The following is a 55,593-nucleotide window of genomic DNA, read 5'->3' on the forward strand; positions in this document are numbered from 1 at the left end:
CAGCCACTTACGAGCAGGCTGAGACCGTGAATTCAAGAGAACTTGAATGATTGGGGTGGCCGAAACCTGGACTAGAACGATCTTGGCGATGACGGCTCGGTGCCGACCACCTTGCTGTTGTTGCTTTAGTGGGGAGGGGGGGTCCCACCACGAAGACTTTCCCACCCATGTTGTCAAATCAAAAGCACGGAGCTAGCAGTCCCACACACTATGCCACCCTCCTCCAAGTACAGACCACCAATGGAAAACATCGCCACAAGGGTGGAGATTTTCCTCGGCATACCGCATTCCAATACCACACACATGGTCACGTTTGTGGTCAGTGCAAAGTTAGGCACACGAGACGAGCCAAAGCATTCGTGGGTTGCAGTGACCATGCAAGTCCATGTTTTGCAGAAAGGTGGAAAGCTTGCGAAACTACGAAATGCAATGTATTTACGTGGTGTATAACTGCAACCGTACATCAAGACAGTGAAAGTGGGACATTGGCATTCTGTGGAAATGAGGCATAAAGTGAAAGCTGCGGAACGAAGTGATGTGACACATCTAACACCGAATAATTATATCAGGCTGAAGGAGTTTTATAGTTTTAGAAAAAAGTTTAATTTATTAACTGAAGTGGTTTGGACAATATATTTTGTGAACCAAAAACTGAATAAAACCATTTTAGTTATCACAACCGGTTTTATGGATCGACACCCATTAAACATCTGTTCCAATGTCCTTAGCAACGACCCCAAATTAGCTTCACTCTTACAGAGTGGCTGAGCACCGCCGCAAATACGATGCAGGACAACTATACAAATTCTCAGGTCATACAAACAACAGTGTATTTCTCTATATCTCTCAACCACAATGTCTGGAGAAATCGGGTCAACACGTCTTGGGGGAATCACGGCCACGTTGTACTATGTGTATATGTGAGGGCACTGTCCATCATACACAGCATGAGAAGCACAAGTAAAACCAAATTAACTCTTTACAAGGCTTACAAATCTAAAAAGTTAAAACATCCGCAGGAATAAAACCCAAGTCACAAAACTCTATGTACACATGACTAGTTTGACATTCGGTGGCTTTGCATTGGTTCCAATGTCTGGGCCAGCTCCAAGAGTTAGATTAAACAAGTGCGATAACATGTATTTTCAAAAGTGAACACGTTCCAAAAATGTAAATAATAATTCGCTAGACAAGCGTTCGGGCTAGCACTGCTGCGTCATGCAATGCTACCTGGAGTGGCACGACGATCAATGCAACATCTCCTACTCGCTGCATTCCAACCTGCTGACCCATTCGTGCCAAATTAACATTTGTTAAGTTTAGGCAGGTAAGGGAGTAAAGGAAAAAATAAAGATCACAAGCCATTGTTTCCTTACCTACACCAGCACTTTAAATTGTGCAAAGCACAAATGGAATCAATGCAAACGACTGCCAAACTCAACCCCCCCCCCCCATCCACGCCAGTAATTACACGAACACCAAAAACGGAACAAAAAAAATCCTGCGTTTTCTTGCTTTCGCAAAATCTCATTGTATAGAAAGAAAAACAAATGGGAAAAATTACATGGGTGGTGGGTGAAGAAAATGAATTGTACACGTGTTGAATGGGGGTTAAAACGGAACGACTTTCGGCCGCCCCTAGGAGTCGTAGTCCTCGTCATCATCGTCGTCGCCGTCGGCCGCCGGTGGTGGGCGCGCCACCGGCGGGGTCGGCATGGCGACGCTCGGCATGGCGACGCTCGGCACAGGCAGCGGGAAGAAGCGGCAGCCCGGCACGCTCGCTCCAGCGAGGCTGTGGCACAGCAAAAAAATAAGAGCAGCTGCATCACTAACATCCACCGGGTATTATTCATAATCGCCACCAACACCTCCATCCACTGGGAATTATTCGTCATCACCACCACCTACATCCATTGGGTATTATTCTATCATCAGCATTGGCATTCACTACATCCATCTTATATTAATCATCATCAGTATCACCTATATTGAGTATAATAAGATGGTTGTTTTCCCCATCTTTCTGCATTTCATAGCATTTGAAAACTTTTTCCAGGTGAAGGATGCTTGCTGTGAGCCTAACCCCCAACCTGGAGGAGCAGATGCATGACAATAGGGCTGATTGGCAAGTTTGTTCACCTGTCAAAGTCACACTGACATCACTATTTGAGTAATAGCTGGTACAGGTAGGAACAACAGTTCCACACTGCCCACCAGGGATTATTTGTATGTCTGTCATGCATAGCCACGCCCTCGATTTGAATTTCATAAAGCGCTTCGGGCGGGCTCAGCACCACGTGACGAACCGCCCCACGCAGCTTGCACTGCGTGACACGGATCGCACGAATGCGATGTCCAACCAAGTTCCTACCTGCCCACTCCGAAGGAATGTGTTTAAGTCACACTTGGGGTTGACCGGGACTAATGATTACATTTGAGTGTGATGCCATTGGACAACAATAATGAATGTGACAAACCAACTATATCATGTATGACACCATTACATTGCCATATTGAAATACGTTTTTTTCATTCCACTTAGAACTTTAGAATTTAAAATATTAAATGGATTATGAATTCACCAAGTCGGCAACATTCAGAGTGCCTAACGTACCCTGGAGTTGACAAATGAGTACAAAAGGAGTCGGTTGCAATTGCTCGCTTCAGACACCCATCAATGAATGTCTGATCGACTATTTTTTACTAAAAGCTTGTTATATTGGTGACCCAGGTCAGGCTAAAATAGGTTAATTAATCATAGTCCCACTTTGGCTTGAGAAGCATAGGACAAGGATGAGTCCCTGCGTACACACCTCGTTGCCGTGTACACGGCTGGAATCGTTCTGAAAGTGTCACAAAAAGGTATCACCGACGTGCATTTGTGCAAATTACTTGAGTTCAATTATGCATGAATTAATTTTACAAGATTTACTTTCGTATTCAACATTTTTGCATATTTTCATGCAGGTCATGAAAAAGTGTAATGCATGATTTATATCTTGTAAAGCGCGTCACTGCTTTGTAAAAAAAACTGACCTCCAAATGTGCTGCTGCTGTGTTTTTCACGAAATTAAAATGCAACATAACACATTGTTGATTTTGATCATTATGATTCATGTGGGTCTCAATGAACAACCTTCACATCACACCACCACTAGATGTATGTTTTGAATGCAGGAACTTTTTTCATTAGAATCTTTCAGGAGGATCCTGCCAAGTTTCCACAGTGGGGGGGGGGGGGAGATGTTGCTGTGTAGAAAAATTTTCAGCAGTGAGATATTTGGCCTATACAAGTTACATTGTATTTGCTATTTTGTTGGGTCTTTTGGTAAAGTCACGTAGATAGGTTCAAAGAAAACAACTACGACGTTCCGATCACAACACAAGCGTTCGTCATCAGGAACACTTGTGTTGCGATTGAAACGTCGTAGTTTGCGATCGAAACATCGTAGTTTTTTGTTATTTTCTTTGAACCTATCTACGTGACTTTACTGAAAGACCCAAAGAATATGAATTCCTGCAGTCAGGAAAGCTTTAAGTCAAGATTTTATTGTATTTGTTTTTGCTATGAGGGGAAACTGGAAAAACCCGGGAGAAAACCCATGGAGAAGAGAGGGAGAACATGCAAAACAACTCGTACGGAAAGTTGCCAGTCAGGAATCGAACCCAGGACCTTCTTCCTGTGAGGCATCAGTGTTACCACTGCAACTTCCACGCTGCCACCCGAAGGTCTTAGAAACATAGGATATCACATTGTTGTCTCCAGGCTCGACAGACTAATTATCACCCGTATTAAAGATGAGCCCGCATGCACGATAATTCCCCACTAACTGTACACAACCAAAATTGGCAAGCAATTCTAACACACGGCCTACAGTCATTAACGCAATAGAGCGTGCGCCTCGAACTCATGCCGAATGCCCCACTTCAACAACCGCATTAACGTTTACATTGCGAAGTTTTCTCAACAGCTAATGGTGTGAAGACCTGTCGGGAAAGGGAGAGAGTGGGTGATTCATCCCGTTTAGGGGGCAAAATTCCACACACACGTCTTACTTTGCCATGTTTCCTGCTTTGTCGGCACTGGAATGCGACGCCTCCTCGTCCTCATCCTCCGACACGGTCTCCTCTGAACCCTCCTGTGGACACAGCACGTGCACAAAACCAATTACATGTCTGTTCGGCAATTTGTCACTCACTGCTGGATGATGAACACCTACTTGTTCCGAGTCGGTCGTTTGACCATACTTCACACTGGTCAGTGCGGGTTGCTGAAGGCGGGGGTTCAAATCACTCGCCGTGGCTAAGAGTTGAAGTCAAGCCACTGGATTCTTAGCGCAATGCACGAAACCACTCAAAACACTGCTCCACTCCCCACAAAGCCAATAGAAGCACTTGAAAAGTTACAATAGGTGGCCAGGTGGGCTTAGGGGTCACAGCTGAGATTCTTAGATCACATTTGGGTTTCAACTACTCATGATTAAACCGGGTGAGTAAAGTGAGTTCATGGTCTAGGGATACTTCCAGCTCTGAGAATTACAAAATATATAAATGTGATTGACATACAATGCAGTGTCTTTGCAGGGCATGTAACAGGCGAACCGAGTGTGAAAAGGAGGACTATTGAAGTGACTCGGAATAAGTTCTGTAACCTCATCTTCCCAGGTCCTTCTCTGAATTTTTTTTATATAATTGCCAAGCATAGGCCCAACATGTAAACGGCCCGCAACAACCAGCACCATAAACGTTGTAATAGATGTACCGCTTGCTGTGGACGTTCCGTATGGAAAGATCTTCATCTCATGAAGCCAACAACCATAGTTGTAATATAATTAGGGGTGGGACGGGGTTAAAATAATCTTATTTTAAAGAATAATAAATAGAAGTAGCCACAATGACCGCGAAGAGTGAACATCTCAGTTAACACAGCGAGGTACACCACTAGCTGCAAGAATAAATAAAAAATGTAATCTCATGCCATAACAAGTGACAATTAGAATCGTTGGGGAAAAGATGAAGCCTGTGTAAAATGTTCCCAGTGCGCATGCCAACAGCAGCAGCAGCAGTCTAACCTCCTGGTCTGAGTCTGACTCAGACTGCTTCTTGTCTTTGGATTTTGCTCCAACTCCACTCCTCTCTCCGTTTGAATTTTTTCGTCCTGGGCCACCTCTCCTGACGCTGCAGGGAGGAAGGGTTCCACGGGGAAGTGGTTTCAAAGGGAACACCAAAACCATTTTCGTTATCACCAAACACCAGCAGATGTTTGAATTCGTAAAATATAAATAGGGTTACGTTACCGATGATTGCAAGCTGCTTGGGGAAACCCACGCGGGCGACGCATTTACAGTTCAAGTGTTTTTCTCTAGAAAACCACAGTGGCACTCACTCCCTGCAGAACTCCCGGTCGCGAATTGCCAAAGGTCTTCCCCTGCACACAAAAGAGTAAAGGTCATATTGAAATGTGTTTTTTTTTTGTTCATCAAAACACTCGTTTTAATACACGCGTTGTGGTTAAGCCACACGCAGAAATTAAATAAGTGCCAGGACTTGCAGAACTAAAGGCGCGATCCACACGTGCACACGACGGGCATGCACAAAATGCGGTGGGGTTTTACGTTTTCTCTGTGAGGCGTGCTCACATTCTGTCATTAGCCCGCCTTTGTTTAAATGTTTTTCGGCTGCCTTAAGCTAATTTGCAAAACATGCTATTACATTGTCCCATTTTCTCCACTGCCTTTACTTGGCTAATCTAGTCACTTTTCCTTTGCGGACATTGCATTCAAATTCTTGTATAATTATAATTTTAAAGTTCCATTCCACTTCTTTACTTAGCCTTCTTCAAATTGGTTTCAATTATCGTTAAATTTAATATAGATGTTACATTTAAAATGAACAAAATATTATTTGCATATAAAATTAATTCACCCTTGCCAGAGGCAACCTTTTGTGCGTCTCAAAGGGCGTATTTCGTCTCCCGATAAAATCAAGGAAACTACATCAACACAAAATTGTAACCGTGATTGTGCAACCGATGTGAAACACCGGGCGCGGGCACCTTTTGACGACCTTCTCTCCGTCGGCATTGGTCTCCTCCGTCTCCCCCTGAACGTCGGGCACGGACGAGACGAGGTCCTTCAGGAAATCAAACTGCTGCTCGGCCTCGATGCACTGCTTCCTGCTCCGTATCACATCACAGCAAGGTCACTGGCTGCTGCTGCTGCTGGGACCACCTCACACGGAGGCAGTCACAGCTGCAAGTGTCACGATGTAAAAATGATCTTGAGATGACTGTGGAAAATTAATTTTGTGCTTTTGTTTTTTACAGCAACTTTTTAGGTTTTACAATATTACAACACTTTAAATATCATGTAAATCTGCACAAATTACTGAAACGCAAGTAGAAAAATTCTGCAGTTTCTAACGTCTCCAAAATGCGGGCCGCTTTCGAGTCCCCATGTGCTGCTCACAAGTGGGATGTGGTCATGGTCTTCGCATTTCGAGACTGCGTTACTTGGCAGGCTTTGGTTAAGAGAGACTCTAAAAACAGCTCCAGGGCCCGAGCTGGGAGCACTTGTCAAGGAAAATCCAGGAACGTGCCGAAGATGCACACACAGACACGCGCCCGAGATGGCTGCATCACATTCGTGAACCTGACATAAAAAGGCCAACACAACCGATCTTCCCGGCAGAATAAGACTTAAGGATACAGATTATGACAGGGACAGCAGCCGCCACTTTCCCGACTTCTTCATCTGTTTGCATGATCTTCTTTATTCTCGCCTAAAATGCACAAACACTTTATAGAGTTTCCACTTTTCAACCAAAACATGAGCATCGATGGCCGTTTGCCTAAACATGTATTCATTTTATAATGTGCTGTTAAATATAACTGGTAATGTAATGCAATTGGACAATGGAAATGTTTGAAGGAATTAAAATGATCGTCAGGAAACGAAATAGAGAACAAAAAACAGTTATGGCAGTGTGACTATACAGACACATTAGAATAGAGTACACATTCCTAACGAAACATGTTACAGTTTCATATGAAATTCGTTTTATGAACAGGTAATCGCTTGTTCATATGCTAAACTTACACCCTCGTGAATTCGCAATGCAAAGTGCAATACAGCTCTGACATTTATCAGTGACCACATCTTGTGTGACACGTGTTGGTGGTGCGCACTGGTAGCAGTAACCACCCCCGAACATTTCCTGGTAATTACCAACAATGACGTATTTAGCCACAGTTAAAAATCGTGCAAAACATGATCCCACTCGGCAGCTTCATCACGCCATGCCCCAGGCAAATTGAAAACACCCTGCTGACTTCTATGGGAGATCCCCACCTCGCTGCTGTAATGTCAAAAGCTCTCATGCGATTCAGATACCTGCGCAACAAAAGCAACTGTTTAAATTTCACCTAGTAACTGGGTATAGGCATTAAGATTAAACACATATTATTTTGCGGAGGCATACACCACACAGGCCTGCAATGTCCACACAAGACAAGCACTGCCTGCTATAGGAGTTGACAATTCATCACCGTTTTCATTAAAACATCTCCAAGATACATATATACTGTATAGTAGGCTAACATTTCGGGTGGTGGGGAGGGGTGCAGAGGCAAAGTGGTGAGCACACGGTGTTATAAACCCTGTAACCCGAATTTGATTCCTGTCCACGGCCAACATGAGTGGACAGTGATATCCGACACGATCAGGGGCCCTCCCTTCACCAACAGCCACTGACTGACCAGTGTGGTGCAGCATGGTCAAATAACTCATTACCAATGTTGCTTTTGGAGGCCTTTATCCAGAAATGGATTGCCAAAAGGGCTGTGAATGTTTATTCTTTTATTCCAACCCCTATTTACTCAGATAAGCAGCACGTAAGTGAACAATAACAGGCAATTATAAACTGTGACAAATATGGCCAAGTTGCACTTGTTAGTGTGACGCATATCATACATTGCAGTCAGATGGATTGTAAAACTGCAGGACTCTGAGACCGCGGTGGCGTGCGGAGGCCTTCATACAACAGTGGAGAAACAATGGCTGAAAATGAGAAGTTGTTTATACCTAGTCAATAAACAGTAGTTGACGGTATTTTCCCGACGATGCCTTCACTTATCAGTGGACAGACACCGGAAGTAGTTGGCGATTCGAATTAATGACAGCATCGCAACCTGCTTATAGCAGAGAACGTAGATTTCGAGATGGAGAGCCTTTCATACATCGGTGAACAATCATGCGATCATGTTTTTTTATCTATTAGACCATCGACAAGGATGATGTAGATGTTCATTATGAGTTGCTGCACAATGGCAGATGTTGATGATGCTAAGGGTGTTTCAAGATTATCACAACACCGTGCACTATAAAGGAAAAGTAAAACCCATAAAGTCCTACAACACTCAATGACATCTCAGTCATGGAAACCCATCACAGGGAGGGCATGGCCCGCAATTCCAAACTGTACGATGGGAAACATTCCATCAAATAGCAGACAGACAATGAATAACGATGATGGTGGTGTTGCCTTCATAAACCAGTGGACTGCAACGCGCTAACCATGTCGTCTTACCTAAAAATCTAGACATTGGCTGACGATGATAGTGCATGCCTTCATACAGCAGTGCGGAGGACACGCGCTCAATGATTCCTAAGGATTCTGAGTGAAACAGCTTCATGTCTTAACCGGCCTGCAGGTACGGCCTCATCCAGCAGTTGATAACGGTGCATGAAATAAGGATGATTGCAGTTCCAAAGCAGTGGATAGACAACCGTGAATAATGCTCATTAAGTCGCCAACCAGCAGTGGCTAAGCCTAAACGGTTGCTCCGGATGACTTACAGCCTTTTGTGGTCAACCCCATCGACATTTGAAAGCCTCCCCACGGTGTGTCGGTCACGCACGGGGGTTGTCTGACCATACTTCACCACGCTGGTCAATGGGAGATGGTGAGGTAGGAATGCCAGGGTCGGTTCGGATTATGAGCCCCAACTGATGTTAGCCGTGGCAGGGAATTGAACTCGGGCTGCTCGGGTCACTGCTCAGTATTTCTCCCTGGCATGAAAACAAAGCAGCCTTCGTCAAACATTGGATAAACTCAGTGTAAGTAGCCGTGCACAGACGAGGGCTGATGATGATGATGACACTCTCAGTGGACAATGGCTGACAATTCATTTATTCAGCAATGTAAACACATTAGTCGACAGGGAAGCCTTAATCTGGCAGTGGATATGCACACATTATACATCACTAAATGGCTCAATGGCTAAATACGATACAAAGAGAGGTCTCAGCTTTCAGAAAATAACCGATTGTGATGACAGCGACAAGGAAGCTTTCACTAGCCGTGCCCAGACAATGACTCAAAGGCACTGGCAAACAGAACAGCACGTAATAAATAGCAGGCGCGAACAATGGCTTATGTATGCCGACAATAGACATTCAGACACGAGGCCACACGCAGAGGGCCTCCACGGACGATGGGGAAAAGAGAGAGAGGCCGGAGAGTGAGAGGAGGCCGGAGAGTGAGGGGGGACCGGGCACCTCCCCCGCCCGGGGATCGAGCGCCCTCCCCCCGCGGGCGAAACTATCCGAGGCCTGGTGCCTGGGCCTAAGCCCGCGGGGTGGCGGCGGCGCGGGGCAGAGGGAGGCGACCCGGGCCGCCTTCTACCCCCACCACCCCCCACCACCTCGACCCACGAGCGGCCCCGGCAATCCACGGCTGCCCGGCCGAGCTGGGTAGAGCCACGGTGGGCCGCCGGGGGTCTAGGCGGAGTGGAAGGCACCCACCGGCGGGAACCTGGCGTTGTACTTTTTCTTCTTGGACGGCATCGCGAAGGAGGAGGAGGCGGCTGCTGCTGCTGCGGTGGTTGTAGTGGAGGCGGCGGCCACGTTGAACCGGGGGGGGTGGCGGCAGTGGGGGGGGGGGCGGGTGCACGAGACTCGGAAGTTATAGACAGCCAATAGGGCGCGACGTTACAAGCGCGGCGGTGCACACCGCCCCGCCCACCTCACCCCGCGTGCGCCGTTTCGGCGAACGTGATTGGCCGATACGCGCCCCCCCCCCCCACTTCACCCCGCGTGCGCCGTCTCAGCGGACGTGATTGGCCGATACGTGCCCCCCCCCCACTTCACCCCGCGTGCGCCGTCTCGGCGAACGTGATTGGCCGATACGCGCCCCCCCCACTTCACCCCGCGTGCGCCGTTTCAGCGAACGTGATTGGCCGATACGTGCCCCCCCCCCCCCACTTCACCCCGCGTGCGCCGTCTCGGCGGATGTGATTGGTGGAGACGCCCCCCCCCGCCCCCACCCACGCTGGTGAATCTGTCATGGCGGCTGCGCGACATCTCCCCGTTGTCTTGCTGCTGGCTCCATGCAGCGACCCCCCCATTCATTGAGACGGAGGGGGGGGGGGTCCTTAATGATATTTAATTAATTAGTCGTGACGAGTGAAGGACGAGGATGATGATGAAAGGAGTGCTTCACCTGGTCCCGAATTTAGAAGTGGTAGAAGACTCAGCCAGGGCACGGGCAACACACGGGAAAAGAAGGTCGAGCAACTGCCCAGCAGTGAACACAACAACAACAACAACGTTCCCAGCAGTGAACACAGACACAACAACAACCACAACGTTCCCAGCAGTGAACACAGCCACAACAACGCCTCGTGTCCCCAATACGCAGCGTGTGGCCGTACAGCGAAACATCACAGGTGACGCTCCGGGAAAGTGACCCCCGTATTTATGGCACGTAGAGAGATAATACTGGGAGGAAGCTCCTGGTTACACCAGCCCACAGGGGATTGTTGTGTCCGTCCGTCCGTCGTGAATGCAAAAATGGGAGGGGTGGGGCTGGGTGGAGTGGGGAGGGTGGGGCTGGGTGGAGAGGGGATGGAAATGGAGGGGTGGGGCTGGGTGGAGTGGGGAGGGTGGGGCTGGGTGGAGAGGGGATGGTGGGGCTGGGTGGGGAGGGGCTGGTCACCCCGTGGTGCCCTTATAAAACTCAACGTTTAACCTACTCACGCCGGCTTGTGCCCGCCCTCACAGTCGGGCATATTTGCGGAATACACCACGCCGCCGTTGACCTTGGTCATTGACCGAGCAACCCAACGTTCCTACCAGCTCCCTCCGCAGGAATGTGTTAAGAGTTGGAGACCGCACCTGTTTGTACAATGGGGACCTGATAGGAATTTAAAAAAATCTGTTTTCTCATGATCCCAGTTTTGTAAATAGGCATAAGTTATTTTTAAAAATATAGCTGTTGAGCTACGGCCAATATCTTAATATTTTTTGCTAAAAGTATTGCTAAATCTAACAGTGGATAGAGAATGCTTATTGGGACCTTAAAATTGAATGATTCCCGGCACATCTAAAAATATCCTGCGTTAATGTTTCACTTCATCAATACCAGAAGTCGTGTTTTTTTGTATGAGTGCAGTTGTTGTTCATTGGATGCGCTGGTCTCGCCGTCAGACTGCGGAGTTTCCACCACTGGCCAAGGCGTTTGTGTATCTTTCGTGCACGTGTGTGCGGGCAGGGGACTTTTACCCCTTGAGAGACGAATGGAGATTGCGTGGTCTTATTTCGCAACAATTTGTTCCACAACGATGTCCAATCTTAAAAAAACACACACACAAAGCACAACAAATTCACAACCAAAACAGTTAAGTTGTAAATCTGGAGTGGGGAAATGTGCACTTTATCACAAATCGATAAACGAAAAGCATCCGTCTTGGGATCGTAACACGAGGGTTAACGTTCCAAATGCGGGGCTTTATAGCTTATCAGATTCACATTATATTCTGATTCTGCTTTGTGGATTTGTGAAAAATACAAGTTTGGAGGCGGCAAGGCCGTAGCCATGGAGTCAACATTGGGGGGGGGACCAAATCTTCCAGGGGGTCTGGGGGTACCCCCCCCCCCACCCCAGGAAAAAAAAGTAATTTTAAAACGAATTTCCTGCCTAAAATATAAAAAAAATTCACTAATACATGGGATGACTTTCTATTTATTTATTACAATAATGTCTAATAGTGAATTGTATTACATTGCTCTGTTTTTATTCTTTACCTTTTCTTGTTTCAGTGCATGTAATGGCAGAGATTAGGGATTAATAAAGTACAACCATAACCACAATAATATGAACAGAAATCTATGCATTGTTATGTGAAGACAAGTCCAGATATTGTGGCCAAGGTTTAGCAAATTGTTTTTATTTACATAGCATAGCAATTATTTTTAAAAAATATTTTTGATATCAATATATTGGGGGGGGGGGGACATTTTTAACATATTTTAATATATTACGGCCTTGGGAGGCGGAAACCCAGACAGAGGTAAATCATGATCATCCCCCTTCACCTCCACAAGCAACAAGGGTGTCTGTCGTTTATCCCGATGTGAACTTTAACAAGGTGCAGCAAGTAACACCTTGCACACGAGTTCACGAGAAAGACTCTCGCGGACTCTTGCAGAGAGCGTTCTGTATTTTTTTTACACGAAGACACAACAAGTGTTACCAAAAACACGAAAATGTCAAACGGCCAAAAATAGCCAGCTTGTCTACGTCATTCACAAAAGAAGCCCCAAAAATACAACTCCAAACTTTTCATTTCAACATTTCGGTATCGTGTGCGTGTGTCCCCCCCCCCCAAATACATTCAGTGTCCGCAATGAGGGTGCCAGAATTAGCGGCAATATGAGGAAGGATTGGAGACGACTGGGACCTCCCCCAGGGCAGGGCATCGAAGTCTCGGCTCAGTCAAATCGCTCCACCGACGTCACGGCGTGATGCGATGGGGAAAACCCACGGCCGGTGCTGACATCACTCGGTTTGGGCAGGGGAGAGTGGGGGGGGGGAATAAGAAAAAAAACAACACGGGCGATATACGGTAATTATTTTAAAAACAACCTCCGAATAAACAAGTTATACAGTAGCAAATGAGTTTCAGCTATATGTGTGTGTTGTAATGTGGGGGGACCCAGAGGCTGGGAGACCGGCCATCATTCCTTCTCACCCACACAGTCACTGATGACACGAAGGGATAAACTTTTCCCTGGCCTAGAATTTGCCCAGTGTGTGGAATAGTCACCAAGCTCCTGTTCCCGCTAAGATTTGTTTATGACAGAGACAGGAATAGAGTTGCCCCGCCTCCCCTATCTGGGGTTGGCCCAGACAAGGGGGCAACACAGATGCCAATTCCTGGACTGGCCAAGACAGTCTGGGGAATTGGTATCTGTGTTCGTGTGGCAGCATAAATTGATTCGTACCGAGATCTGGCATAGTACCAATAGTATGTTGAACTTTGTTACAGTATACTGCAATTTATAGTACGCTGTAACATATATAAAAAAAATAGATTTGCTTTGTGGAAAAGGTGGCAACCTCTGACAGGATCAACATTGTTTTCTTCATTAAATGAACTGAGTTGAGATATGAACCACAAATTGACATTTCCATGCACCCCAAGATTTAGTATTGATCACAGGAATCAATCAATATTCACAGATCACAAGCTATCTGTGAATATGTGGGGCTCCCTTGTGAACTTGGAACATCGATAGAGTTGTACAGTACTTGCACGGTCCTTGCCTCGCCCTCGCTTCAGGCCGGCCTTTACACAATTGCAGGGACTTTCCCCTTTCACCGCTCCCCATTAAATCGTCTGTTCGAGGTTGAATGAGGGTGGTGGTGGTGGTGACGACATTGGTGGTGAGGGAATAGCCTTTAGAGCAAGCAGGCACCACACACCACACACCTACATAGCTTGACGTGCTCCTGATAGCTCGGGTCGCGTTCTAGCAGTGACTAAGTCTCTTTTCCGAGTTTTCAATGAGTGGGGTTGTTTGCCAGTTTTTTTTGTTATCGAAGCCCACGTGAAATCATTGATAAAATGGATGGCCCCATATCTTTAATGCTGCCTCCACCACCGGGTTATCAAAGGGAGGCTCACCACCGGTTCGGATATCACTTGCCACTTGTGTTAGCCTTGGCTCAGAATCGAACTTACTCACGCTGGTTTTTAAGTGTAGCGCCCTAATAACTGCACCGGCGCGGTTATCATCTCAAAATATCGATGTTCAGAGACCTTTTTTTTTAAGCAAGGTTTTCTGCAGGTAATTTATTCATTTGAAAACATTTTCAATTAATTTACTGGAGACAATTTTGTATTATTATTATGGTATACAATCAATGATATGCACTTTCATAAGCTAGTTTTGAGCAAGGGAAGACCCTCTTGCAGATATTCCTCAAACGCTATTTTTAAGCTAAAATCGGAAGTTTGGGGGAAGATTGAAGAGGAACGAGGGGCATTCCTGACATAACCACACACGTGCATCCGGCCCAATTTACAATAACAAAACACTGTCTCGAAAATAATGGAGCAGAGCTCAACTAACTAATGTATGTTCACAACTTTGTATGGGACAGCATGCCAAGTTTGGGTGCGACATAAAGACGAGAAGGGGGTATAACGTTACCGTTCAGTGAAATCTTACACCGACTTTCTCGATCAATGGACAGAGAAGTTGCTTTAATTGGTGAAGTATGGTGACCCCAAACCCCCTAAGACCCACATACCGTGGGAAAGCCCTCATCCAGCAGTAGACTGGCAAAATGCTTGCATGTGCACAACTCCAGTAGAAGCGCTTGATGTGTCAACAAGCGGAAAGCATGGCAAGGTCATGAAAGAATCATCGATTATTTATCTTTAAACCCATGCATATTTTGTACAAAGCTCTCCGGTCTTGGGGTTGGCTGTAACATTTGAAAAGTGAATCGCAGCTTGTGAAGTGGCACAGTTTACGAAGGCATTCCATTGATCCGCGGGCTTGTGTTTGCAGTTTTACAATTTTCAGTTTACCAGTGACGTATGGGTGGTGGAAAAACCCCACTGGCTTCCTGTTGATAGGTTGTTTTGTGAGTACGTACTGTACAGTATTGCGGTGCACCTTCCACCAAAAGCAGTCGCCTGGCCACCCAGGTTGGCCACACACTGCCAATCCCCTTCCTGTGGGTCGAGATCACTAAACGTGTAATCATGTTGCGCTGTTTGCACTTTACGCACGACCGTGGTGCCATGGGAATGCACGTGTGTTTGTCGAACTTCTTTCGCACCGTACGTATCCAACCGTGCTAATCGGTGGTGCGGGGGGTGGGACAACAAACTAAACACAAAAAGCGGTTCTAAATAAATTATTTTTCAAATCAGGTGAGCAAGGCCATAACTCAGATAGTTATGGTTCAATCTGCTCTAACGCTGTTCCTGTCACTTTGGCATGAGGGCAGTGTAAGGTTTAATATTGCCATGAGGGCAGTGTAATGTTTAATATCGTGGCGCTTGGTGTTGAAGTGGCCAATGAGAAGAGCGTCATGATCTGTGTAAATGCTACGTTAGATCTTTGACCACATGTTGACCATAGTAAATACTGTTCACGAATTGGTAATTTTGTATAAAAATAACAGTTATACTCTTTGGTTCTTTCGGTAAAGTCACGTAGGTAGAAAAAGAAAAGAAAACAAAAAATAATATATCACGACGTAAAAAATATAATCCAGCAGTGGAACTGCTGAACCAGCTGAGGATGACCGCTTGTGTTATGATCGAAACGTCGTGATATATTATTTTTGTTTGATTTTCTTTTTCTACCTACCTGACTTTACCGAAAGAACCAAAGAATATGGATTCCTGCAGTCACGAAAGCTTCAAATCAAGAATAACAGAATTAGCGAATTAAAGGTGTAAAACTGTAGATTATGACTGCACCTATATGATGAAGCGATGAAAATGTAAAACATTGGGCTTGAATAAAATGTTGTTTTTCTATATGTTGGGTTCAATTGTCATCAATTTCAAAACCAAGCAATGCACGGCATGTAATAGCTTCAAATTACAATCGTTTAGGCCTAAAGTAAAACGATTATGCACGTGCACAACTACAAACTTATACAAGCCCTGGCACAGGCAATTTTACAATTGCGAGCATTATTTTACACCTGTGGACAGTGCTGCAAAGTGCTCGTTGACAACACCTGTGACTATAAGCGCCAATTGGTTCCGCTTTATCTGCCCGTGTTTACCATGCAGAGCCCCACACGTTACACGTGTGCAGCTCTGCATGCCCTCCTCGGAGACGCCGATGTTATTTTACCACTTTGCAGACATCAGCCTCGTGCGTATTTAGCCAATTCATTAACCCCATCGTCAAATCCAAAAAACCTAAGACGTCCATCTAACTGCCTTTTAACTATCGCAATAAGAATTGGAATAGGTAACACGACCTTTGCATGACCAACGTTTTGGAACAAGCTTGTTTCCCCCCTTAACATCATACATTTTCCTTTAAAAAACACATTCTGAAGCAGATTAGTGCTGGATACAGACACATTTGCAAATGTGATTTTTAAATTCGATTCTCAACAATATATCGATAGTTCATTTTTTATCTACAATGTTATTGAGGGACTGTTGTCAGTGTGGTCTGGGACTGTTTTTGCTGTTGTTTTACTGTGCCTTTCCCAAACGTAGGAATTTACATACTGCCATTTGAACTCATATACTTTATTTAAGGGGTGGTCGGAAGTTATCTTTGATCCCAAATGACGCCTGCTGTATATTTGGAGTTTGCATGTCTCCCTCTCCGTGGTCCCGTGAATTTTTTCTCCAGGTCCTCTGGTTTTTCCCACCACGTTTATAAACATGCGTTTAGATAATTTATATATTTGCTGATATAAATTTCCATGATAAGTCACTTTATTGAGCTATCATTTGTGGCCAGGTCGCTTCTGAAAAATAAGTTAATACCTCGGTGGGTTATATACATGGTAAGATAAACATAGTTTAGTTTTACTTGTATATTTTTTTTATGATGTTTACTTGACCTATACTTTGCATTCCCGTCGTGTTTTTGTATTATTTGTTGTTGCAACGTTCTGACCAGCCCTTACTGGACATCTGTGAACAAAGAGCTTTCTGGCTCATCGGATTCCTCCAGTATATAGATTCTTATTCTCTGCGTAATGCTGCATACATCATCCACACATTCCATATTTTAAACAATGTCTCGAGATGTATCGAGTTCAGTCCTTTAAAACACTTTTTTTTTATATCCGACTATAAATGCATAGCGCAGTTGCTCATGAACAATGGAGGGGGGGCGGGTTCAGATGCACCGGGGTCTAATGCCCCAAAAATGCGACGCATTCGTGAACCACAAATAAGTTGGGGAAAGTTAAATAGAACAGAACTCTGAAACGTCCCTCAGGAATTACCCGCTGAAATGACAATCTCATTAATGTCTCCCAACCTCAAAATGTTTTAATATTTAGTTTTATTCACATCTTCACATGAATTCAGCAACACTTTTAGCACGCATAAAAAACATTCAAAAATTAGTCAATAAGATCTCATGGGTGGGGGTAAGATGTAATGTTATAGCACAAGGACATTTCCAGAGATTTATAAAACGTTTATTTTTGAACGGAAAAAATATTGTACATAGAGCAATATATTAAAAGCGTGTCATGTTTTCATTTGAAAAACATTTATTTTTTGATAGCAGTGGACAGTGGACATCTGTTATCTTAGTGATATAATAATGTGTCCTACGCAGCTGTCCATGGAGTCCAAACTTGCCCTTTATAAATCGTCAGTTTGAAAAGCTGTTATGACACAGTCATTACTTTCACAGTGGGCTCAACAACTCCCCTGCCATGTATATAAAAGGGTTACACACATCGTCTTACAAAACAAAAAAAACATGCACCTTAAAAATACATCTTATATTTTACACATTTTATATTGAAAACATTTTCATTTCAAAAGGTTGGATTTAGTCAAAGTGGCAACATAATTCTGTTACAAATTCATTTAATGACACCTTAAATACTACAAACTAACAAAACAAAGTCGAACAATAGTTTTACTAAATGTTTACATATAACTCTGTTGCTCTATATTAAATATAATTTTTATATACAGAGCTGTTGTGGAGTTTGTACATGTGGTAGTAAAATTGGCATTTCCTGGGAATGTGTGTGAACATGTTTAGTCCATTCGCTGAGCATTGCTGTACTTAACCAGTCAAGAAACACAAGACAATTACAAGTTGTACTTCACCCAGTAGATCTTTGTCATTACCACGAAAGATCACAATGTATATTGTTTTTAAATTTATATGAAAAAATATAGATATAATTACGACGGCAAGAGTATCAGGTTCATGCGTGCCGTGTTATGAGATGTGATGGCGTGTCTACAGGGAGAAGGCCCCAACACCTCAGTGTTGTACAAAACATGATAATGACATATCACGCAGCAGTGCATGCCCAGTAAAGGATGTCTAGCAGACACTCCTCACAGCTGGAATCTGGAGGTGTTATGTTTTGTCTAAAGTTGCATTTCCACCAATATTTGACACAAATGTCACATACATTTTACAGAGATTATCCCTTTTCATCCGTTTACTTTCGTTTCCTTTGTTGCCTACACCCGATGACGTTCTCCGCACGACACCACGGCCCATTCCAAACGGAAATTGTTTAAACCGCATCCAACTCCCACACAGTGATTAGCCTCACCTCACTGACATCCTCCCTAGAATTGATTTTGGCCTGGCCCTCCATTCACAAAGAGTGGCCCAAGTGGTGCCTGCAAGCCACAATGCGAGTCATCAGGTATGTTCGACAGCAGCTGCCCAAACTCCGTGCTGTCAAAGTTCACCATGCTCACAGTGTTCTCGTCAATGTTCGGCAGGTAGCTCGTGTCCCCCTGTGACATTGAGCTCGGCATCAGCTGCGGCTGTGGGGTTTCAGCAGGGTTAGTGGGCAGGTTGCTGGCAGGGTGGCTGCCCACCTGCACTGTGCTGAAGTCTGGAGGCTGGTAGTCGTTCAGCTGCTGCTGCTGTTGCTGCTGCTGGTGTGGCATGAGAAAATTGGGGCTGCTGTAACGGTCGGCATGAGAGAAGCCCATGGTGCCTGGCTGGGTGTCGGGCGTAAGTGGCACAATGGGCACGGCATCCAGGTCTCTGGGAAATCTCGCATTCATGTCATCGATAGGATTAATGCCCCCAAATAATTGATTTCCCGGCGACTCGTCTTTCAGCATATCGCTCCAGCTGATGACACAGTCCATACCAGATGAATCATAGGGGTTATATGCATAGAATTCGTGTTTGATAGAGACTCCGTCAGATGGGAGTACAGCTTCTGGAAGCGTGGGCTGGGGTGGTGGAGCTGATGTTCTCTTCTCTCCCCGTAGACCAGTGTACTGGGCTGAGGGTGGCTGATCAACCATGGCCTGAGGCATAGATGGGGCCCTCTGAGCACCATGACCGTAATTTATCGGGTGCATGGCCGTAGGAAGAGGAGCGCTTGTCTGGATTTTGGGCATATGAAATACCGGCTCACCTGCAGAACACACAATTAGAGTTAAATATGGTAGTAGAGTTTCAACTTGAAAATGCAATCGATTGATCACAGAATGAAAACAATATCACAGGGCTAATTGCACTTTATCAATGGAGCACACATGCAAAACGATCACACAAGTCAGACGGAAACTTACAATTCTTATGCATAATCACATTTATACTGAATGCAGTTAAGGCAACTTGTCTGTGTGCAGAGTTCTCTGTGTCAAGCTAAAGTCACTTAGTCAACCTAACAACGAAATGTGGAATATATACTGCGGTAATTAATTAATTCACTAAGGAAAAACGACTTGTTGCCATTCTAAAACCAATTATTTAATCCACATTTCCAAGATAAATAATATACTGTGTCCTCTAGATATTTATCAATTCATCCCCACTACCAGGGGTTACAATTAATTATCTCGATCCGGAGTAAAAATTTCATTCAAGAATAATTTCTCACTCGTTTTTGCGATCTCATTTGTATCATTTCTCGGGGCTTTTTTGTCTAATTTTTCGAGTTGGAGCCTTCACCGTAAAGGCAACATTAGCACATAATCTTCATATAATTAACAATCTGCGAATAATAAATTCTAACACACAATTTGACATTGCATCTTGAGTATAATAATCGATTTTAAACGCCACATACCGATAGTTTTTTCATTGTGCCCGTTCATGTGTCCAAATAACAAAGCATTTGTGGTCATCACACATCAGAAATGCACAGCACTTACTTTTGAATTCGTTGATATGCTGCTGATGTTGTTGGTGCTGTTGGTGCTGCTGTTGCTGCTGTTGCTGCTGTTGCTGCTGCTGTGCTGCTGCTGCTGTTGCTGCTGTTGCTGCTGCTGCTGTTGCTGCTTGCTGCTGTTGCTGCTGTAGTAGCTGCTGCCGTTGCTGTTGCTGCTGCTGTAGCTGCTGTAGCTGTTGCTGCAGCTGATGTTTTCCTGCCAAGCGCTTCCCTGGGTGAATCACTCTTTGTCCACCATGATCAGCTGTAACAACAAACACATTCACCATTATCATCCCGATTACATTTTTCACTAAACAGGCAACGGATGTATTGCCCATCACCATTGTCTTTGCTTGCCCTATCATCATAAACAAGTGTGTGAGGTGTTACACTCATTGTCGGTATAGGAATTCTTACGGGGCCTTGTCGTTACTTAACAAGACAGCGCGGGTTGGTGGATGGTAGGGATTGGTGGTGGAGATGGGTAGTGGTGATGGGTGGTGGTGATTCGTTGGTTGGTGGTTGTGTGGGTTGGTAGTTGAACCTTATGGCGGGACCCCGGGGTCCCATAAGCATCCGGCTCTCGCATAAACATTATATTATAATGTAAACAAAAACTTTGCTCTTTTTCACCAATGGGTTTGAAGGATGGTGGCAAGTGTTGTCTTGTTAAACTATGCCTTTAAAACTGAAAATGACTTACCTGCAGTACCTCTATTTAAATACACTATCGAAAAAATAATTTACACCCCTCTGTCAATCATCGTGTTTCTCAGTGTTGATTTGTGAACACACTTTGTAAACAGTACATAAAATAGTACGTGTTTTCAATGCGCTGTTCATATTGTAACAAGCGTTTATACTAGTGCTACTCTACAGAGTAGTGGGTCGCCGCTCCTCTTATCCGCATTGATACGAGCGTTATGTGGGGACGATGGCTTAACCGCAAAAAAACCTATCTGCACAGATGCATACGGACAAGAGATGTATTTTGATTTAAAGCTTTCGTGACTGCAGGGATTCATATTCTTGGTTCTTTCGGTAAAGTTACGTAGAAGGGAAATAATAAAATAATACAAAAATAATACAAAAATAAAACAATACAAATATAAAACAATAATTGTTTTATATCTGTATTATTTTATTATTTCCCTTCTACGTGACTTTACCGAAAGAACCAAGAATAAGAGATGTATTATCAAACAGGAGGAATTAACGGTGCAACGCATCTCATCTGTTAAATATCTGCAGGTAATAGGATTGTCATTGATTGATCCTGGCTGCAGACATTGGCAGGTGACAAATAATAATGAAGATAAGAGAGCAGTTTCACTGTATTATGCATCCCGTTATGACAAATAAAGGACTTAAGTCGTGTAGGCAGTTTGAGCAGCTTTGGGTAAGACTTATGATCCTGCCCATACGCGGGCATGGAGTGCATTCGCTTGTTCAGCTCTTCTGCGCATTTGTCCTCGCTGCGCTTGGAGGACGTAACAACAGAATGATCCTGCGCCAGGTGGGTCGTGGAGTTTATGTGCGCGGTGGGACTGAGTCGCCAAAAGTAAAAAATTATTGACGATTTTGACTTCTGTTTATTCAGGACCCCGGGGTCCCACCATAAGGTTCAGTTGCTGATGAACAGGTGGTGGCGATTGGTCATGGTCATTTGGGGTTGGGGATTTGCGGTGGTTGATGGGGATCAAGTCTGTGGTGGTTGGGTGGGTTGGTGGTTGGTGGAAATTGGTGGTGGTGGTTGGGTGGGGTGCCATGATCATGGTCTGGGATGCCCATTTAGTCTCATTGTGTTGCCAGACTATCCCTAGGACTCTTGATGATGCTGAAATCTTCGGTGGCGCCTGTTACCCTAGCGTGTGTGCATGGGTCTTTGTATTTGCGTACGTGGGCCGCTATTTATCCCCGAGTTTGTGATGTCCTTCACTCATTGTTATCTTATGTCTCATTTTATCTTTTCCCCCCCTCTATATTTTCCATTTTTTTTGCTCGACTGTGTTGACAAAGCGGTTTGAGATGCCGTGGCATTTCGGCGCTAACAAGACCCTTGTGAGAGAGCAGCTATCACTTACCAATAGTCGGTCCACTGTGCTGTTCTAGAAATTCCGACAAGTTTTGCGAGTTCGGGCATTTCCGTTTGACTTTGATCCCGTATGGATCTGTAAGCACACACACACGTTTAGATATTAGGTTACCTAAGTTATACAGTCCAACATATACGTAGATAATTGTTAATACATTAGTGGTGGATTAAAATGCACAATAGCAACTGCCCAAGTTAGCAGCTTGTGTCAGTTTGTCACCGTTACTAAATGCTAGTTGGGCAAAGGTGGTACAATTATTTTATTGTTCAGACATGTGCGATATGATGGAATTTCTAACAATCTTATACTTTCCAGGTTAAGCACTCTCCTAGCTTATAATTATTTAATTTACTAAAAATCGACTTTGTAACAAAAATTTATTTTATAGTCGCATGAGCCACATTGCCAAGTTTTGCTGTAAATGTACTTCTGTAATGTGGTTTTAGAGCATTTAATAACACAAATATACATTTATGTAACATGTGAATATTTCCAAAGAGGCTGTATAAATATTATACAATTATTATTAAAATAATTTTCTATTTACAGTAATTTAGGTTGAATGAAAGGAATCTGACCGCTGATGCTGAACAAAAGAGATCTCTCTTAACAAATAGTTCTTCAAATTTACCGTAAATGTAGACGCTGCCAAGGAAATGAAGCAACTGCAAAAACCCAACACTTTAAGAATGAGCAAAAGCTCCAAGGGAGGGGAAGTTGACATGTGCAAGGGCGGTTGAGCGGTGCGGAAGTCCCGCTGCTGGCACTCACCGTAATCGTAGGGGAGGTAGCGGAACTCCATGCTGTCGCTGACCTCGTTGTCGGTGGGCCGGCGGAGCTGCATGCGCACGGTGACCTCGCGTGTCACCGTCTGGTCGCGGTACGGCGGCGTGGTGAAGACGATGGCTACCTGGCGGTGCACATCCGTCTGCGAGAACAGGCCGCGCGCCTCCCAGCCACTGTCGTCGAAGAATCGAACTTCAATGTCCTCTGTGGGGCAAGCAGGAGGCGGGCATGAGCAGCGCTCAAAACCACGGCAGGGCCCATCAGGTGAACGATGATAGCCGGCTACTTTTTTTTTTTTGGAGTCGATTTACTTTGGCCAATTTAAAAATGGCCAACACCCCGACATCCTGCCTCTTGAAGTTAGGAAACCTTCTACAAGCTACGCCCAGCGAGACACGAACGTTGATGCCTAGCTCTGCCCATCACCACCTGTCCAGTGGCAAACGTGGAAACAGGTTAGACTTTTTTTTCCCACAAATAATTTGTATGTTATCCGTTTAGTCAAGTAAACATACCAATAAGCGGTACAGTAATTGATTACTTAATGAAGTGAGTATCCCAGCCCTACTTAAAACCAACCATGTCAAAAGGGGACCAGGCAGTTTGGGGTGCTAATGCTGTGTCGGCACTACATCGATACTATGTCCGAATTCGGGGAAGCACCTTTAATAGAACTGGGTGCTCAAGTGTGCCGAGATGATGGTTTCAGCCTGATCACGATTGACTGCAGAAAAAAACTGAAGAACATATTAGAACTGGGTTCTGTGTTTTGGACTGTTTAATTCAAGTCAAAAGCTACCATAATACAAAAATTAAGACTTTAAAGCGACCTTCTCGTGTACCACCACAGCACTCTAGTGACATCACTGGGGTGTGACTTGTAACATTCAAATACATCACCGCTGTGGCGGTACACCCGGAAATCACTTCAAAGTTTTGTGCGCAACAACATAACTTTAAACTTGTGTCGGCTGAGGGCACGGAGCCTTGCATTCACAAGATGAAGCTATTTGTGGTTTAGGTCGCATATTCTCTGAACATTGCTTGGGGAAAACTTCATCCATAAACCTCGGCGGCTATGACATTTGCAGAAATCAATAACCGCGGGCGAACAAATACACATTTCATTTATGACGGTTGTCTAAATATGAAGCGCCAAGAGACGCGTTTTCCAAAGCGGAGGAAAAGGAGCAGCGCTTGCCACGGCTATCCCGAAAGAGTAACTTTTAAGAGCATTTCTCAAAAGCGGAAGATGTTTTCAGTAACAGTCTGCAACAATCCTGCAAAGCAACATGTGCACCGCTACAGTGCTCAGCTCAACAACACGCTACTCCTTCCTCAACAACATGCCACTCCTTCCCATTTCCTCTCCAATGAGATGCACGCGTGCGATAAAAATAAATTAAACACAACCAAAGGGCAGTTTATGCTACAATTGAGTGTGGCTGGTCACAATCTAGACAAAAACAACCAATGCTTTTCAAATTTTAACGTTAGTCGGACGTCTGGCCGTTTTGTTCCTTGATCTCAGCTACACCGCCACAAATATGGAAAAATAGCGTCCACTTCCTATGCATAGTCCGCCTCTGACACGTCACCGATAAAGAGGAACTCCGTTGGTAGCTTATGTACTAACAAAGAGAAATATCCCCGGTGTAGCCTTAACAGACTGTTGGGGCAAGTACTGTTAGGAGCATCTCTGAAGGCGGCCACAGCACATGAGGTGGTGGGTGGCCAGGAGCACGCCCGTCCGCATTTGTCTCCCCAGTGGCGATTCATTTGAGGTTGTGCTAACACACACCCCCACACCCTGCCTCCACCCCGAAACGATGTCATTATTGTTATCGTTAGCATTCTCAATGAAGCCATTTCTCAATCAAAAACAATTTTTGGATGACCCTCAAATGGTGCAGTCAGTGCCACCTTTTTAACCATGAATTGCTTCCATGTGCCCGGCACACAAATATATGTGGCAGTCTCGAATGCATTAATTGAACACTCCTACGGGGGGGGGGGGGGGGCTCTGTGGGTTGAAGCATGACAGCCGGCAATATGGCCAACGCTAACCCTCTGGAATGGCAGGTGGAGAGGGGCGGTTCACGAGCTCAGAGTGTGGAGAGGATGAGGAGAAGGGGAGGGGGGGCGGGGGCACCCGCAGCAACCCACGTGCGGGGGCGGGGTGTTGTTGAATGCCTTTAAGCAAGTCACAGGTGCCATTTACAAGTGTAATGCCACTGGGTTGCAGGTGAGGCCGGCGGGTTAGGGGTTGGGACGGTTTGATAGCGCCAAGTTCGTTCAACTTTGCGATTAGGCGACACCGCTCAAGACCGGTTTAACCACGCACGGCAGCAATTTGCAGCACGTCTAAGCGTACATTGCCGATAGCTAAACGAGGGTGGGATTGCAAGAGGCCCGCACGAGTAGAAATGCAGGGCGGGAGCGATGGCGAGCGCAATTCCGGCCGGTGCGAGTGTGGCGGTGATGGAGGTGAATAACGAACGCGCGGCAATGACGGCAAACGAAACCCAGCCACCGCTTCCCTCTGCCCATTGTCCTTACCTCGTTGTACTTTGTCACACAGCAGGAAGACCTCATCGCCGCCGCGTACACTGCCCACATTCTGGCTCACCCGGCAGATTTTCAGCTCGGATGTGCTGGTCGCACCTGTGCCGGAACACAGCGTGTGTTTGCGAGCTTTCGGGACGAATCGGTGGCAATTTCCTCCGCCACACGACACTACAGCACATTGTCATAACCTGAGCCACATGTGCAACCGCACGCCGATTTTACCACACTGATTGTACAACTTCTTCATCATCTCTTTATTTGAGTAGCAGGAGTGCAAACACCGAGGAAGCAGTGGCGCTGAGTTTAGCGGACAGCAGCTTCATAACATTTCTCGTGGTGTTTGTTGCTAGCCGCTTAATGTTTTGGGCTTTTGCTCGGCAACTGTTTAATTTTTATTTTTGCGCAAAGAACCTCATCAGCAGTTCGATTTCTGGCCATCACTTGCGTGAGTGGCGAGAGAGGTTTGAAACCGGTCTTGGGCTCATTCCCTTTGCCAACCCACACTGACCAATGTAAAGTAAGGTCAAAACCCCCAGCACTGAGATGCATTGGTGAGGCCTTCATCCAGCAGTGAATTTACAAAGGCCTGTAAATTAAAATTCCTTATTAAAGCAAGCATGCGTGCCGATGCACACGTGAATAAGAAATTCCACTCATTTAGCCCACACGGAGCCTTCAGACGACTTGCCTTGTGAGTCCGTGTTAAGGCTGCCACAGAGCATTGAAAGGGGAAGTAAGGTCAAAACGTACATGCTTTTTCCACGGTGCTAATGCTGACACATCCGCTCCAGCAAAGGCAACTTAAAGATTCCCACACCAGTAAATACCACTGTATGCCACGGATGGTAAAGATCTGACCTTGAGACAAAGGAATTATATGCACGCTCACGGGTATAGATAAAGGTGCAGCCCTGCAATTACTTGCTATACACAACTGTTGGTGGAAGGGCCTCCATTGGAAGGTGCCCTAGAGAGGCCCTCTAGAAGGCATTTGGCCCACTGCGCCGAATTGGCCAGACGTCTACGTGACTTTACCGAAAAAACCTAAGAATATGAAAAAACCTAAGAATATGTCTAGGGAGAGGCTCGCGAATGTAAGTGTTGAGACTCACGGCGGTCGCGGATCTCGTGCGAGACGACCGGGGGGAGAGCCACGACGTTCTGCGCCGAGTCGTAGACGAAGGCCTCGAAGCAGAGCCGCACCACGTTCAAATCCATGTCTTCTATGTCGAGTGCCGCATTGCCAACTGCATGCGTCGAGGAACGGAATACGAATAAATATACAATTAAGGTGCAATGTGGACTTATACAGTGTATAAACGTGACTGCATCTCAAGACGTTGCACAGAAAAGAATGGGAATATTTATTTTGTAGAGAGGTAGTCAATCAAAAGCAGAGGAAGCAAGAGATCTGTTGAGCCTGGATTTGAGTAGGCGCAGGGAGTCAACAGCACTGATGGGTTGGGAATGGGAATTTCAGACAATGGGGGCAGCAGGGGGGAGCAAGCGACCTCACGTAGAGTAAAAGGGGGGTTCTAACAAAAGGCCGTGGTTGCTGGAGGAAAGAGTGCATGGAGGGGAACAGAGTGAGATGAGAGGGGAGAGGTAGGAGAGTGTGTGCAGGGGAGTAGAGTGAGATGAGAGGGGAAAGGTAAAGGAGTGTGTGGAGGGGTGTAGAGTGAGATGAGAGGGAGAGGTAGGAGAGTGCGTGGAGGGGAGTCGAGCGAGATGATAGGTAGGAGAGTACGTGGAGGGGAGTAGAGTGAGATGAGAGGTGAGAGGTAGGAGAGTGTGTGGAGGGGAGGAGAGTGAGATGAGAGGTAGGAGAGTGCGTGGAGGGGAGTAGAGTGAGATGAGAGGGGAGAGGTAGGAGAGTGCGTGGAGGGGAGTAGAGTGAGACGAGAGGGGAGAGGTAGGAGAGTGCGTGGAGGGGAGTAGAGTGAGATGAGAGGGGAGAGGTAGGAGAGTGCGTGGAGAGGAGTGGAGCAAGATGAGAGGGAGGAGGTAGGAGAGTGCGTGGAGGGGAGTACAGTGAGATGAGAGGGGAGAGGTGGGAGAGCGTGTGGAGGGGAGGAGAGTGAGATGAGAGGGGAGAGATAGGCAGGGGGTGAGTGCATAAATGACCTTGCAGATGTGCGAGTGGTGAGTGTCTACAAAATGGGTGTCTTGTAAATGCGATTCTGCTCGAGAAGCCACGGGGGCTATGCTCGCACGGACAACGACGTACCGTTGAAAGGGTCAACTTTTTTCTTGAGGCGAAGTTGCAGGGCGTCCATGATCTCCCTCCTCCTCACGCACTGTATGCCCAGGTTGGAAAAGCTGCACACGCCAAGCACACGGAAGTAAGGAGAGGAACGATCAGTCAGAGGCAGCCACTGCCAGAACAATACCAGGCTTGGCACAGATAAACTGCTGGCTCTGCTTTTTGCAGGTCACGTACACCAGAACGTTGCGTTGTCGTGCATACTTCAGTGAACCTTATTTTAGGTCAAATGGCAGCTACTACGTTTGTTGTCAGGCATATAATGAGGGTGTCTTCACATCCTCTGGAAACTCAATTCATTGTCGTGATTCCGGGTTGTGATTGATGATTTTTTTTCACTTTTATTTCCTCTTGTTTTAGGTTTTTTTTATTAGTTCTGCCCCGTTTTGTATTCTATTTTGGCCCATTAAGCATAAAACTTAAATTTTCATATAATGGGCAGGAGTCATAAATAATATATTCACATATACACGATTATATGCATGTATTGTGAGTATAGAGTCACATTTAATCAATGAATAATATACAATCTTGATTTGAAGCTTTCGTGACTGCAGGAATCCATACTCTTTGGTTCGTTCGGTAAAGTCACGTAGGTAGAAAAATAAATAAAAATATATCACGAACGTTTCGATCGCAACACAAGCGGTCGACCTCAGGCAAAAAAAAAAAATCTAGCAGTAGAACTGCTGCACCAGGAAGAAACACAGCGAGAGAGCTGTTACAACAAGACGTTATATATGTGGCGAAGGGCAAGCAGGCGGGGTCTGAGCTGGAAAGGAATTCCATCCCCGCACGCAAGCACGTCAGTTGTGTTAATGGGGGAGATTAGGGAGAGAGATTGGGGAGAGTGATTAGCATGAAATGAGCTTCCGTCGCCGCATAAGAGTATCACCCCCATAAGAGCACACAACAGCAGTGTTAATGGGAGATTAGCACTATGTTGATGGGAGAGATTAGGCAGGGAGATTAGGGGGATTAGCAGATTAATGTCATGTCTATGTGTAACACAAGCTGCGGCGCTGCCATCTGCGCTGTGAGAGGCAAGTGCGTCCATGCAAGAGAACCACCGCAACGGTGGTCGCGCCAGTGAGACACACAGCCCATCACACAGCCAGAACCATCGATACATCGAGGCTAAGGGAGCAGAGGGGGCCATGTTAGTGAGACCCCAGCCCATAAATGCAGAGGCACCCAACAGGGCAATGCAACTCAGAGAGTCGGAGATAACAGCTGAACAGGCAGGGAAGAATGGAAGCACCACTGCAAGTTACGACTTTGCTTGGTTAATAACGTCCTTCCAACGATTGCTCAGCTTATACCCATCTTCTCGGTTGAAATTGTCTCTGTGTTTATATATCTGGATGGCTTCATGGACAAATCTTTGATGGTAGCCCAAAGGTTTGCAGAGTACCTTGGTCTCGTAAAAAACAATATCGTGCGAAGCCCACTGCGTTATAACAATGATTAGCCACCGCAGAGGTATTGGTTCCTGCCATGTTTCAAATCTGCCTTGTGTTCGCGAACACGGTCCGAGACATGTCGTTTCGTTTTCCCCAATGTAACTGCTGCTACAGACACAACTGAGTTTGTAAACACCAGGGTATTACATGTCAGGAATGACCTCCTTCACAGATGGGATCAAATCACGGATTTTGTGTACTGTATTGAATCGGACCTGGATCCTGTGTTTGTTTAAGATTTTGGTAATGGTAGCTTGCCATCATTTTCCACTTCCATAGTGAATTTGATGGATGGGTGTATGGAATTGATGTGGTTGAAAAAATTGGTTCAGTGCTGGCTGGCCATGTGGCCAGATGACGAAAGTGTCATCTACGTATCTCTTCCACAGTGAAGGACGTAGGGTGGATGTCAGGATGGCATCCGTTTCAAATTTCTCCATGAAAACATTTGCTACCACTGGTGATAAGGAGAGAACCCATAGGGGTAACCTTCATTTTGTTTGTAGAATTTACCATTCCAGATGAAGTAAGTATTGGTATGGCAGTGCCTCACCACAGTTGGTACATTAGGATTCAGTCCCTGTTGGACCAAGTCTTCAATGATTGCTATGGTGTCAGGTACAGGTACCTTGGTGAAGAGAGAGACTACATCGAAGCTCACAAGCAAATCATCTGGAGACAGTGAAATGTCCTTGATTAAGAGAAACCAAGTGAGCTGAGTTAAGTACTGCTGAGGTGGTCTTGCCCGTGAATGGAAGCAGGGTCTCAGACAGAAATCGGACCAGTTTGTAGGTAGGTGAGTTGATGGTGGAAACGATAGGACGGAGTGGAGTACCTTCTTAATGGATTTTTGGAAGGCCATAAAATCTGGGTGGTCTAGCAGCCAAAGGTTTTAGAGAAAGCTGCTTGGTCGGTTCGATTAGAGAAGTCGAATTAGTGATGATTTTGTTGGTTTTTGTAGCCAGGCGGTTGGGAGGATCTTTGTTGATTTTGGTATAACTGCCATTATTAAGAAGGTCCTGGATTTTGTTGTTGTATGTGGTTTTATCCATGATGACCGTGGCATTGCCCTTGCCGGCTGAAAGGATGACAATGTCATCTCTCTTTTTCAAGTGAGCGAGTTCAGAGCGCTCGTCCCTGGTGATGTTACTAATGGGTTTCTTCGCGTTTTTGAGGATGGCGGCGATTTCAGATCTTGCCATGTCTGCTGGGATGTGACCCAAACCTTTGAGGGCTACGTCAACCTACTCTTATGTGGCGACAGAAGCTCATTTCATGCTAATCTCTCTCCCTAATCTCTCTCTCCCTAACCTCCCCCATTAACACAACTGATGTGCTTGCGTGCGGGGATGGAATTCCTTTCCAGCTCAGACCCCGCCTGCTTGCCCTTTGCCACATATATAACGTCTTGTTGTAACAGCTCTCTCGCTGTGTTTCTGCCTGGTTCAGCAGTTCCACTGCTGGATTATTAATATTTTTTTCCGCCTGAGGACGACCGCTTGTGTTGTGATCGAAACGTCGGGATATTATTTTTTATTTTATTGTTCTACCTACATGACTTTACCGAAAGAACCAAACAGTATGAATAATATACAATTAAATAAATAAAGGAGACATATATTTGAACTCCTTTTGCACCGTACGTAGCCAACCGTACAAATTGGAGGTGCGGAGGAAGGACAACAATAATGCGTCTTCATTATTTTTATATATTAGATTACTATTGATTCACACTGCATAGCAAACTAACTCATCAGCAGCAGTCCATTCCCATATATATCAATCAGGCGAGCCATTTCACGGTAACATTCTCATACGCATGGTGAAAGAGATTGCCCATTGAAGCGAGATAAAAAAGGGGAGGCCGAGTTGTGGCAGGGTAGCGCATTGGCGACGCTCGTGTCTCACAGCGAGAAGGGCCTGGGGGGTTAAATATAACATTCAATGCAGCTGATGCCAATGCTGAAATTTTTAAAGGAAATAAAAGACTCAAATACGATTACACAAAGCAACATCGCCCCCGGTTGTGAAAGCCAGGCAATACCCTGCTGTAAAGGAGTCTTGAGACTCAGCGGGGCTTTCCTGAGTAAACAAGTGTAGTAGTCATAATAACGATATTGTGATGTGACCTGGGCCATGCACGACACAACCTGGGTGGAGGAAGTGGTGCCAGGCAGGCAGAGCGAAGCACTGCTCTTTTGAACCCTGCGGGACTTGTAGCCGAGCGTAGCTGTGGGGGTGATATAGGTGGGTGCGAAAACGGATTACCTGGCTATCATGCTGTCGGGGCCGATGTCCATTTCGCAGATGCCGTCACGGCAATCTCTGCCCACCAGGCTGTGTGGGTGCGGCTTGGGTGGGTCCGATTTCGGTCACCAGAGACACGCGGATCTTGGCTCGGTTTTTGTAATTGAGAATCTGCCAGACAGAGATTAATAAGACTTCTCCATTAGACCTGTAAGAAAGAACATAAATAAACTATTTATTTATACTATTGTTTAACCAGGTAAAAACCACCGAGCGATGTAGCTCTTGTTCAGAAGCAATCTGGCCACAAATGATAGCTCAACGAAGTGGCTTATCATGTGGATATTTATAGCAGCCAAATACTCTGAATGCATATTTCTGAATGTGGAGGAAAAACCGGAGGACCCGTAGGAAAATCCACGCTGACCACAGGGAGAACATGCAAACATCAAATATACAGGCATCAGGTTCCGTATCGAACCCACAACCTCCTGTATACCAGGTGAGGTAGTTAACATCTCATCACCGTGGCGCCCAAGAGAAGGATGATGAAAGCAGTAATGCAAGATCTGCTTGGGCTATACAAGATCATTGTTAAGCAACTTGTCATAACGATGTCAGCAGTTGGCCTTCCACCGGCACCTCCCATTAGCATGGTTGGCTACATACGGTACAAAAGAAGTTCAACATACATACATATAGTTCGTACTTCCTGTGTTATGTTACAACAGAGTTGTATGACTGCAGCACTGGCTGGGCTGTCACATTGTCAACAGATAATAAAGATAACAGAGTAGCAATCTGGTCTTTGAACCCATTTGCGTCGAACCTTAGAGTGTTATTCCCACTTGCCAAAAACTACTTAAAATGGAATTGTCCAAATATTCAAATGCAAAACCCTCATATTTACAAAAATGATTCCTGTGCATGGTTATGTAACACTTTCCAACCTGCCTCTCAGGATAAAACACGTTTGCATATTTTAAAATAAACTTTCTTTTGCTCTTGTGTTTCCAAGTTTTGGACAAACTTTTAATGAATTTGGCTGGTTTTCTACAGCGTTAAGTGCCTTACACAAATACAACTTTGTACTCCAGCTTCGTTCATATTCTATCATCTTTACGAGAGTCATAATGACCCCCTCTCCCCTTGTCAACCTCATTTGTCAAATGTTAAAGACAAGCGTTTATATTCTGTGCCGGTCTGTCTTTGATACGTATTTTACATCACTATTATTATGCTGTCTCCACTATTCCTCATCTCCCTGCCCAACGCACACACATTCCACACCCACCAGAATGAGATGCATTCAAACCCTTTTGCATCGTGTTCTTTGTACATCCATCCCTTTTTCCAACTCACTGCTGGATGATGACCTCCGCACACCATGCAGGTCATGGGGGTTATTAGATCATACTTCACTATTCTGGTTCGTGTGAAGGTGGCATGCATAACAGTACAGTGCAACAACATACTCTGCACGCGCTGCTCTATAATGCCCGCCATGTAGCATTGCAACAGCAGGTAACACTTGTTATGCATAGTGGCTGTCCAACCGAGTATCACCCAGGCTCAGGTCAGCCCTGCTTAGGTTCCCAAGTCTCACGAGACTGAATGAGAGATGTGGTCACACGATGTTCAACCTCAAGTCAAGTTTTCTAAAAACAAATGCTGTTTGACAACTTGCAAGGAAAGGAGCCTGTACGTTGATGTCAAGAAGCTCAAAATCGAAGGGGATGGAAGTAGTTTGAGCCACAGAACCTGCTATTGGGCAGAAGACTAAAGAGAGAACGTTAACAGCTGTTGCGATGCAGGTGTGCTTGTATTCCTCGCTCACCCGGCACCACTGGGAACGCGTGGTCCGTTGTTCACCGTTGTGGTTATTATACAGGTGGGCGTGCATGCGTGCACGTAATGCATTGCTCACCTGCACCGCTGGGAAGGTGCGGTTGCTGTCAGTGCTGTGCTCGCCGGGGATGCTTCCGGCCGAACGACCCTCGCACTCGTAGCGGAAGCGCATGCCACGCTGCCGCGGCTGCTGCAAGATCTGCAGTTGCGGCTCCGTGCTCTCTCTCTCCGTAATGCCCTGAAGCATTTTCTGTAGGCTTTCTGTAGGGAAGGGGGGGGGGGGGCGTCACATCCGGATGTCGTTCAGGAATCGCAATTACCAGCCTAACCGCCACCTCCTCCATTGCGGCCGTCACTACAATCACTCTTCCATCGTTACTGTCACGGAATTTTCAGCTGGTTTTGTCCGGATTAAAGACCCAGAAAATATTTCCGCAGCCGGCACTACCGCATACAGTATATCTCTCGCGATGGCTGCGTTTACCAGTGACATGCCTACTCCACTCGACCAGCAAAGCCACGAGATATTCAATTACAAGCCTTGGCTTACCATCATCGGTGACGGCTTGGAGGGGGGGGGGGGGCCCTTAAATCATCATAACGACGTCATTATACATTTATCATCAATCACACCATCACCATTCAGCAATCAGTCAATTGATCATAATCTAGAACTCACGTGTTATCAAAAGTTACGGAAACTAAATAGATGCAGGTGCCCTGAGCACACAGTGGAATATCACTGACCACACCAAATTGTGTTGCAGTGATTAAATCAGGTGAAATACCTAAAATAACCAGGGGTCAGTCATGCTAACAGTGTTGCCATGCCTGTGCAGATCAAACACCCGGCTGGTTAGACTGATAGCAGTTACTTACTTTGCAAACGCACCCTGTAAGCCTACTTGAGTGCACTTTGCTCTGCGAACCAGAGGACACTATACTATCTGCACAGCTGGCAACACACAATGCACACACAAAGCGGCTAACGCAAAGGCTAGTTAGTAGTGTAGTGCACACGACTGACAGTTTAGGCCAAGCATAGAGGGGTGGACCAATGCATCGATTAGTACCAATTCTTAAACTCATGAAACATCAAAACACATATAGAAAAAATGTGGTTTTGTATTAATACGAGCTTTACCCGGCATTTGTGCGGGATACACGTCCAGGAATGGAGGGTGAGTGGGGGGGGGGATGAGTGACGTTCGCGCGTCTCGCGAACCCAGCTCAATGCTGTGGGATGCGGATGATGTAAATCACGCAGGATGTGTGGGGTGGTATCACCTGCACGCCAGCCAGCCATCTAGCCAGGCAGCCAAACTTCTTTCTAACAGAGTATGATTTGTTGTAAGTAATAGGTTCTTGTCACCCCTGCAACCACTAGATACACTAGCATTCACTGCAAAGTAAAACATAGTCTTGAAGCTATTGCGACAATTCATCGAATCGCCTGGTTCATTCCACCCATACTTGCATATGAGTGCAAGTGAAAAAAGGTGGGGGACACACTATGCCAGTTCAGTGTGAAGGATGTGGTACCACACACGGTGGGATTTGGAATATTTCATTGGGAAAGTTTTTTTCTGCGCTTTGTGTGACGTCAGGCAACATGCTGCCACCCGCGTACCAGTTAAACCCCCAATCACACACACCGGCTAGCATCGGTAAACAATGCGGGCAGAGAGGAAAGTGGTTTTCCACGAGGAGGTGGTTGCCTCCTTAGTTAGTAACACCGCCAACACACACACACGTGGGCACCATGTAGTTAGAAAAAAAACAAGCGCTGCCACTTACCCATGTCAATCGATTGGCATCCATCTGAAGAAAAAAGGCAAACAAAGGCGACAGCGTTAAACGTGTACATCGTAGGCACACAGACCGGAGCCATCAGAAACGCTTGAGTGAACAGTATCTACATACTGGTAGGAACCTCCTGGTTACACCAGCCCACTGGGGATTATTGTCAGTTTAACACGTAGGCTTTCGCGACCAATGTTATTCATAATCAACGTTTTTGGGTTTAGATCGCGTTATTTATAAATGTGTCGTAACCCTCCACCACCCGACACGGCCAATCAGTAAAAAAGTGTCACGTTGACAAAAGACAAATAGTTCACTGCTTTAGCCCACCGGTGTGTTGAAGCCATTGACCGAGCAACCCAACGTTCCTACCAGCACCCTCCGTAGGAATGTGTTTAACTTTGTTTCTATGATAGACTTAATTCACACACACACGTGCCAACCAGCGTAAAAAAGTGTGACAGTGTTAAGTGTTTGTGCGCATGTTTCTGTACAGTAGTTGAGTAATGCCAGCACATACCTGAAAGGCAAGTTCCGCTAAACCACGGACCCAAAGTGCAATGCCCCAAAAATTAAGTCTATTCAGCTTTCAATTATTTACTCTTTTAACTAGTAAAAGGAAGTAAAACTTTAGAAGTGACTACATAGCATGAATTCATTATACCCAATCCAGTGCTGCTGTACTGAGTGTAACTGTGTTTTTTTTTATTTGGCGAGTGCCTCCATGTTGAGGAAATTGGGGTCAAACGCCAGGAACTGGCCGTGCTATTGTCATTCTCTATCTCGGCAAACGTTCATAGCAACAACGATTTGGAATCTTCCTGGACACCGCTCCCACGGAACCTTATCGCCCGCGGGGTGATAGGAATTCTACACGGGTCCTCTCGACTTTGAACCTCACCATTTAGGCACTCGGCCCCAAATGAACCATGCAAATTCGAACAACTTAAGTTTTACAATGACATAATCCGCAAAGAATACACGTGGCATTAGAACAGCAAGGGAGAAGTAACCAAACTTGTACTCCAGGAATCCACACGACCTGCCCCATACCCTGAAGCTACCCGCAAGGTAATTCATCGCCCACCGCGCCGTGAAAATGTAAACAGCAGAGCAGGCGACAGCTTCCTCGCGATCAATGAAATCTCCGCTGAGCGATGAAAAAAATCAGCGTGGGTCAATTGTGCGAATGAATGGAAGGCAGATTTGGCTACGGAGCAGAAGCTTGGCGAGGCATTTTGTCGTTTCGCCACAGCCCACCTACTTGCTGCACCGCATTAAGTGTTTTCCTCCCTCCGCCCAGATCGCCATATTCACCGAGGGCTCATTTTAAAACGACAGCAACCCTCACGCAATTGTACAAGTAGCCCAAAATGCTGATATTTGTTGCAACATGCAAATGCATTTCTTGTTAAATTAGGATCAACAAATTAAAGGCGGATCATCGTCTTTCGGGCGATCATATAAAAGCCTCTTCTCTACAATTTAAATTCTCTACATACCACCATCATCATCACCACCACGACTCTGGCTGTCGCCTGAAGAGGCTGGTTGTAATTACCGGCGAAACGTCACGATACTCCAATTGTAAATGTTGTGGGTTCACTCTCCATCACACAACCGGTTTGTGCTGAACTAGTCACGAACTGGCATGCAAGATTTGTCACGCAAACGAAACTAATTAGCTGTGTCAGGTGGTGGCGGGTGAAACAACACATTCATATTCACACGATCTAACCAAAAAAACATCTATTGTTGACCATCACCACCACCGCTCCCATAGCCAGCACAGCTTCACAGCTCGGCAAGAGGACGTAGAGTAGCAATACTGATTAACAGGTGCAGAGAACAAGGAACTTTCATGAAAACCAGCCGCAAAAAACGTTGCTATTCTTGTCTCAGCCATAGCTACTGTACCACACGTGACTCGCTTTCACAAACTAAAGAAGGGCAATGGTTAAACCGTCGTTTGGTAATGAATTGCTTAGGTCTCATACGCTGCCAGCATCGTAACAGCGTGGGGGGGGGGGGGGTGCAAGATGAATTATTGGACAGGCTGAAAAGGAAATGTCTTCATAAAAGCCAGCCCTATACACAATTAACTATGTGCCGATGTTACTCTCAACGCACGCGGACTTCAGGTGTTGTAATCGGCACCCCCAGAGTTACTCGCCGTTCGCATTCTCTCACATTGCGAAAGAGGCCGGAGCATGAAGCTTTCGTGACTGCAAGGATTCATATTCTTTGGTGACTTTACCGAAAAAAGAGGCCGGAGCATATTACTGCGGTCAACTGCAGCTCAAAACGGAACCGGTTTGCCAGTATCAAAGTATGAAAAAATAAGAACCTTTAATGGGGTAAAACCTATTGTAGCTGCTCACCCCGAGCTATAAATGCTCTGATAGTGGCATTGTCTTTCTTCTGTTCGCTTTTTGGCGTTCTCTGGTCCGACAGTGGTGAGACAAGGCCCTAAAGAAGGCTGTCTCTGATGTTGGCCAATTAGTTTCAAAGACAATGCGACAATATTATTCATTATCATAACAATGTTGGTTTTCATGTTCACCACACGCACGTGTGGTCAATGCAGACTTGATCACTTGCAAAAGGTTTCTATTTGGTGTTTGAACATCTTAACAACCACCTGTTTTAGTGCAAAAAAAAGGGTAAAAGCTATTCTCATTTTTCACGGTGTCAAATTATCACATAATTCCTTCGTTTTGTTCGGCACGAATTTCAAAACACGTCTTTTGACACCACAAAAAAGGCAGGGCAAAGGTGACACGGAAGAGAATGCGTCCACAAACGGGCACAGCAGCAAATGTTCTGAAAGGTAAGGGATAAACACACGAGGAACGGTATGTTCATTTGCACTTTATGTTCATTTTCTGGATGTACCCTCGCAAATAAATTCAAAGCGGGTATCACCGTGAGAATGCCAAATGCCCAAGATGTGTTTTTCTACACACAGTAGCCACAAAAGTTTCACCAAGTGTTCTGCAACAGTGTCGGAATTGTTAAATGGTCCACTGAAACTAGGAACTGCATTCCTATAGTAGTGTACAGTAGTAACACACTTACTCTAATTCCACCACACCCAGAAAACCCTTTTGTATCACCAACACAGAACACACACACACAGACACTGCCCGCCCCATGCCTGGCATGTCCACCACACACATCTCGCCGAACACGCCACCTAACGCACCATGCCCTCCCGAGTCGTTCGAGAAAAACCTCCTTCCCCCAACCTCAACCACACACAGGCCGCCATGCCAACCAGGAAATAACACAGAGACACATCACGGCCAAGGGGCACCCAGCAGGTCAAAGACAAAGATCCCCCGTGTAGCCTTAACATACTGTAGGGGCAAGTGCTGTTAGCGAGCACCTATAAAGGCCGGCACCGCACACGAGGGGGTGGGTGGCCAACACCACACCCGGCCGCCTTTGTCTCCCTAGTGGCGATGTTTACACATGTCACCGGGTATTCATTTGAGGCCGAGTCGACTTAGGGGAGGCCCAGGACCGATTCAAATAATCGTCACCGGGTGCTGGCCGTGAGTGGCCGGGTTCATAGCGCTAACCACCAGAGGTGTGGACTCGAGTCATGTGACTTGGACTCGAGTCAGACTCGAGTCATGAATTTGATGACTTCAGACTCGACTTGGACTTGCATAACAATGACTTTGTCCCACCTCTGCTAACCACTATACACACACACGAGCACACTCTTGAATTGTGAATGTATTTGTCTGCTTTAAATGTAGTCACTGTGATTCATGCGTGGTGTGGGGTTTGTTTGTGCTAAGTGGACCCCCCCACTACCAACACAGACTTTTCGTGTCATTATTTAAATTCGGGCCTACATTGTGTGTGTGTGTGCCAAGAGAAACAACATCACTATACAGCCCAACCATATTCATGGTTTAGCAGATAAGACAAAAATGTGGGTTTAAAACTTACATGAATCGCGCTTTACTATGACAATATAACATTTTTAAAAAAATATTGTGAGTTTGAATGTTCTCGCGATGTCATCTGCGTGAATGATTCAAGGTGGTTTGAAGTGAAACTACAAATACTTTCTCTTCGAGCCCTCGATAACAACCGTGGGCTTTTTTTTTATCACGGAGCAGCAAACTCAATTCCACCTTCTTCCAAGTGCAAAGAAAGGGCTCACACGGACAAGGTCAACGCAGACCATCGGCGAAGTGGCCACGATTTCAATTGTCAAGTTGTGGCTCCTGGGCATCCAACAGTTGAACAGGTTCAAGGGGTCAACGTGGCAATTGCCGTGGATGGCACCACACAAATAGCCATCGCTCCCTTCCTGATGCCAGATCTCACCAGGTTGGCACCAAATCTCCAAGACCAAACTACTGTCCCTCAATCTGGCTTCAAGTCTTGCCTTGGTCAATTAATGAGACAGCGTCAAGCACATTGATTGTATCGTGATTTTGGGTCACGTTTGTTGAGGAAACAAATGTCGATAAATGACCGAACACATTTTGTCTCCATTATTAGGAGAATAAAATGGTTTAAATGTTGTTGTGTTATTTAAGTGAAAAGAACCGATATGCAGACACTGCCTTACAACAGTGTACAGCTGCTGATCTCTATGTACCTGAAGTTCTGAGAGTACTTAGGGGTCATCCATGTAGTGGGTACACAAAAATCTGTCAAAACTTGACCCCTCACCCTCTTTCCCTGTACGCACGCGGACTTTTTACACCCCCTCCCCATCCCCCGAATCCTATAGAACGGCCGATAGTTAATCCACGCAGAAACGATCAAGGATCAATACTATTAACGTGTTTAAGCAAACAGATAGTCCACACCACCATTTGAAGGCCAATGTAGACAAATTATTATCGAGGCTTCACCACCCCCCACCCCGTTTCCTATGCTACAAACATTGTCAGTAGTCCCCCCCATACGCAAACTACGCATTTGGGTTAACCCCCCTCCATGCGTACGTACTGAATGGATGGCCCCTAAACTACTGTGGCAATGGTAAACATCACGGCAAGAATGAAGGTTGTACTAAAGCACAGGGCTAGATAGCAACCGATTGACATTATGCCTCTCCATGTACGTGATGTCGTCGGGAGCGAGTAACAAGAAGACCCCTGCACCCCTAATATGGGATTAATCCTACAGGACCCCCCCCCCCATTGGGATTCACCACAAGACGGGGGATCTAAAAGATGCGGGGGGGGGAGAAACTCAAGGGGGTCAGAGACAAGGGTTTGACCCAAGGTCGTAATTATCATAAATATTGGGGGGGGGGGCACATCCCCCCCAATATTCAAATATGCTCAAAATGTCCCCCCCCCAATATATTGCTATAAATAGATTTCTGTTTATATGATTGTGGTTATGGTTGTACTTTATTAATCCCTAATCTCTGCCATGACATACAATGAAACAAGAAAAGGTAAAAAAAGAAGAAAAAAAGCAATGTAATCATAAATAAAAAGTCCATCCCATGTGTTAGTGACATTTTTTTATATTTTAGGCAGTAAATGGCAGGAAATTCGTTGTCAAATTTAGATTTTTTTTCTGGGGGGGGGGGGCCCAGACCCCCTGGAAGATTTGGGTCCCCCCCAATGTTGACTCCATGGCCATGGCCTTGGTTTGACCCCCACGGGGAAATAAGCAGCCGGGGGGGGGGGGTCTGTAAAGAAGGGCATCTGTCAACACGGCTGGACAGAAGGGACCTGCCAGGGACCGCAGGAAGACGGGCGGCAATGGGGGTCACAAGGAGAGGGGGTCACAAGAGAAGTAGAAGCCAGGGGAGCGAGGGGGGCTCCAGGGACAGATACCCCCCCCCCCCCAACAGTGACCGACTCAGCATCGTCAGGGGACCCTGTCCCACCACACAGAAAACTCGATGGGGGTGCGAGGGGATGAGCCTCAACTCACCTTCTCGCGATGTGCCGGCCATGGCGAGCAAACTCATCGGCCCGGGATGGAGGGACGACGGTGGTGGTGGTGGAGGGATTTGCTGATCTCTCTTCGCAACACTCCTCCGACGGCTCTGGGAGCGCGACGAAAACAAACCCCGAGCGAGGAAGGGGGTGGGGGGCTGAGACGTGGAGCGTCGACCGGGCTCGGAGTTTTTATGAAGGCGTCGACCCGCGCCGGGAAATTCCCGGACGCCGCCTCCAACTCGTCACGAGCGGGGGCGGCCGCTGCCCGCCCCGCCCCCTCTGCCCGCGTGTCCCCTCCTCCTCCTCCATCTTCACCTTTTATCCCCTCCTCCTTCATCTCTCCACTCCTCCTCCTCCACCTGCTCCACCTCCTTCTCCTCCACCTTCACCTTTTATCCACTCCTCCTCCATCTCTCCACTCCTCCTCCTCCACCTGCTCCACCTCCTTCTCCTCCACCTTCACCTTTTATCCACTCCTCCTCCATCTCTCCACTCCTCCTCCTCCACCTGCTCCACCTCCTTCTCCACCACCTTCACCTTTTATCCCCTCCTCCTTCATCTCTCCACTCCTCCTCCTCCACCTGCTCCACCTCCTTCTCCTCCACCTTCACCTTTTATCCCCTCCTCCTTCATCTCTCCACTCCTCCTCCTCCACCTGCTCCACCTCCTTCTCCTCCACCTTCACCTTTTATCCCCTCCTCCTCCATCTCTCAACTCCTCCTCCTCCACCTCCTTCACCTTTTATCCACTTCGCCTCCTCCTCCACCTTCTCTCCACTCCTCCATCTTCTCTCCACTCCTCCACCTTCTCTCCACTCCTCCACCTTCTCCCCATCCCTCCTCCTCCACCTTCTCTCCACTCCTTCTCCACCTCCTCCACTCCACCTCCTCCACTCTTCCTCCACCTTCTCTCCACTCCTCCATCTCCACCTTCTCTCCACTCCTCCTTCTCCACCTTTTCTCCACTCCTCCACCTTCTCCCCATCCCTCCTCCTCCACCTTCTCTCCACTCCTCCTCCACCTCCTCCACTCCACCTCCTCCACTCCTCCTCCACCTTCTCTCCACTCCTCCTCCACCTCCTCTCCACTCCTCCTCCTCCATCTTCTCTCCACTCCTCCTCCACCTTCTCTCCACTCATCCTCCTCCACCTTCTCTCCACTCCTCCTCCTCCACCTTCTCTCCACACCACTCCTCCACCTCCACCTTCTCTCCACTCCTCCTCCTCCACCTTCTCTCCACTCCTCCTCCTCCACCTTCTCTCCACTCCTCCTCCTCCACCTTCTCTCCACTCCTCCTCCTCCACCTTCTCTCCACTCCTCCTCCACCTTCTCTCCACTCCTCCTCCGTCTTGTACTTCTCCCGTCTCTTCTGTCTCTTCGACTGACGACGCATGTGCCATTGTCTCACATCATCGCGTCAACACGTGCGGTGTGTACCCCCCGTGTTCTTGTACGGCGAAATTGAGTTTTCAGGTCCATACGGCGTACAGCCGTTTCAATACGGGCAAACATATTGCCTATTTGTGTTTCTCTCCCTTGTGATGGGACTTTGTAGAATGAACGTTGATATTTTTAAGGGCACGGGGTGACCAATAAGGTCTGAATCGGTCTTTAATCAGGTAGGGCACTGATATGGGGTTTACAGGTGTGTTGTCTCCCCCCTAAATCATCTCTCGCGTCTCGTCCGCCGTTCTTTCTTGTTGTTGTTTAACACTCACCACCACCATCATCTTCGACTGGAACCCTAACGCAGGACTCTCCTGAAAAGGAGTCCTACATCTCAGTTTGGTTTTCCTGGATAAATAAGTCAATTATTATTATTCTACTTCAACGTCTCTTCCTTAAACCGAATGATCGTCTCCCGTCTCTTCTCCACGCGTGTCTCCCCTCTCTCCTGTAACTGTAAGATAGGAAAGCGGCCTCCGCTTTCTTCCTTAAATCGAATGTTCGTCTCCCGTCTCTTCTCCACGCGTGTCTCCCCTCTCTCCTGTAACTGTAAGATAGGAAAGCGCCCTCCGCTTTCCTATCTTACAGTTACATTCCTCAGCAGCATACCATCGCTTTCCCACCTGATGACGGACGCTTGTGTTGCGCCCAAAATGTCGTGATTGATCTTATTTTATACCTTGGTGACTTTACCGAAAGAACCAAAGAGTATGGATTCCTGCAGTCACGAGAGCTTCTTCGTAATCTTGTGTCTTGACTTCCTATTCCGCATTCCTCCATTGCCTATTGCATCTCCTCCTGTGCAGTCTTCTCCTGAACATTCTCCTCTTGCTCTGTATGTCCTCCTCCTCCTCGTCCTCTTCTCGTTTCTCACGAGGAGATGGATACATGACTACATGTACAAATATCTCACGGTCTCAGACCGAAGCACCTGGGAGGCACCCGATCTAGTCATTTCTTGGAAGCTAAATATCGGGGCGAGTATTGTTTTTATTATTGAGATTAAATCTCAAACATAACAACCGTACTTTTACATGCACATATGTAAATGTAACAACGCACAAGGATGTGCATTGAAAATACAAAAAAGCCTTATCCAGACCACCAGCTCAAACTAACTATCATAATGCACGTCAAGTGTGTCGTGAAATCCGTTTGTTTCCAGACTTGATTTTAATGTAATGGGTTTTCTCATAATTTACATATTTGACCACATATGCCCTGGACACACCTCTGTCGATATTGGTGCAGTATTTAAATGTTTTTGCTAAACGTATTTTGAGAGTGGAGGGGCAGAGCGGTGGCATAGTGGTTAGCGCATTGCACTATGAACCCTGCACTGATACGCAGCATATCCCGTGAGTTTAACTGCACAAGACACACAGTAACAAGTGTGAAGGTTGTGGCTGTTTACATTAACGCTGAAAAAATATATAAAACGGTTAGAAAAAAGTTATTGGCGAAGCTTTTTAACATTTATTACAGGTTAACATCACCACAGGTAAACAGCACACAGAACCAATACCACGTGAACACAATAAACACATCTTGAACGCGCAACACAGTTAGTTGAGTAAAAAATAAAAATTCTTCAGAGTAATATGAAAACTAGAACTTCTGTTCACTAAAGCGAAACGGGCCATCGTGGTGTTCTGCTCAAATGAGGCTCCTCGTCGAGGCAGTGCTGATCTCCTGTTTACAGCCCTGAGCCAGTGGTGGAAATTCCACATTCCTATGGCCTGGGCTATATATGAATAGGTGGTACCGATTTTGTTAACCCCAAATACCGTATGGGATTATAAAAATAAGATTAAGTGCCAAGTTGTGTTTATATTTGACTCTTGGGAAAATAAATGTTATCAGAAGATTAAATGTAAAACATTACAATCTTGATTTGAAGCTTTCGTGACTGCAGGAATCCATACTCTTTGGTTCTTTCGGTAAAGTCACGTAGGTACACGCAGGTAGATAGGTACCTACGTGACTTTACCTACGTGATTTTACCGAAATAGCCAAAGCGTATGTAAAACATTACCCCAAGTAACACGACACTAGCAATCAATTACCTGAAACAATGCACAGAAAGCGATATTCGCTTCTTGACAAAAAGGGCCAAAACGCATTTTCTGTGATGTAAGTCCATTGAAAAATCACAGGGACATAGGCATGTTTGGTGTTTCTGTCTATAATGATATTAAAACAAATATCTACAAGTATGTGAATCGAGCTCAATAAAACTATTCACTTAAATATCCAAGTTTAAGTAAATAAGCATATACAAGCCATCGGAAACAAAGTGACCAGGCTTTGTTTTTATTTCCCTTTGTGAGCAAATGCAATACAATATAAAGACAATAAATTTTTCCAGCAATTACATTGTTACATATAAATTACACCAAGAACATAAAACACCCATTTAAATATTACATAATACATATAATAATTGTGTTGTTATGCTATGGGATACGTGCGTATTATCGTATAATCTACGGATGAAATGCAGTTTTGATTTGAAGCTTTCGTGACTGCAGGAATCCATACACTTAGGTTCTTTCGGTAAAGTCACGTAGGTAGAAAAAAATAATAGATCACGACGTTTCGATCGCCACACAAGCAATCGTCCTCAGGTGGGATAGAGGCTCTAACCTGTCAGCTAGAGGCTCTATCCCACCTGAGGACGATTGCTTGCGTGGCGATCGAAACCTCGTGATTTATTATTTTTTCTACCAACTTGACTTTACCGAAAGAACCAAAGAGTATGGATGAAATGCACCTTACAAATTTAAATGATTAAAATTAACGCATTTAAAAAGAAAGTTGAGTTTAAGCATCAAAACCATCGGAAAACCAATTGACCAATTTTGTTTTTGGATTCTGACAGCCACGACCACAGCTGGAGAGCAGCCTGCCGGGTGCATGGGGACACACTCGGTAGCACCTGTCAGCTGGCACGGTGCATGGGGACGCACTCGGTAGAACCTGTCAGCTCACCGGGTGCATGGGGACACACTCGGTAGAACCTGTCAGCTGGCCCGGTGCATGGGGACGCACTCGGTAGAACCTGTCAGCTGGCCCGGTGCATGGGGACGCACTCGGTAGCACCTGTCAGCTGGCCCGGTGCATGGGGACTCACTCGGTAGAACCTGTCAGCTGGCCCGGTGCATGGGGACTCACTCGGTAGAACCTGTCAGCTACCCCGGTGCATGGGGACTCACTCGGTAGCACCTGTCAGCTGGCCCGGTGCATGGGGACTCACTCGGTAGAACCTGTCAGCTGGCCCGGTGCATGGGGACTCACTCGGTAGAACCTGTCAGCTACCCCGGTGCATGGGGACGCACTCGGTAGCACCTGTCAGCTGGCCCGGTGCATGGGGACTCACTCGGTAGAACCTGTCAGCTGGCCCGGTGCATGGGGACTCACTCGGTAGCACCTGTCAGCTAGCCCGGTGCATGGGGACTCACTCGGTAGCACCTGTCAGCTGGCCCGGTGCATGGGGACGCACTCGGTAGCACCTGTCAGCTACCCCGGTGCATGGGGGCGCACTCGGTAGGACCTGTCAGCTACCCCGGTGCATGGGGACTCACTCGGTAGCACCTGTCAGCTGGCCCGGTGCATGGGGACGCACTCGGTAGAACCTGTCAGCTACCCCGGTGCATGGGGACGCACTCGGTAGCACCTGTCAGCTACTCCGGTGCATGGGGACTCACTCGGTAGCACCTGTCAGCTGGCCCGGTGCATGGGGACGCACTCGGTAGCACCTGTCAGCTACCCCGGTGCATGGGGACTCACTCGGTAGCACCTGTCAGCTACCCCGGTGCATGGGGACGCACTCGGTAGCACCTGTCAGCTACCCCGGTGCATGGGGACTCACTCGGTAGCACCTGTCAGCTACCCCGGTGTATGGGGACGCACTCGGTAGGACCTGTCAGCTACCCCGGTGCATGGGGACGCACTCGGTAGGACCTGTCAGCTACCCCGGTGCATGGGGACTCACTCGGTAGCACCTGTCAGCTACCCCGGTGTATGGGGACGCACTCGGTAGCACCTGTCAGCTACCCCGGTGCATGGGGACTCACTCGGTAGAACCTGTCAGCTGGCCCGGTGCATGGGGACGCACTCGGTAGGACCTGTCAGCTACCCCGGTGCATGGGGACTCACTCGGTAGCACCTGTCAGCTACCCCGGTGTATGGGGACGCACTCGGTAGGACCTGTCAGCTACCCCGGTGCATGGGGGCGCACTCGGTAGGACCTGTCAGCTACCCCGGTGCATGGGGACGCACTCGGTAGAACCTGTCAGCTGGCCCGGTGCATGGGGACGCACTCGGTAGGACCTGTCAGCTACCCCGGTGCATGGGGACGCACTCGGTAGGACCTGTCAGCTACCCCGGTGCATGGGGGTGCACTCGGTAGGACCTGTCAGCTACCCCGGTGCATGGGGACGCACTCGGTAGGACCTGTCAGCTACCCCGGTGCATGGGGACGCACTCGGTAGAACCTGTCAGCTCACCGGGTGCATGGGGACGCACTCGGTAGAACCTGTCAGGTAGTCCGGTGCATGGGGACACAGAATGCGAGGTCCACGTTCACCGCCAATGAGATCCCAACGCAACACTGTGAATTCCCCCCCCCCTCTCCACACTGTGCAAATTTCCTTGCACGGCATGAAATCCACCCATTGCACTGCGGAGTTCACCCTCCGCAATGGATGGACGCAAACGTTAAAGGGGTTCTGGAAACACTCGGACCGATTCACTTCCAGCACAATGGTTGACGGGGGCACGTTAGCAATTGTCTACGTCAGCGGTTCACAATCTTTCCGGAACCACGTACGACTCTCACAACCCTCGGCATGTTTGGGCGGACCACCATGCACAAATAACATTGTTTCCTAAATGTAAACGACTCTAGATCGTAGTGACTGCAACCATTCCGCGTAACGCTTCCCACAGCCTGAAACCATCAGTGATCCACGGGCCACAGGTCGATGAAAGTTAAGTTTGAGGTCAATTAAAATAAACATACAAATATTTTGAGTTTAAAAACAATATGTGCTGTCGCTATGTGTCCATTATGTAACAGCGAAGGGTAATCCAGGGGTACATTTCCATTCATATCTCACCAGGGCCACGCAGAGGTGCCTGGAGGCCCGGGGTCAGAATGTCACGTGGGGGCCCCTTTTGAGAAACAAACAAAAGAGGCCTGCCGTGAGAGCCCCTTGTGTGTGTGGCCCGAGGCAAATTGCCCCCTTTTACCCCCTCGTTTAGGCAGCTCCGCAGCCCTCCACCGAGAATGGTAATGCATCATCTTTCGAGTGTGATTTTCTGGGTTTATCTACGTGACTTTACCGAAATAACCAAAGAGTATTTAGCTGCGTGCTCAGCATCTCTCCTGTTAGCGTTGCCACGCACGACACGGCAGACAAACCACACCTCGGAAGCACAATTGGATTACAGGCGGCAGCGAAAACCGTCTTTGCTATATACCTTGTACAGGCAGCAGTTCTGAAAATAAACTTAAGGTGGCTTGGTGGTTCAATAGTCGGGGTGCGAAGCTGAATCCAAGCAACCGCTTGTAATTTACAATTCTTGTTCTCAAGTTGAGTGTTTTGACGGTCTCAGCCTGCACGGTCTCCAATAACGGCACACTCACACACAAAATATAACCCCATCATACAGCATTGAATCTAGTTGTGCACTTAATTTTGGCTAAATCCCAGCCGTGAGATGAATGTCGGGTTGACTGTCACGCGACCAAGATCTCATCAAAGCTCCGGGAGGAATAATCGTTCCACCCCGAGCCACTACACTGACAGCAACTACAGCTCCCATAGCGTCGTAACATGGCAAGCCATTAAAAGGTGGCGCTGAACACACATTCATAAACCTGTATTACCGTAAACACAGCTGAGCTCTTTAATGGTGAGCACCACAAAGAAGTGCGTTGAACATCACAAAGAGTAAAATAACGAGACGCAAAGAAAACGTCTAATCTTGGGGGGGGGGGGGGGGGGGGGGGGAAGATCAAGGGCCTGCAGGGTCTGACATGTGTACTGTTCAGTAAGTCCTCGTTTAACACGGTAGATGCGTTCCTGAAAAGTGTCACGTCAAACGATAAACGCGTGAAGCGAATCTAAAGATAGTGAGATGGCGTGACAAACAGCGGGGGGGGGGGGGGGGGTATGCGGCTGGGTTACTGCATCATTCCGTGTACTCTATCACAGAGCTCGGCCACACAGCTCACGAAAGTATCTCATCGTCGACCGCTCAGAATCCGCGTTATAACGGGCGCGTTCCGCGTTATAACAGGCGCGTTCCGCGTTATAACGGGCGCGTTCCGCGTTGTGCAAAAAAGTACCGGTTTACAGCGAAAACCGCGTTGTGTGAACACTCGTTAAGCGGGGCCTTGCCGTTGAGTATAGCATTGTGGATGCGGAGCAGTGACGCGGTGGTGAGCACACAGCACGCTATAAACCCACGCGCCCTTCTGCCGCCAGATGTCGCCGCGCATTGCTGAGGTCAATTTGAATTCTTCAGTGGTTCAATGCTCACGTGTCCGTCATGTGAGCATTGAATACCAGGCACGCTTGGAACTCCCACACACTAACCGCAGCTCCTATCCTGAGGTCATCGTCTTCGCAGATGCGTGTTGTGTGATTTTATTTTCCACGAAATGTGGAGGCGCGTGTCTTTTATAACGCGTCGTGGATCCGTGGGCATTTCACATTCCCATGTAGACAGATTACCGTGCCTCTTGATGCTCAAGGGCTCTTTTTTGTTTATATTTGAATTGGAAATTGGGGAAAGCACCATTTCCAACGCGGTACCTGGTCGCTGTCAGAACACTTGCTGCAGGCGGAAGGTGGGTTGGTTTTTATGACCAAGTAAGGGCACGTTGAGATCAAGTCTTTTTCGTGCACAGCTCTCTCGTCAATCCACTGTGGAATGTGCGGACGTATGTTGAACTTCTTTCGCACCGTACGTAGCCAACCGTGAAGACCTGGGTTTAAATCTGCTATCGGCCAGGTGACTCCTTTGTAGAGCGAGCGACTCGCAATTGGAAGGTAGCGAGTTCACATCCTCGTTGAGGATTGACTTCGCCCATCAACCCTATAGTGTCGTAAAAATAGGTACCATTGTGAGAAATAATTAGTGATCGTCCTATGGATGGACTCGCCCCTGCCATAGCAATGTGGATCTGCCACTACTGGCTCAGGGCTGTAAACAGCAAATGAGCACCGCTCCAATGCTCATTTCAGCAGGAAATTACTTTGATTTTGAATATTTTATGTGAGCAATTTGTCAGTCCACTGCTGGATGAAGGCCTCCCTCCCCGAGCCCAGACCATGCCGGCCAGTGCAGGTGGGTGAAGGAACGGGGGTGGCCCAGGACCGGTTCAGATACCGCTCGCTACTGATGTTACCCATGGCTGGGAATCGAATTCAGATCGCTAATATGCACACCAGGGGGCATGCCCTTAATATGCCCAAGAAAACGAGTGTTCGGCACATGTGTAGTGACGTTATTGGTGTCACTATGGCGCTTAGCGCCAGTTTCTGTCGAAGGAGTTGAAACGCACTCCGTGTGAACCCGAGAGGGCACTTGACCGAGACAGCGTAGCAAGGGGGGCCAAAGGGGGCTCGAGGGACACGTGACGTGGAGCCGAGAGCCTTCTAGCAAGATCCAGAAGGGGGCGTGGCCGAGGGCGGAGCGAGGCAGCGCTCGGGGGGGATCAAGGGGAAGCCCCGAGAGTGATCGGCGATCGCCTGTGGAATCAACCTTTGGTGCTACGTCCCTTCGGTCTTCGCCTGGCATCGTGGGTCAGGCAGCGTGTAACTGGCTGACCCGGTTGTGTAGTTAACCCGCTGCTCACATAGTTAACCATGTAGCTATCACCTAGCAGTAGAACCAGTGTACGGTTATTTAGTTACCCTGTTGGGGAGTTGTAATAAACGTGTTGCCTCCAAGTTCAAGTGTGTTTCTCCATGATCAGCACTACACATGTAAAGAGCCGAAATAGGCTAAATTTGGTTTACAAAAACCCGTTACATGACAATGTTGTTTTACTGAAGTCATTAATGACTGAGCTGAGGGCACCGACTCACTGCACTTGAGAACACAATCAGGGGCAGCTCACGCCAGGACATGAGCCCAGCGAATCAGCGGTGCCCGCTCGGTGGCTCTGTCGCATCGATTTATCGATTAAAATCGACTCTTACCCACGACGCTTTGGAAATTGCCGCACGTTAAAAAGTACGTTAGCCAGTGTATGTGAGAACCGATTATTTACAAATTCATTTCGGTTACGTGTAATGGACTTATGCCATCCCATGTGGCCAATATAGCCGCTACCGTTCGCCACATACAAAACATATTCAGATGTATATATGTAAATGTGAGTGTGTAGAATGACAATAAAATCACGGGGACGACAAATAATTATATGACTAATAATACTCTTGGGTTTTTTTGGTAAAGTTACGTTGGTAAAAAATAAAAATAATAATAGAACTAAAATAATAATAAATCAATTAAATCACGACGTTTCGGAGACATCACAGCTAAATTTACTGTATCAAGATACAAAGATACAAATCTTGATACAGTAAATTTAGCTGTGACGGTCCCGAAACGTCGTGATTTAATTGATTTATTATTATTTTATTTCTACTTTTATTTTTTACCTACGTGACTTTACGGAAAAAACCTAAGAGTATGAATCCTTGCAGTCACGAAAGCTTAAAATCTAGAATGCCTAATAATGTTTGGCTGCCAGCCACCTGTAATTGTTGTTGTTGTAATTGTTGATCTTGTGAATTGCCCGACCAAAGGTGACGGTGCGGCCTGTTGTCTGACGTTACGTCAAATGTGGACCAAATCGTCAAGTGTTAAGCTAAGGGGCCGTCCATAAATGACGTCACGTGAGTGTGGACGATTTTTTACCCCCCCCCCCCCCCTGTCACACGGCGTCACAAAAAGTCAGACCCCCCCCTCAAATATGACGTCACACAGCTCTGCCCCCCCCCCCCCCAAAATAAAACATGCTTCAAATCGCTTTAAACTATCGTCATTGTAGTGCGTATTTAATGTGGCGCTGCACTGATGTTGTAGGAGAAAACATTTATTAAAAAGTATATTTAATTAAGTAGAACGTGTTTATATTTAGTTAAAGTTGCGCATTTTGATGTAACGTCACATTTCTCAAACCCCCCCCCCACCTCGTCACATATCGTCACAAATGTCTGATCCCTCCCCCCCTAGGTGTGTGACGTCATTTATGGACGGCCCCTAAGCGTACCTCCTTGCCCGACTGCTCTTCTGATGCCTATCGTGTCACTTTAAATAGACAGCCTCAGAGTGCGGCTCTGACACACATCCTGACGAACGGCTTTCATCGTTTCTATATTGAGGCCTCGCGGTTTGTGAGAGTCGAGATGACAGCACCGGTGTTCGTTTTCGAACGCTCATGTGAAGGCCAACAAAGGCTGGACATCATGGTATTCAAAAGTTACGCGTCTTTGATCGAATCTTATTGACGATGTGCACGTGACCAATGTGTCTGTGACGTCACCGCCACTTAGTGGCGAATGGCAGTTGTTGTTGTTGTGATTTTTCACCCTTGTTGTCTTCCAATTTATAAATGAAATCACAATTTAGGTGGCATTCCACGACTGAAGTATGTCATGTTGTTATCTATCTAATTATGTTATTTGAAATTAGGTCTGCTAATGCGTTCCAACAGCCAACAGCTGGTGCCGCTTATTTCATGGTGTCTGTCCACAGTTATTCCATCTGGTCTGGGAGATTTCTCTATTCTCATCCTGCTAAGGGCAGCGGTTACCTCTTCAGGTGTGGCATATGGAACATCCTACTCCTCATCTGGAAATCGATTGGTGTGCTGGAGTCGATGATTGTTTTTGCAAGAGATATGCAGTTTAACACGTTGGCTAATGAACGTTGATTACCATATAAATAGCCCAAACGGCAATGGATATCCATAGTCACTTAAATGCATTAATTAATCTCCCCCCCCCCCCCCACTTCGCGCAAGAAGAGCGTACAAGTGATGTCATCACATCCACGCCTCTATTTAAGGAACGAAACAGGTGGACTTCACAAATCTGGATGTCGCCCGATGAAGCTAGTTGTAATAACTGGCGAAACGTCGTACTGAGATTGTTAATGTCGTGGGTTAGCTCTCCAACACACGGGTGTGCTGTTCTAGTAACGAATTGGCATGTTCTGTTTACGTGACAAACCTTACTAATCGGCTGTGTCGGCTGGTGGCGAGTTTAAAGACGCATTTACATATTTATGCGATCTAACCCAAAAAAACTGTACAATAGAGATATGCATGTCATTTCTCCGCCAGTTGTACGATTCTGTTTCTGTCGCGTGCGATCGTTCCATCTTGCTGTCTCAGGGACGCTATTTGTGATTCATCAATCATCAACAACATCTTTGCTGCTTTCATGGTCCCATTGTTATGACATGTTGAAATGTTACGGTGTTGATTTTCCTATAATTGTTCTTCTCAGTAATGATTTCACAAAGTTTTGTGCATTCTACCTCTGGTACTTATCCACAACCGTTTTGTGCAAACAAACGACTTGGGACCCGATCTTTTGTTTTCACCACTCTGCTTTTATTATCACGAATTACTTTGTTAGTTGGTTTATTGTAGGTTTTCTTTCTTCTATGAGCTTTATATAGTTTCACACATTGCAATTGGTATGGAGACATCAAACTTTACAGAGACACGTTCACAGTGGGTTTATCAGGTGTGCACGTTCACACACGGCCAAGTTGATACATCCTTTTCCTACCATCCTGGAACCGTTTTCAAAGACTTGCAATTTTAATCGAAATTCGACCTAATTTCGTGGCTATCAATAACCTGCGGCATTAAAACCCTTCTCGTTAGAATATCGCAAGTACCGTTCGAATCAAACCCTAAAATCAATCCACGATTCCGCGGTAATGATCTCACTTTAAAAGGTTGCTTTCTGTCACTGGTAAGACGGTAAGACGGTTATAAATCTGTCCCACTTCACAGCTTTGACACATTCCAAGACGGTACTTGTCCCGGGAGACACTGAGCACCACCACTCCCTGTGATGTCACCGTTCCTCGCTCGAGGCATTGGCTTGGAAATATTTCTATGAAGACTGAAGCCCACGTGCGCTCGCTCTGTATGTGCGAGCCACAGGCTGACCTCGAAGTTTGAATTCACATATTTTCGTCTTTGAAAACGGTACCTTCAGAACTGCGAGATTAGTTCCTCCCCAACATTCGTGTTCACACGTTAACGACACTTAAAATGTGAATGCAATCAAGTACTTGGTTAAAATGGTACGAACAGGTTACAGCTCAACACGCCATCACAGAGAGTAAAACGACGCACAAGGATATTCCAAATTCCGTTGCCGGGGCCCCATTAACGGCCAGTGGATATTCAAGGGTCACCGCATCAAGACAGCCCCAAATTGAACAACAGCAGCTCCATCCCACGTCGGCTGTCATCTCCCAACGTCTCATTGCGTTCTTGGTTCTACTGAACACGGCGCGAGACGAGGGATGGGCGCGTGGCGGGGAGGAGGCGTAGCAATCAGAACTCTTTCTGCCGACTTCTCACCCGGGGATTGGCAAATTGTCAAAAGACAGCTGTGGGTTTCTCCAAACAGCCGTCGCATGTGTCTGTCTGTCTGCTCAATAATCTATGTCAGGAGGCGATAGGGCGACATCAGGGTTTCCAGCCACGGCAAATGCCAAGAGGTGGATTCATTGAAAACTGGAACGGGTGATGATGATAAAGATGACGCAACAGCGTACACACTGCATGGTCTCCCTTACAAAAAAGACTTGTCTGAACCGGCTGTCAACTGATGCTCATGCGTGTGTGGTATGTATGTATAGTGTGTGTGTGTGTGTTACGTGTATGTATATTCACGTGTGAATGATGTACACGTGTGCGTATGTGTGCACATGCATGAGTCCGGCAAAAACAACCCCCTACCTCCTCGTTGGGCCAGACGGCAACGCTGTGGTGGGCAGTGCCGTTGGGGGGAGGGCCTATTTAGACTGGCCATTCCCCTCATGGCGTTTGTAACCACCACAGCGGCCAAATGGGGGCTCTGGACGGGTGCGAGGGGCTGGTAACCACCCCACCTTCAAATAATTACCACAAAACCACGACGGAAATTTTGTATTAATAAGCTGTGCCGGAGGCCCCGGGGGGACAGGTGTCTATGACGTCTCCTGGCCAAACCTCATTTGGCGGAGCCAGGAGACTGAATCCTTACCCTCGGGGCTCCTCCAGAAACAACAAAAAGCCACTGCGGGTGACCATGTGGAATGTTCGAACGCTCACTGCGGAGGAGAGGCTGCCACGCCTCTGTCGGGAACTGGACTGGTACCGCCTGGATCTCTATGGTATTCAGGAGGTCCGGTGGACCGGCTCTGGCTCCTGCCACTATGAGTGGTGGACAGTCCTCTACTCGGGGCAGGAGACTACAAAAAAACAGGGAGTGGCTCTTCTTCTGAATAAAATAATGAAGGAGGCGTGGGAGGTGTGGGACGCTGTAAGCCCCAGGCTACTTTGGGCTCGCCTTCCCATCAACCAGAGGCGAGGAGTGGTGGTCGTGGTTACTTTTGCCCCCACCGAAGACGAACATCCGTGGAGGGATGCAGGCAAGGCCGATGAGTCAGATGCCTTTTATGACCTCCTGTCACAGGTGCTAGCTAAAGTGGCCCCTCGGGATAGAGTCATCTTGTTGGGTGACTTCAATGCCCGAGTTGGTCAAGATGCTAGCACCTGGCTTGAAGTGATTGGAAGGCAAGGGCCAGATCAGCTCAATAACAAAGGTAGGAGGCTGCTATATTTTTGTGCAGCCCATGGGCTTGTAATTACCAACACGCTGTTCCGGCATCGGCGCATCCACACAACATCATGGATGCATGCCGGGTCCAAGCAAGAACATC

The 55,593-nt window shown here is 46.8% G+C and overlaps 2 protein-coding genes across 2 annotated transcripts; both read right to left on the reverse strand.

Moving 5' to 3' along the window:
- Nucleotides 1-420: 420 nt before the first annotated feature.
- DRAP1 (DR1 associated protein 1) lies at nucleotides 421-9,924 on the reverse strand. The gene is made up of 9 exons (XM_061551387.1): nucleotides 9,804-9,924; nucleotides 6,708-6,780; nucleotides 6,468-6,561; nucleotides 6,056-6,175; nucleotides 5,387-5,428; nucleotides 5,073-5,178; nucleotides 4,057-4,139; nucleotides 2,814-2,843; nucleotides 421-1,792 (listed from the first exon to the last, which is right to left on the reverse strand). The coding sequence occupies exons 1-9, from the start codon at nucleotides 9,843-9,845 to the stop codon at nucleotides 1,639-1,641; spliced, it is 744 nt and encodes a 247-aa protein (XP_061407371.1). The 5' UTR covers nucleotides 9,846-9,924; the 3' UTR covers nucleotides 421-1,638.
- Nucleotides 9,925-17,468: 7,544 nt separating this feature from the next.
- On the reverse strand, nucleotides 17,469-41,392 carry LOC133342285 (embryonic polarity protein dorsal-like). Its single transcript, XM_061551355.1, is given in 12 exon segments — nucleotides 17,469-19,422; nucleotides 20,165-20,425; nucleotides 22,248-22,334; nucleotides 23,031-23,249; nucleotides 25,605-25,709; nucleotides 26,726-26,860; nucleotides 27,841-27,932; nucleotides 31,608-31,708; nucleotides 31,710-31,757; nucleotides 33,514-33,695; nucleotides 35,232-35,255; nucleotides 41,163-41,392. Coding segments are annotated over 12 exon segments (2,103 nt in total). The 5' UTR covers nucleotides 41,200-41,392; the 3' UTR covers nucleotides 17,469-18,610.
- Nucleotides 41,393-55,593: the final 14,201 nt, after the last annotated feature.

This window comes from Lethenteron reissneri, chromosome 14 (assembly GCF_015708825.2).
Source record: "Lethenteron reissneri isolate LAM-NWPU_2019-01 chromosome 14, ASM1570882v1, whole genome shotgun sequence".
NCBI lineage: Eukaryota > Metazoa > Chordata > Hyperoartia > Petromyzontiformes > Petromyzontidae > Lethenteron > Lethenteron reissneri.

Excerpts from the sequence above, each read along its gene's own strand:
- DRAP1 (XM_061551387.1), bottom strand. The coding sequence starts at position 9,845 with ATGCCGTCCAAGAAGAAAAAGTACAACGCCAGGTTCCCGCCG. Across the intron at positions 4,140-5,072 it reads AGTCAGACTCAGACCAGGAG|GAGGGTTCAGAGGAGACCGT; the intron begins GTTAGACTGCTG and ends CTGTGTCCACAG. Across the intron at positions 2,844-4,056 it reads AAAGCAGGAAACATGGCAAA|AACGATTCCAGCCGTGTACA; the intron begins GTAAGACGTGTG and ends TGACACTTTCAG.